Here is a 72,089-nt window from a genome sequence, read left to right as displayed (position 1 = left end):
TATTGTCTTTGCAGCTCCTGGGTCTAGTCCAGATTTTTTTTATCTGTGTGTGCTGGTGCAATACCATGCTGGATTGACTCTGGCCAGAAAGAACATTGCATTCTGCTTCTTTCCTCCTCTGGCAGACACTGTGTGTACACAGCTAATTCAGTCCACCTTTTGCTAACTTGCTGGGGTTTTTTTTATGCTGCCTTTTCCCTTCCTTGCCTTCCTTTTTAAAGCTCTTTCTCCTTTCAAGTGTTTCTGATTATGCTCATCTTTATCCCTTTTCCCCTCTGATGTCTTGCAGCTTTTCTTTTGCCAGGAGCTGCATTTCCAATGTTTATCTTGCTTTGCTTGTGAGACTCGCTGCTGCCAGTGTGCTCCTGCACAGCTCACTCTGCAAAGGCTACTTGTTATTATGTGGATATTAGTCAGCCCTGGAGAGAAGGGCTGCATTGTGCTACGAGCAAGGGTGAACCCTGACCAACTAAATAAAGCTCCATTTTCCTTCCTTTCAGAGAACAATTTATTTTGCTGCAGCCCATAGAACTAAAGGAATTGAGTCTCAAGGCCATCAGAAGACATGGAGATTTCTGGAGTTCGTATATATAAACTGACTCAGATTTTTTTTCCTAAAATGGGACAAATATTAGGAAACCTCTTATGATCAGCAGCAAAGAATTATGCAAGTACAGAGAAAGCCTAGTTGAGAATTAGCTTTTACTGATTAGACTAGATGAGGATTGACAGTTGCCCAGCATCTCGAGAAATGACTGGAACTGACAGCAGAATTGAAATCTCCCTTCTGGGACATCACAAAATAAACTGTGAAAGAAAAAGCTAGCAGCTACTCAGGGAGGTGGTAAGACAGACATAGAAGTCATTCAGGCTAGAACAAAACACTTCTGTTTTTTGGAGATCAGCTTTTGCTCTTTTAGAAGCAGCTCTCGCCCCTGGTCGTGTTCAGTTTCTACCATTCAATGATCCTGGATGCTGCGTGCTTCCTCTTTGCCCTTCTTTCATTTTATCCTTGTTACTGAATGTCATCGTAGAACTTACCTAGGAAAATTATATATCAGTGGTTCTGGAAGCCCTGGGGAAAGAAATTGGGCAGGCAAGATGAGGACTATTGAGCATCTCCTAAGCGCACCTAGGCGCATTCAAGGCCTGGACCATAGGAGTTGAAACATCCCTCCCCATTATCACACTACTTTTCTTACTTTGAGTTCCCGTTCTTACAATATTAATATGTAAAACAATAATTTATGTTATATCGTGCTTGCCTGGGTAAAATCTAGCAGCAAGAGCTGCCCTAATAAGTTGTGGGAACCAGCCCTGCAGTCTAAAGAGCGCTCTGCACTCTTCTTGCTAAGCTGAGTTTCTAATTGAAGTACATCACATCTGACAGTAAGCGCTTTCCTGACAGCTGACTAAATGAGCAGCATTGCAGCACTTTCTATTAGGCTTTATAATGACTTCCAAGGAGGTTTCAGTTCCTTCATTTGCTAAAGATGTAGTGACCACCACAGAAAAAGGTCTCACGCTGCTGCTGTCAGGAGGGGAGAGTTGCCCCTTTCCTTCCCTTCAGATTCTTCTGTGAAATGAAAAGCAAGGCACCAGCTACACACCACTAGCCCAAATTCCAGTGAGCAGGCTCCCCAGCTGCCAGTGGATCCTCCTTGGCATGAAGGAAACACAGGGAGAGTGAAGCCCCTGTGCTTGGGGAACTGAGATCAGAGCCTTGCTCAAGCTTGGAGATGGGCTGGAAACAGTATCAGTGCACTATTTATTTGTGAGAGTGAGACTCCTGTCTGTAAAATCTGTCTTTCATTTACATCCAAATAAAAATATTGGGCATTTCTGGAACCCAATGTCCTTTTTGTTGTTACTGCAGCTAGCATAAGAGACCATATGCAACTCATGCATTTTTTTTCAGCTAAGACCTGCAAGCTTTGCTCAACTGTGAAGTCCTATGGACTCTCTGTTTGGGAAGAATTCCCTCTTATACACTTTTTCTCAAGCTACACGATCCTTTTCCCACCTGACCATGTAAGCATACCCATGCCACGCAACAATATATATAGGAACAGAGTACTGAGAGGAAGCGCTGTACTCTGCTGCTGCCTCCTGCAATAGAAAGAATGTGATCACATGGAGTGCATCTACTTACTCAGATCTGGTGTCAGAGGGATAATTTGTGTCCTCTCCACAGAAGTAAAAATAAATAGGGTTCAGGCTGAGTTCAACAACCTAAGGTTGCATGTTAGCAGCTCACAGTTTTCCTGGGAGATGAGGGCCTTTTCGAGTTCCCTTTGAAAGGAAAGCAGTCAGATAAAAGCCCGGTGCATGGATGAAGGGCACAGTGCTTACACTGAAGTGACTCATTCCTTTTGGTCGTGACTTTGGTGGGCTTTTGTGAGCCACGACTACAGCATCTTTTAGCAGGATTGCCTTGAGTCACTGGCCTGTCTATTCAAGATCTAAAGATCTGTGGAACCTGAGCAAGTTTATAGAATAGGCTGTTCCTGTTCTTGCACTGCATTATGAATTGTAAAGTGCAGCTGTGGGTAGTCTGTCAATTAATTTCTATCTTAATCTCTCTTTTGAATAACAAAGCTGTATTAATAAGTAGAACCATCCCTTTGCCAGATTTTGCAAGTAAAATCTACTCTTAGTGTAGAAATATCAAATGAGAGTAGTAAACAACTGCAGATTATTACAAACTTCCAAATCCCTGACCAAATTAGGTCATCCAAACAGCTTTCCTTCTTCCTCTGCCTCTTTTCCACTCTTTGCCCTTGTTACATTGTGTAGGAACATGCACCTCAGAGCAAGAGCAAAAGCAAGTTCGCTATGGTCCTCCACTTGAACCACTTCAGTAAATCTCAGATACAGAAAAAATTTAAATTCATTTATGACAATTTAACATGAATACTGAGAGCTGGCAAACTGTAAAGTGGCCAGCCCACTGCTGCAATTCAATCTGCATGAGCTGACAAGCTGAAGGATTAATGCACTTTTGCATATGGGAATGAATTTGTGCAAAATGAAAGAAGCCAGGCAGTAGTCAGTGAAGAGGGAAGAAATGGATTCTAAAAAGAATTTGAGATCATAGGGAGTAATTGATTGAACATTGTATCATTGCTTATAATTACCTGATGGTTGCGGTGAGCAGTAAACAAGAACGAGCCAGACTCTTCTCTGCAGTGATAGGACTGTGATGAGACGAGACGCAATAGGCAAAATCTGAAACACAGGAAATTCCCCTTAAACATAAGAAAAAAAACGTTTTTCACTGTCAGGTAATCGAATGCTGGAACAGGTTGCCCAGAGAGGTTTTGCAGTCTCTACCCTTGGAGATATTCAAAGCCTGACAGGGCAGAGCCCTGGGCAACCAGCTCTAGGTGGCCCTGCTTTAAGCAGAGGGCTTGGACAAGATGACATCCAAAGGACCCTGCCAACCTCTATCTCTCTGTAATTCTGTGAGAAGTTGACTGTGGCTTTTCAGTACCTACATGGAGATCACAAATAATGAGAATAGAAGGACCAGAAACTTACCCATGTGATAAGATTCCAGAACTACAGGCTGATACTGACTGATGTAAGTAAACTCAGGTTTGCCTCAGGTTGCCCACAGAGGTGGTGGGTGCCCCATCCCAGGAAACATTCAAGGCCAGGTTGGATGGGGCTCTGAGCAACCTGATCTGGTTGAAGATGTCCCTGCTTCTTGCAGGGGGGTTGGACTAGATGGCCTTTAAAGGTCCCTTCCGGCCCAAACTATTCAATGGTTCTATGACCCTAACTGTAAAGTTCTGACTTTCTGGAACAATTTTCTAAGGACTATGGTGTATACTTCTTTTGAAATCAAATTAGATATTATTCTAAACATCATCACTTTATTCAACTAGGAACTAATTCAGTAAAATCTTTGGTCTAAACTGTAATGTGTTTATATTAGATTCTTTTTAATAATGGTCTTTTTATTAATGGTCTATTCTAAATAAGGTATATTATTAAAAGCACATTGCTGAATGGGGCCTGTGTTCCAGTGAACTTACGTATCTTAGTGCACATTTTAGCTCATGATTTTCATTACATTCTCAGAAAATAGAAAAAAAAAAAAATTATATTTTTTTTTTTGCATGGCATTATCACCATGTAGGAAAAACCTACAATGAGAAGACCAGCTGATGTATTTTTTTTAACTCCAAAATGTATATTTGAAGAAATAAAAATACCTTTGAAAAAGAAAATATAGCACAAGAGAGCCCTGAACAACGCATATTTCTCCCTGGGGTGCTCTGCAGTATTGATCTTCATAGGGGAAAAAAGTATTGGTGCATTTTTTAGGCTGTGGTTTTCAAAAGCTTTTATGAATGAAGAAATCACATAAAATATAATTGTTAACCATGATGCCAAACTTCAGTAATACCTGTAAATTTATGGACAATGTGCCCACCTCCTTTTATCTACAGAGGATGATCAGGTACCATGGGCACAGAACTGAAGCTTACAAATATCTTTCGAATTTGAAGCTAGCTTGAAACATGAGGGCATGTGAATCTGAGTGGCACGTTTTCTAGTTTACTGTGTCACTGGGACAGCAGTCAGTGTATGTAGAGTGTTCATGTGAAAAGAGTGCCTTAAGAGGCCTGCTTCTGCTCAAATATTTATTTAGTAGATTGTACATTGGTAAGGTCTATGCGGCCTCTTTGTCCACCTATAGAGTGCTGCCACCATTCAGGTTACAGTGCCCAGTTTGCTGCATGTCCTGCTCCTATAAAAAGCAGAATGCCATTCCCATTTTGACTCTGGCAATTTTCAGCAGTGAAGGTGCTGCAGCTTTTCAGCATCTTCTGTGGGATACCTGGGTAGTGACCGCCTGGGCTCCATGCTGGCGTGCAGCAGACTGAGAGTGCACTGGGGGCTGTTTTTTCGCAGCCTTCTTTCAGGCAGCCAGACTAAATCCTTTTAGACACAAAGAGGACATTTTTAGAATAACTAATGTTCAATCAGTGACAGGCCAGACAAAGTGATGTCTTTCAGAAAATTGCTGCTCAGGAAGGGAGACTGGAGATATCAGGGAAAGAGGATTCTCAGCTTTACAGAGCCATGTTAAATACATGCTAAATCTTTCAAAAAAGAAAAGAAGTAAAATTAAGTTGGCTAAATCTACCAAGTATATTTGACCTTTTTTCCCTATAAGCAAAATCTTAGACATGAGGCTGAGGTCTCCCTCACGTGAAAAGAATGTAAAAGAACTTGTTTCCTCTTATATATTATTCCTTTCTTGGGATGGGGAAGATGATGTTTGTAATGCACCCAATTCCAGCTTTCCACCCTAAATCAACACAACCAGAGACCTGCCTCCAGATGGGACTGCAGGGCAGATCCATCTCCCCACAGGAGCAAAGCTCTGCATTGACAATGCTTTGGAGCATCCTGGAATAGACCTTTGAATCTGTGAGAACCAGGGCCCAGAAATGACCAGTGCATCTCACCAGCCTCCCCCTGCACCTTTCACTTAACCTTAATTAACAGAAAAAAAAAAACCCCAAACAAATAAAAATACTACCAAAAAAGAGAAAGCAAACAAAGAACATTTCTCACTGTTACAATTGCAATGAAAGTCTCAGACTCCCTCTCCCCCAACCCCAGACTCCCCAGCCCCCAAGCAAAAGTAACGGGGCAGGCTGCAGAAAACCTGGCGTGAAGGTACAGGAAGGGTACAGCTCACTCATCCTCTCACATAAGCAAATTTATAAATACCCAGTGAGGGTAAATTAAATGCCAACATTATTTTCTGGGACTGGTGCTTTGTTTACATGATTCCCCTGCAAAGTTTATTTTGTAAAGAAGTGCAAACAAGCACCACCATTTCTTTTTTTAAATCCATGTCTGATGACCGGCAGAGGTCTGTCCCAGCTTCACAAGCTGCTGAATGGCGGGTCACCTGCAGAACACAGAGTTAGAGTAGTTCACAATTGTGAAAAATAACTTTTTTTTTTTTCTTCATTTTTCATTCCTCCCATTTATGGGCAAATAGAATAAAAGAAAATAAAAAAAATATGGCTAACTTAAAAAGTTTGCTGGTTTTCTAAAGTGCACCAGCATCATGCTTAACTAGCAATGGAGAAAAAAAATTCTTACAATCCATTAAATATGAAACAATTCAAATGTTTCACTAAAAAAGCTGTACTCAAAACCCAGAGGAGTGGAACTTTCTTGATAAGCTTCCATGTGTGTTACTAACTTACAGATGTCTAAAAGTATGTATTTACAAATCATAGGTTACCCAAGTTTAACAGATCAGAAAGAAACTTTAATGTTGGTTAAAATTTAACAGTTGTCTTCTAACGTGTGGCTGCAGACTTTGAAGCCATGCCCAGAATGAAGTAGGAGTTCTCCATGGGACTAACCTGATTTGAGCATGGTTAGCGGGTAACCTTTGAAGGACTGCCAATACAAATGATCCTTTTTGATAATGTCTGCCTTGAGCGTGGTGAAACGTCTCTTGGATCTGATTCACTAAACGTTTCTGTCCTCTTTGAGCATCTTTCAAGTTAAAAAAAAAAAAAAACCCACAGGATTTTAGCAAAAAGTTTACCCTAGTGATAAGTCTAGACTGTGGACTGGGGATTGCCCAAGCCCTTTTTTATGTTCTGCTAAATAAAGATATTTACTCTAGCATGATGTTAATTAATAACTATCTGATGGGCTAAGTTGGAGACCTCAGGATGAGACTGAACAATCAAAAGCAGAATATTTTCTCATTTAGTCTGCATTTAGCTCTCTTGTGATGAATTTAGAGTGATGAAAGTTGTTGCAAAAATTGTTAGATTTGCTGGCTGGAGCTGGAACATAAAGGCACTGGCGTTCTCATTTCCCCTTTTTCTCCTTCCTTCCACAATACAATAGTACCATTTTTCAGTGCTTGTGCTGAAAGTACCTCAGAGCCCAGATAGAGACAGCTACAACTATACAATACAGAATTTTAGTCCATATTGAGCTTTAAATGTCTGGTTTGGATAGTACTTTGTCAAATGGGAGCCTGACTGTGCACTTTACTTACCTTTACTTGCAGCTGGGAGGGTGAAGGGAAACACTAGGTACATCTTTTCGGGCCATTTTTCTCAGTTTAGTTTGTGCCAGTGCACAGATTTGAGAAAAGGTTTCATCTGGAAGCCCAGGAGAGCCATTTCGCTTCATTTGTAGCAGGATTTCCTAAACTTCTCCTGCTTCAGGAAAAGGAGCAAGGTCCTGGCACTTGGCAGTTTGCTGCGTGCTGCTGAAGCTCCGCATGCTTCCTCCCCATCCCTGGCCCACCTCGCACAACCCCGCGGCATGGCAACACTGGTTTGTGCTCTTTTTTAAAAACCATCACCTCAGATTGTCCTTTCAAAAAATGGAAATCCCTGACAGTTTCTCTTTAATGCCAATATTTTAAGAGGTTATTGTTGCCAGTGTTAATATTGGTATTCACCCCATCTATATACCTTGTGTATGACACAGATTTCTCCTGCTATCCTATTAGTGAAGTCTTACCACATTTAAATCCAATTATCATTAATTGAAAAGACAGCCAGCAGTAGACAGCTTTTCTGTGTTTTTAGAGGCTGGACTATAAGTATCACAGGTTCAATTCTATGTTTCTTTTTGTGATAATTAAGTGCTGACTTCATTCCCAGGGCTGAAAGGATGAACGCTCCTCTCTAGCTCAGGTACAGGGCCCTCAGGCATCACCAAAATGTTACTGGCATCTTTGAAGCCCTGCAGTGAGTTTCAGTCTCTGCTCCATGTTTGGAGATGCCATGAAGCAAACTTCCAGCAGACTGAAGAACCTCTGCTTTCAGTGAAATGGTCCCTCACTGCCCAAGAGCGCGAGTGTGTACACAGTGATTAAATTCCATCTGCCCCGTTCAGTAGCATGTGTACACTGGGATTTTGTGATGTGGCGCTTCAACACCTAGGGCAGGTATGCGAGGAAATAGCAATAAAGCCTTTGGTGTGACCTCTGCAGCATGAACGTTACTGTAGCAGAAAGCAGAGATCACTTTTTTTCTGGTTATGGGAGAAATAAAACTCTTGCCAAAATCACATGCCATATGTGAGCAACACAAAATGCTTATGAAATGTGAATTTCTTCTTTTTCTTAGTATGTTTTAGAACACATTCTCCCGCTAATGTCTTCGAGAAACATACAGGACAACCCTCCAGCAGCTTAGTAAGCTGTTCCTTTGCTCTGTGCCTTTTCTATTTCAACACACTTTCCCAGATGCCACTCTCCGCTGAAAGAGACAGGCTGTTTCTACATTTAGCAAACAAAAATGTAAACACTCTGCAGTTTAACAAACTAAAACAATGTCATGAACTAGAGGTCTTCCCTTCCTCTCCTGCCTCTCCAAGCAAGCATTTCAGTTGGCAAGTGACTTTCGTTCTATCTTCATATCTGCTGGCTATTAAATATGGAAATATCCTGGAACTCATTAACTGACAGGCAGTCCTGTTGTCATTTCAGTCCCACAAGAATCTGTTTAGCTTTTCGAATCTCGAAGAACAATAAAGGCAGATTTTGTTTAGTAAAAATGTGTATATGTTGTTTAAAATATTCATAGCAAATGTAGGAAAATATATAATTTTCACAGCAGATATATTAAAATTATTTCACTAAGAGCCATGAGGTCAGGTGGCCAGAGTTTCCAAAAAGCGGGTACATGAACAAATAGACACAGATTCTGGGTACAGCAAACACGGACTCCCCTGCAAACAGCCGCAGGGCTGCCTGGTGCTACGTACAACCCCATTCACGTGGTGCAACCACTCAGGTCTCATGCGCCAACACCGGAACCGGAGCCAACCCCAGGTAGTTACGCTACAGAGTAAATTTTCATTAATGTTTTACTAATTAATATTTATATTCTGAAGGTACACAGCTGTGATACAAACTCAGACACAGAGAGGATCCACGCCACCGCAAACACAAAAGACATAAGCTAAGAGGGATGTGGCTCTTCCAAATGCAACCCGTCAAGGCACCCCTGAATTTTGAAGGATGCCATTCAGAATCTCTGTGTTGACTCTGAGTTTGATCAGAGCTTTTAGTCCTCCTGTTAAGGGAACAGAGGCAGCTGAGGCAGAACATTTGCCATCCAAGAGCAAATGCCTTACCCGATTCTTCCTGAAGTGGTAGGAATAAGAAAACTGTATGAGGTGGTTTTGTTTTTGTTTGAGGCTAAATCCTCATTCTGCTTAATTTGTACGGCTAGAATCACTATGTCTTATTCCAGAAGTGGACTAATGTAGTTCTGAGTGGGATTAATTGACCATGTTGAAAAGATAACGTTGATAAAGCTTGTGTCATCTAAACGAGCCATTTTGTATACTTTAATGTGAGGTAAATGGATGTTGCTGAAAGAAAGGAAAAGCTAGAGCTAGGGCAAATACTCAGCCATTTTAGGCACAGAAAAGCCAGCTAGGAGTACCTGTGCCATACTTTTAGTGTCAAAATGTCCTCACTCTCGGCAGGTGGATAAGCCCAATTCTGGGCTGAGCCAACCTGCTCACATATCACTTCTGGTTCATGGTGGCTGTCTTTCCTTTCTCCTAGTCACCGAGGGTATGGAAAGCATAGAAATCTAGTGCAAACTCCCAATACAGAAAGCCCAGGCGTGCTCGTGCTACGCAGGGGCTGCCCCCAGGCGCTGGACTTTTCTCTTGCCACAGCTCTCCCCTGTTGAAGCAGTTTCAGGATTTTCTTCCCCAGACGTCCCCAAGCCTGCCTGCCCTTTGCTGACTTCACCAGCATTGTTTTCTGGTTCTGTTCAACCCTCTTTAGGGAATTTTGGGACTACAAAGAGGGAATTTTGATGGTGTTAGTGATGATAGCAACAGTGCCAGGGCTGTAGGAAGGGGGATGCCAGACAGCACACACTTGATTGCACCTTACCAGCTATATTTGAATAGAAATAAGGGCCACTGTGGTAAAAACGTAGTGGTAGACAAAAGGTAACTTGGTAAAAAGGAATGAGCGCAACACTTCTGGCACCCTGGCACATTCCTTTGACCCAGTAATAACAAAAGTTGAGGCAGGCTGGAAGTTTGTGGTATTATTATGCTGACTATTGCAGACTCAGGACATGATCCTATTTACCCTCTGCAAAGCTTCCCATGAAACAAAACCATCTCCTGAGATAATGCTGTCTTATAGCAGAAAACCACCATCAAATATAGAGAGACTGGCTGCGCTTTCTTACTATGTAAACTATGTACTTTCCCGCACTGACCTCTAAAATAAAAGAGGGCAAGGTAGTGCTGCCATGGAAGGAAGTGTTTCCAATCCAGATAATTTTAATTCTTTACTTTGGCCAATATATTATTTTGCTTTTACTTCCTGAATAATTTTTCTTGAATTTTAAAGGTGATTGTGAGCTGCAAGAATGCATCCAGGTTTTCAGTGGACTTCAGCTTAGGTAATATTTTGTAAAATATACCTGAAATAGGCAAACATCACAAAAAAATTTTTTTGAAAGCACTCCAGTCTTTAAAACTTATGAAAAAGAAAATCTAACACATGCCAGACAAAGACGCATGGTATGTAATGATCTGTGTCGTCCTTGTGTGATGCTGGTTTGGATTCATTCTAAGTGCACTGAAATTACTAAGAGTCGTTTCATGGACACTGGGCCAGGACCACACTGATATTATCAGGATGGAAAAAGCAACAATCTGTTATGGCAAGCAGAATATGCTGGTGACAAATACTAGTACTGCTTACGTTATACTAACATTTCACAATACTTTTTCTCACCTGTTTTTGTTGCCTTTTCTGCTTGACTGTAACTCCCCTTCCATCTCTTGCATCTGCCAAAGTGGGGGTAAACACTGACCTTCTGACAGCCCTATCCCTGGAGGGAAAAAAAAAAGCAATGTTTAGTGGTACTCGTCATTGCAGAAAGTGGAAATCAAAGGTCATGGGGAGCCATTGCATATGGCTTAATAGTCACGTACCATTTTGCACATCTACTCCTCCTGGGTAAAGAGAGAAGTCAGTAGCACAGAGATGTGTGTTCCAGCTTCCAAACTTGTTCTGCTAATGCAATGCTAACAGACCATGTCCCAGGGAAAACTCTTTCTTTGGGGAATACAAACACCCTTCTACTTAAATCTGGTGAAGATTTAGACAAAGAATTATTCCATGTGTAAACAAAGTCTGCTGTTTATTTAAGAACACTTTTTAAAAAGCTGAATATAGACCAATCTTAAGGGAGAATGATCAAGAACAACACATTTCTCGAGGTGAAAGGGCGGCTGCTCTAATACCTATTGACATAATTCTTTATTGATGCTGTCGGATTTCAACAACTGACTTGGAGTTTAACACCCCTTAAGCACAAAAGGGTCAGTGCCACACTATTTAAGAAATTGCAAAGGATGCCCAGAAACACAAAGCTTGTTTCTTAAATCTATGAAGACGTAACTGGGAGTAGGCTGAGCTAGGTGCAGAGAAATATGAAACAACCATATAAAGGCAAAGAAAGTCTATTGTAATTCACTGGCTTGGTTAAATCTGTGTTTGTAAGAAGTGTGTCGACTCAGCCCACAGAAGTTGGCAGCTATGTGTGTGCAGCTAGTTTTTTCCAAAGGAAGGCCAAAGAAAAACCAGAGTGTATTTATTTTGGCATCAAGACACTCTTGCCCCAGATGAAGGCTCAGCTGTCTTTTTTCTAACTGCAGAATTATCTTCATTCTACTCAGTGTATTATCATTACTTTCAGATACATATACATTCTTAAAATAAATAATTTGCACCCAGATGTAATGTTTTTGAGGAAGGTTCTGGTGAGGTTACCTGACTGCTCTGCCAGCCACAGGACACCTTCTGCAGCTCTCCATGGTCTGGTGTCCTTCAGTATCCAGAGCTTTTACTAAAAGCCCACATTTCTCCCATTTTTCATATGGGGAAACTGAAGCTATTGTCTGATTTACTGTAGGGTAAATAATTTCCAATCTTGTTGCAGCCTCATTTGAGAAAATTGACAACATACCATATTTCACTAGTAAAGGCTATTGGCCTTCAAAACAGAGCGATAACAAAGCATACTGATGTTTACAAAAGTAACGTCACACACAAACTATGTAGCTCAGGGAATGTGTTGGTCATACTGAACCCAAAAGCAAAATGGTCACAGTTAGCTTACTAGAGAGAGCTCTGTGGCTGCCTCCAGTTAGGCAGGCGCTATCGGGAAGAGTTACCTGGGAGCTGCAGTGAGATCGGCTTTGAGATGAGAATGCTGCTGGGGCATTGGGAAGGCTACGAGAGAGTGACTGGAATATTATGGTGGTTGGGATGAATCCCTGGGGAAGGGACAGAGCTAAAGGGGCCGCCATGCTCTACTGAGGGTGGGTGGGTGCTGCTCTGTGGGTTCTGCAGGTGCTGGGGCTGACACCTGTGTGAGGAGCTGCGGGTCTGCTCACCAGTTAAGCAGGAGCTGGGGCAGGTCAGTGGGATGCTGCTGAGGCTGCCTAAACCTGGGTTAGCATCAGCTGCGGTCCCACCTGGTGCAGCCCAGTGTCCCTGGGCTCGGGTGGGCTGCTGCTGCGTCTCCTGGCTAGCAGGGAGGGGTAGTGTGGAGCCATGCTTCATGTCCAACATGTCTTGTCTGCTCCCCAGGCCCTGCTGGGCTGTGCCTGGGTGCCAGCGGCTGCCTGCTGTAGGTCACACAGCAGCCCTGGTTCAGAGCCAGAGGCTGAGTCCAGATCTCCGGAGTGTCAGGCCAGTACCTTCATCATAAAAATCCTTCATTTCCCATCAAATCACTTGCACTTACTCTCCCAGGTATGTATGTCTGTGAACAGAAAAAAAGAACAGGTTAAAAAAACAAAATCAAAAGAAACAAAAAACCTGTAATTCTTTATGGAAAACCTCACAGAATACAAAAAAAGGAGACAGAATTTTATAGAATTAGAGTCCTGCAGAATTTTATCAATAATTATTACTTGTTCTTTTCATCCAGACCTGTATTCCTGCTAGAGAGTTCTGCAGCAAGCCTAAGAAGTCCAGTTGTAAAACATTAAATTATCATTTGGACCTTATATAAAAGTTTGCATGGGAAATGATTTCCTTCTGCAAATCAGAAATTTCATACTTGAATGTGAGCACACTCACCTTTAACAAAGTTCACTATTATCACTGTAATTGAACAGTTCTATGAAAGAATTCTGTTCTTTTGCTACCTTACAAATGCACTTCAGTGAAGTACTGCAAGATGGCAAAGATTATTAGATTGTTTGTCCATTAAACACACCTTAAAACATTTTTTTCCAGGATACTTGTGAAACTGATATATCATGTAATGTGAATGCACACTGTCATACTAAGTTCCCAAAACCACATTTTTTGCTCATGGCATGAAATGAGTTGCATTCAGAGCTAGATTTGTATCTTTATTCATATAACGCCAGCTGTAGTGGAAGTATGAGAGACATTAGTAACCAATTTCCAGTGCTAAAATATCAGTGAACTTAATAGCCTACTAGGTGGGTTTAAAAAAAAAACAACTAATAAGCTTTAAATAAATAAAAGCGTTACCAGCTCGGGTTTATATTCCCATGCATGTGGTCACTGGGAAGGACAATTTTGGCATCTCAGGATTTGCTGCAGTGGTCCCCGAGAGACTCCTCTCCTGGAGAAGACAGACACACGAAGGTATCAGGGCCTGAATCTAAAGGTACAGCACCGTTTTGCAAATTGTATTATCCAGACTTATCGTGCATGTATCAGTTTTGAATTTAATCTCTACATTAGCTGAGTTTCCCCTAGGCATGTACCCTGCCAGGAAGATGTATTTTCATTACCTTCATATTTGATTTTTATAATACTAATCCTGAGGCAAGCTTGAAAAAGCAGAACAGAGGTTAGATCCTCATCTGGGTTTTGCAGAAAGTTTGTGGAGGTTGGAAGAGAGCTTAGGAAAGGAAAATTTAGCATCAGTTATCTAGCTTTCAGATCAGATTTAATGGCAAGTCTGCTATGATGACCAGCCTTAGGGAAACAGGACAGCCTTGCTAATGAAATCCTTGTGTAGTTATTGCTACATCCAAGACCTATGATTTGCATGAAAGGCTGCCTCTTGCCCCAGGCTGCTCAAGATGCTGATGCTTTGCTCTGCAGTGGTAAATTGGCAACAGAGGGATGAGAAGGCTCTAATAATGTGCTGTGGCTGACGTGGCTGATTAGCCAGTTCCATTCGGTGGGTTGCACTTTTTTTTTTTTTCCTGGCACCTGATGGATGCCTTTTGTATTTGCTGAACACTGGTCACTCATGGTCTTACTGAACTGGTAACAATACAGGACTCGGGAACGCACAGGCAAAGAAAAAGCTATTTTACCTTGTCTGCTGTTTTCCTCCTCGTTCATCTGTGCTTCCTCAGGAAGCCCTGCCGCTGCAAGAAAAAGCGTGTGAACTCTGGTAAGAGGGCTCAGCCAAATACACTTTGATCATGTGAGGCTCAGGAGTAGTTGCTGTTAGAGCCAAGGCCTAATGCGAATCTAAATTCACAGAGTAAGAAATTTTAGGTAAAAAGAACCCAAAATCTGGTTTGTTTCACTTAATTCTCCATCTCTTTATAAACTGTTGTGCTAGCCTTTAAAAGAAGCGTCAGCAATAAGCCATGACAGTGAGAATATGGGAAAGGTTCTTCAAGAAAAGTCTGAAGCAGCATTTTCGTTTGCCTGAAGCATGCCCGGTGATTGCCAGTCATGCTAACGCTACTCACAGACCCTTGTTACCCAGAGGGCTGGCAATAGCTGTAGGATAGGAAGTTGTTCCTTCAGCTGCAAATCCAATCCAGCTCATGAACAGGCTTTGGCTCCATCCTGGAGCAGCGACGGTGGGTCGCCTCAGCCTCTTCCCCTGCAGACCGCTGTCAGAAGACTTGGAGGAGTGCAGCAGCACTGCCAAGGGATCAAGCCATGGGACGGGGACCGCAGGCACAGCCCTCTGCCAGGGGAAGGCTCCTGCTGATGGACCAGGACCTGCGGAGCCAGAGCCCACGACCCCATCTTCATATAGCGGGTGCCTGAGACACCAGGGTACCCTGTACTATAATCAGTCTGATGTCCACAATGCACAAATCCCAACCTTATTGGAATCTCTACTGTGTTTCAAGAATGCATTAAATATACTTGAAATGGGAGGTAATTAGGTGGTGAAATAGTCTGTATATAATGGAAAATAAAACAATTAACAGTGATTTAAATATTTACTAATGCAAGACTGAGTATGTTTCCGTAGATCTGTTCAGGAGTTTTTAATCACAGATCTATTTCCCCCCCCGCCCCCATCTCAACCATCAAAACTCTTCTGAGCAAACACTCCTTCACATTAGAATGAGGATTTAGTGTGGAGATCAAAGGTTGGGGCAGATTCTTGCCAAGCATGGACTCACACTTTAGGATGGAGGATGGGTCTGCTTGTTTAAATACCTGTCTTTCTGCTAACACTGTGAATCACAGCTTTTGGTGCTGATGGTACATGACCTGAGCAAGCTCCTCCCATGAACTCCATGTCAACCTACGAACAGCTTTTCTTGCCTTAGACAGAGTCAAAGTTCTTCAACAAGTTTAGAGGCCAACTGGCAAACACCTAATCTCCTATTAAAAAAGGGAGAAAAAAGAGCATCAGACTAAGTGATTAGTGGGGGAAAAAAAAAACCTATTTCTGAATAAATAAAACCAAATTATACTAGAGAATGTCTTTTTTTTTGTATTAGAAGTATTTACAGAATATGATTTTGATGTTAAAGGTGATAAGTTATACAAGCCCATGCTGAGGTACCAATACCAACATCTACTTGCAGCAACTACACAGGTTAGACATTCTGTACCTTGATTTACTTTATTAATTCAGCCTGATCATTCACAACTTTAAGCATTCAAAGGTAGTCAGCAGTTTTGGAAGACAGTGTTCATATGGAAATTATTGCCTGCAGACTGGTGACTGGGTCTGTACATTCTGCAGCAGCCACATCCTCAGGGTAATCGCGCAGAAGACAGCGATGCACGGTTCATGTTAGGAAATGGTCAAACTCACCTAAAAGAGAATTTAATCTGGAGCTATGGGAATTATATCAGAAAGTGATTAGGCACAATTGAGCCCAAACATAGAACTGGAACAGCTAATTTATGGTACTATTAAGTCTTACTGAATAGGGTGTATGTAAAAAAGCTTAAATACATGTTGCATAAATACCCAATGGCAAAGGGTGCACAATTGCTCATGCTGTTTTTCTTTTTTTTTCTGTTTTGATGGTTTTTCTCCTGAGTATATTCAGAACCGTAGTGTTCCTGAAGCTGATTATGATCCCTCCCCTCAGACTGGAGAGTTATGAGAGCATTTCAGTCTATGCCACTTGTCTTGACAAAAATCAGTTCATTAAAGAATGAGAGGTCACTTGAAAAGGATGCATAATATTCAGGCAGGGGGGGAAACCTACAGCAATACTGTTTACCTCCTGATACCCGAAAACAAACACCTCCTCAATTAAAACTGAGGGTATTTGTGTTTTAAGGGTATTCTAAGAAGTAACTTAATAATAAGGCAATTTAGGAATATTGAGAGAGGATAATTGCTTTATGTGTTTCTAGTGTGCTCTATGCTTTAGGTATAAACACTCACAAAATATCCAAGATTGATAAAGGGGAAAAAAATAGAAATTAAAGCTTAAAAATGCCTTTTAATTGTGCAGACTGCAATTCTATACACAAAATTATGATTTTCACAAATAAGGAAAGAATGAATGAATTACCAAGTTGTTAAGTTTGGGGAACATATTTTGTAAACTAGTCAGTGTATAAATAGTGGTATTAAAGTCTTTGCCAAACAGGTTGTCAAACTGAAATTTCTGCAGTCAAAACTTGAGTTCCGTATTGACAGCATTTTTACAAGTTGGCATCTATGGGATTAATCCAAAGCCAACTGAAATCAGTGAGAGTTTTTCACAGGCTTGAATAAGAACTTTAACAGGATATGTATGCTCCATAATACAAATGGCACAGCATTCTCAACACCCATCTTTGCAAAACTGCTTGAAGCTTTATGATCAAAATGGATTATTTTCGGCTTAGAAAGCATGTTAAAAACTCAAAGTTTCATGGAGACTCCAAATGCATATTTTTCAACACAGTATGCTTCAAAACTCTCTATATTTCATTAACCTACATGAAAAAAAAACAGTTAATAAGTAGAACAGAGAATGAGAAGCCAAGAAATCCAAGCTGGGTTCAATCTTGTATGTGATTTTGTGCAAAATGCTCTATTCTTCTTTGATGAAAATAATTTCAAAATGCTACAGGCATACTCTACTCCAGCACCTGAAGTGCAAAGGTTTTTTTACTAACAAAATCTGCAGAAAACATACACCAAACTGAACAATTAAACTTCTTTCTTTAATTATCTGCAATCCAGATCAGAGTTTTGCAGAAGAAGTGGCCAAAAAGCATTCATAAGCATCCACTGGTTCTTATGGCTTCCGCAAACATCCACTAAAAATTACATTTACAAATCCCTCCATATGCTATAAAAGTGGCAATTTTAGGATGCTTTAAATTGCGCTTGTTCACACTGAATTACTATACACAGTGTGGGATATGGACTGGAATATTGAAAAGTAGCAGGAAGACTTGGTGATGAGGTCTCTTACTCTCACACAAGAAAATGTTTGCAAATAAACTGGCACCAGGAAATAAACCTGATGTGAAGGGCAATTGAATCCAGGACCTTGCAAGTTCCCTGCCTGCTCCGTGTAGTGGCTATCCAGCTCCAAGCCTGACCCTACACCAGCCCTTCCCAGAGAGAAGGCAGTTTCCCTGGAGAAAATAATCCCCTCAATGGTTCACAGGCCAGGCAAGGGCTTGTTCGGAGGTTTGTGAAGTTATGTAAACAGCTAAACACAGCCCAAAGAATATAGTGTTGACATTACAATAAAACATGCCATTTTCTGAGTTTGATAATAAAAAAGAAGTTAGTGCTATGCAATAACTGAACAGTTTACTATGATGGCTTTCACAGTACTCTCTGTATTTTCAGCCATCAAGGTCTTTCTGACTTGTTATTTTTTGCACATTGCTCAAAAAAATTTCATGCTGAGACATGAGGAATGACGGTACTTTAGTTACTGGACTTACCACATTTTGCAGAACGCTTTCCCATTCCCAGCCCCTCTGTCCTCCTCCTAGGTCACGGCTGCCTGGCGAGCAGGGGGAGGCTTTCAGGCAGGACTCCTGAGCATGATTAGCATCTTGGTTTAGCCACCAAACCAAAACATTTTTAGAAAATAAAGATTAAGATCAAATCAAGATAAGAGTGCAGTGGGGATTATTTTATTTTTCTGAGGTGAGGAAGCAGAAGGCCCTGGTTCACACTGAATCAGAAATGAAGCTTCTATTCTGCTGTTTAGCAACACAGAAGTTAAAAGCTAGACCTCACGCAGTGTTCACAACAGTGGGAGAACACAGCTCTGACCAACTCGGCGTGCTCACCTCAAGTGTGAGAGTACCAGGCTCCCTCTGCCTGGTGCAAACCATGGATTTAGGAGCTCGAGGGCTACAGGCAACACAGATTCAGATCCCACCCTCAGGAGACTGGAATACCAGTTCGCTCCATCTCTGGTAAATGCTCTGACCACCTGGGTGCTGAGTGAAAAGGATGGAAACGCATGACACCTCCCTCACTTTGTAAATCAAATATATCTCCCTCTAAAGCTTATGAGCTGAAATTACTCATTAAATTTTATCAGCAACTTTGGATCAAAGAAAACCTTAGGTTCTGAAGGCACAAGGGAGGATTGCTATCATTTTTAATAGCTTTGAGTATGCACAACCTTGCAGCTGTATTTTATGCATGCTCTATTTATCAAATTTAATTTCTGATATACTTTAGTTATCTTGCTGCAAAAATTAGATCCATTTGCTGTAAAACTAAGTTATTAGTGAAATAAGCACTTACACTCCTGGCTAGATCTAATACTGAAGTTAGGGACTGGTTACAAACTAGAACATTGCCCTGGAGTTACCTCTTGTTTTTTAATTCCCTTCAGCCAAAGCCATCCTGTGTTGTGCTTGTGGGCAGACTGGGAACCCCACCAATAAAACCACCAAAACAAAAAACAAACAAAAAATTAAAAACTCCCACCCTTTAATACACAAAAATAAATAAAACTTTTTTCATTATATGCAAGTTGCCAATGTGTGGTTTAGTTTTTGTGTGGTTATTTTTCACCAGTTGCTTATGCTAAAAAGTAGTTGAGGGAGGCTGGAAAGGCTGTTAGTTTTACAAGATGTAATGGACGTATAATGCCCAGCAGGTACCTTATAAGACAATATGAGACATCCTTATTTAGCTGTTTTGCACTAGTAATAGTCAATAATTGTGATGAAGCTGTGATCCAAGCAGTACTTTTCCACATTCTTTTTATATCACTACTTCTGGGTTTGATAAGTGATGGGAAAAGCTCTAAGATAGTTTTGCTGAAAATGTTTTGTCTTTTAATCTGCTAATAATTGAGACAAATGAAAGTAAGATATCAACATTGCACATTTACAAAATTTCCTTGATTCAAAAAGCTTAAGGAGTCACCAAGCACCTGGCTGGCAACTTGGTAGGAGTAGCTGACAGCTTACCCATCCAAAACACAAGAATCTCCTGCTTCATGGTTTTCTCCTTTGACCCCTGAGTTGAAAAGACACTGGGGTGCAAACTGAGAGAGGTCATCACAGAGATACCTACATACACCTAAGAGTACCATTGCAGAAATCTAGCGCATCAGGATTTTGCATTTATGACATTCTCAGGACAGCTGTATATCCACATACTAAAAAGCATGAACAAACAAAACCTGAAAAAGGCAGATAGATTTTTTTCCCCCCATAATTATTTTATTCAAAAGAAATTACTGGCATTTAACCTACTAATCCCATCAATTTGGTAACAAACCTACATTTCTAATTTCTTTGTTCACCTCCACTTATCAATTTCTAGCAAAACTTGTTTGAACAAGGACGGGAAATCAACCACGGAATACAGAGGTAAGATATTCAGAGAACTTCAGCTGAGACCAAGCCTTCATTGACTGGCTGACATTAACAAGTGGTAACGACTCCAAAGTGAAAAACTGGGCAGCACTCAGAGGGCTGCAGCCTCTGCGAGCGGGCGGCCAACTTGCTACGCCCCTGGCACAGCACTGCTGGACGCAGCCGCTGCCAAGGCCGTCCCGCAGCCTGCGCGATGGCTCTGCGGCAGCAGCGGTCTGGGGCACCGGCTGAGCAAACACCCCGAACTCCCGGCAGCATTGAAGTCCGGCTTGGTTAAAAACGGGTCCATTTAGACAGACTTGAGACATATTGTTAACTCTTTAGCTTTCTAAATATTGTCAAATAGGGCAGGATATGATATGGTCCAAGACAAGTGTTGGCTTCTTTCTCATCTCCTAAGTGGAGCTCGATTGCACAATTTAAATCTGAATTCTGACAGTCTGAAAGCATGTAAAACCCATCACCAGTAGAAATTAGGTAAGCATGGGTTATAACAAGATCAATAGGAAAAAAAGCAAACATCCCCAAGGTAATTCAAACAATAAGCAAATGGCAAGAAAAAGGAAGAGGAGATCAAATTACAATGACTGATCTGAAACTCTTAGTGTTATCCCACAGGGATTTTTCTCCCAGTCTCCCAGAGAGGTTATTTTCAGTATGTAGCTTTTTTTTTTTTTTTTTTTTTGGAAGAACATTTACAAGTTGCACCCCAGACACACAACTACTCATTGTCCTTTTGTGGCAGCTTTATCTATGTGTTCTTTATTAATAATTAGAATCACTTTGATTTATGAAAATGTGCTGCAAATAGAGGATTGACATTGCATGTAGCTAGAATAAGGACTGACAAGAGAGCTAGTCAAATAATTTATCTATTTAAGTGACAACTCAGTTCTAAAATGTCTGTTAAATTCCCCTAAGTTACCCTGTGTCTTGAGAAAACACAAAATAAAACTTGAGGTCTAATAAAAAAACAAAACCAAAAAAAACCAAGGAGAAAAAAAGAATTGTCACAAATAGCTTAAGGGATTATTTCTTAATCTAAGGAAGTTCAAAGTGAAAGCTTCCATTTCTTTATCATTCTACAATTACCTGTTTTATTATGAATGACAGTAGATATTGAATATAAGCGAAAGGCAGCATCACTACCCAAGTAATGCAGATTGTCGCTCTAAGTAATGACAGGATGTCCTGGTTTTGGCTAGGATAGAGTTAATATTCACCTGAGCTGGGTGGAGAACTGGAGCTGGTAGCCCCTATGGCTGGGGCACCCAGCTGGGATAGTTAACTAATTAGCTAACAGCTGGGGTTAATTTATCCAAATTGGCCAAAGGGCTGTTCCATCCCATCTGACATCATGCTCAGTATATAAGTGAGGAGGGTGCTGAGGGGAGCCTCCTGCTACTTGGAAGAGACTGGGTGTGGAGATTTGTTGTAAGCCATTATACTGTATTTGTATTCCATTGCTGTTTTGTTTTCTTCTGTTATTGCTGTTAAATTTACTTTTTGTTCAATCTCAACCCACCTGTTTCTGCTGGTTTTTTTTTTTGTTGTTTGTTTGTTTACCAGTTCTCCCTTCTGTCCCACTGGAGGGTGGGGGGAGTGAGAGAGAGACTGCATAGTCTGGTCCCAATTGGGGCTGAACTACAACACAGGAGAAAATTAGCTAGGGCTTGGTTGTGCTGCATGGAAGTAGTAATTTCTTCCTTCGTGGTACAGCTACAAGTATGAAAATGCTAACTGAATGCATGATTAAGCATAGCATCTGTGATTATGTCATATATAATTAGTAAGCTCTCCTAATAAAGTCAGCAACAAATAAATTGAGTAGAAATTCAAGGGCAAAAAATAAACTGAGAATACCTTTGCACCATAAAACATAAAATACCTGATGCATCAGTTGGTGCGTCAGAGACAAGAAAAGGAAAACCAGGAAGTTCATTTTTTTCTTTTGAACAATTGATGATATGAAAAATAATGCACACGATCACACCTTCAGATTCCCAATTGCAGTGTACCCATTGCAACTACTTACAATGAAAAAGACACACAACTACAGCTAGGACATGGGGATGGGAAATCAAGCAAAGAGCTCAAAAAATTCCACCACTATCACTTCTATTGCATCTCAGATTTTGGTTACATGCCAAGAGCAGTTTACAGAAAAAAGCAGGGAATGAGGAACAGAATAGCTGAGGTGATGCTGCCCAATCAGCTTTGATTATAGGATGAGATTTAACTCTTAAAATCAGGTATAGGAAAATAAATAGAGGTCTTCTAAATTAATTTCACTGAGATTTTAGTTCTTTACCTGTGGGTTCTTGGCCAACATCACACATTATTGAAGAAACTGAGTTCACTTTTTGAAAGGAAGAATTCATCAGTATTGAATATTTCAGTGTAAGAAATACATTTTAAAAAATCTGTAAGCAAGTGAAACCCAACACGAGTAGAAACTAGGCAAGTATGGGCTAGAAGATTATCCATAGGATGAAAGCAAACACTCCCCAGGTAATTCTAACAGAGCTTGGTTGTAATACCCCAGGAGATTTCAGCCTCTATCTGGCAACTAATAGAGAAAAGTAAGAAATTATTAGCTTGGAATTCTTTTCACAGATCTACGGTAACCTCCAGAAGCACAGGCTACTGGAAAGAGAGTTTTTACCTTCCAGAATATGCCATTTGAGATAAAAGCTTAATGCATTTCAATCAATATGCAGAAATATGATCTTGAATAGATTCTGATTCCTAAAACAAAACCACCCAAAACAAAATGCAATGAGGTTGTTAGGCCCCCCCTCACCAAACAAAACCACAACAGTTGTTTATATGCAACAGGAACAAATGTATGTTATTGCTTTAAAACCTTCAGTTTGAATGAATACCAAGTGCTTTCAATGCTTGGGAAAGATTTTCTTTCACTGTAAAAATTGACACAAATGTTAGAAGTCTGAATGTAAAGTAATGCAGAATATTTTATTGATTTCAGCACAATTAGACAATGCAGTAAGCACTATAGAGAGGTGCACATGGGAAAACATTACAGTTTTAGCTTTATTTAGCATGCTGATTGAATTAAAGAAAAAATTCAGATCTTAAACTAAGATATTAATCACTAGAAAAATTAAACCTCATCAATTAAGGGAATAAAATTAGATTTCTGCAAATAAAAAGCAATTCTACTGAACTACTGTATAAGAAAGTAGCTTTTCTCTGCCACTAATAACCACTTATTTTTCCTATGCTTATCAGTATTTTACATAGGTCACATTTATTTCTATGATTTATTAATTTTTCTGTTAGTGAAATGAAATGCTTAACAATTAATATGACGCATATAGTATCACAGAATATGTCTTAGAATTGTGGAATCACAGAATAGTTAGGGTTGGAACGGACCTTTAAAGGTCATCTAGTGTCAGATAATTTTTAAATCTAAGCAGGAAACTCCTCCATCTTGGAATCCAGAAAGACTTGGGAAAAGATCTCTATGTAAAGTAGATGTGTGAGATGACAAAATTGCCTTCTCTGCTCACTGTGGCATATGTCACTGGCCCATCTACCCATCCGCCCTACTCAGCAAGGCCAGCTATTAAAACCCCCAAACAGTATAAATGCTGCCAACACAGTCCTTGAAAACAAGTGTGTGAGGTTACATAAAATTACTAGAAGACACCCAAAACCAAGACCCAGGTGTCTGAGTTTAAGCCACACTCTACAAAACAACTGTGCTTTGGCTATTTACGTCCAGCTGAACTGATTTTTCAGGGGACAAAACAGTTCCTGTCCTTCATAGGATCACTACTGACGCAAAATGAATAGCAAAATAAAAGAATATTCTAGCTCTCCACTAGAGCAAAGAGATTAAACGTACATTGAATAAACTCACTCACTGACAAGATGATTTCAATAACTCACCCACAGTTACAAATAGTTCTGTTCTGACAATGCCTACAGAAACCAGTGGAGGCTGAACTGTTACTATCTGTAGTGCGGCAGCAGCCAGAGATGCTAGCAGGTAGAAGAGCTGCACTTCTCCTGGTTAATATGAAAGTATGCTATAGAGTTAAAACACCATGCAAACAAGAAGCCCATAAATTAAACCTGACCCTCATACATATATACATAATCTAGAACAGCTCCCATGGGAGTAAAATACTGCACCAGAAAGTAAAAGTCTGTTCATCACGTACTACAAATATCAAATCATAAATACTAATGCCAAAAAGAAAAATAGTAAATGAAGCCTTGCTGTGGTAGAACATAAACTCCTGAAACATGGAACAAAACCATTAATGTATATATCCTATGCTTACACATACATAGGAACTATTTAACATTAGTACTGCAGAAGAGTCCAGAACTGAACTTATGATAGGTGCTGCCCAACTTACATGAACTTCTCCCAAGCTTCCAGAGTTTAATGAGCAACCACTCTACCAGATCCTCAGAAACAAAATCTTTCCATCTTCCTTGACCTCCGAGTTGTTTCCTAAATGTAATCTGAAGAACAAGTTATTTTTTGAATCAAATATCCATTCTACAATTATGAATGAACTAACTATATCAAACTATAATAATCCTTGCCATACCGTTCCATTGTTATATTTCACATAAAGGCATTGGGGTTTAAAGACTTTAATAAGAATTTAATTAACAATTTTAAAGGTATAGATCTCTGGGGATGTATTTTTGCTCATTAATTTAACAACAAAATCCACTTGACTATGAATTAGAACATTTCTAACACAAGTGAAACAGCTGTGGCAATCCAAGCTGTCCCATTAGTATTTTCCTAGACACTATGAATCTTCAACAGTGCAAAGAATTTCAATAACACATACAACTCCACAGATCCTGAAGAAAAAAATCCAAACAGAATGGAAAATTACTTGACCCAAACAAACAAACAAAAAAAGCCATTTTCTTGGAAAAGAACTAGGTGCTCTAGAAGAAAAGACACATGCTTTTACAGTCTGCCACTCAGGACAAGAAAACAGAGGCTTTGAGGGACCTTTAAGATATTTCAGTTTTTTCAGGGAAGAATTCTGAAAGAATATTAAATACCACAGCTATGAAAAATAACAACAGATACAACATTTGCTTTTGGAGCAAGTCAACCAAATACCACCACCAACTACAACTACAGAGAAACTTCACCACTTTCAGTCAAAAAAGCAAAAGGAAATATTTTAAAATTTCGATTTTAAGCCCCAGCACCAGCCATGTGATCCCACATCGGAACAGGACAAGGCAAGCTAGGTTTTCTAACCTCTTTCTAAATGTCAGTCTTGAGGCTGTTGACTGTTCAGAGATCAGTAACCATCAATCTCCTTTCTTTGAGGCTTTGGCAGAGTCTCTCACTGATACCAGTACATATTAGGGAACTCTTCATGGAAACAGAAGACAGTTTCAAAACCCAATGCTAGGCAGAAGCAACTGGTTCTCCCTCCTCCATACCTGTTTGCTAGAAGCCAATTTTATTTGCAGATTTTACAAATTATTTGTTATATAGATGTATAAAACAGAACTTTTTAGTTCATTATTTGTACATATAAAATCTACTCTAGTTAGAGGAAAGTCTGACATCTAATTAAGTGGTTTCAATCCTCATCTTTGCTGCCATCTGTAGGTAACTTGAGTGGTACAGAAGAGACAAGAAGCAAGTCTGAATCTGGTCAGATACTAGTCCTGTAATCAGGACCTGTATCCATGAGAAAGTATGATCTTGTCACCTGCCTCTTCTGATATTAATGTTAAAATTAGTCGGAAAAAGATAAATCATACAACAGCTTGGCTTTGTCTTTCCTTGTACCTCAAAGTAATCTTGCAACAGAGGAAATAATAAAAAAATAAAAAAATTTTAAAAAAAGGGAAATTAAGTTGAGGATTCATGCTATTTTACAGCATTGTTACACTATTGTATGCACTGGGACACCTGTAATTTTGACTATAAATATGGAATATACTTCTGGTGTATGTCTGGTAGTTGAAACTCAGTTTCCTTTTCAGTGAGCCATGCAATGTTTTAGCGAAACTGCTACTGTAAAGAAAACTTTTCAAAAGAAAACTTTTCAAAAGAAAAATATGACAAAAGCAGATATCTTGATCATATTTTTAAACCCATTCTGATAAGTTTTTGGAAATTTTGTAAATCTGAAATTAAGCAGGTGAGGCCAGAAATGGAAATATTTTATTTAATGACTGCACAATTTTAATACTTAAAAATAGATACTTAGTAATGAACAGGTTTATACAAACCAGGTTTCTTTTGTACAGTACAAAACAATGATGGAGATAAAAAAAAGATTTGCTGGATTACAGGGCAAGACAAAAGAACAACAAAACATCATTGAGGAAAGGTTTTAAAATGATCAGAGGCTTACTTCATATAATACAGTGCAATGCTTTCATTTAACAAATACAAAACTTAATATTTAATTTATCAACATCAGGAAATATATAAAATGTCATTGAACAACAATCTTATTTAAAAACTGATGCAAATACAATAGCCTTTTTAGAATTCTGAGGTAATATTACACAGTAAATCAAAAAAGCTTCAATAAATAAAACTAAACCCAAGGCAAAGTGCAATTCAGTGAAAATAAGTAGATAAAGCTTTTCTTTTAACAATAATAGATAAATAGTTATTAAAAGTGAGCTTAAGCCATAAAAAAATATTTTGGCTAATTTTCTGTGTTCTCAGATAAACTGTATAGCTATTTGTTCATAAGTCAACGGTCCAAGAATCCAATTCTTCAGAGAGGGGAAAGGGAGGAAGTGTTTGTTTCCAGATTTCTTACCTACATCCACATTCAGCTGTTTGAAAGTTAACATTGCTTGAAGCTAACTAGTTCATTCAGTGCAATGTTGAAAGTTATTTATTTTTTAACACCTGAAATCCTGTAAATTAAGATTTATTTTAAGATCTTCATTTGTGAGAAACAATGTAAAACATACAAGTTTGAAGTGCTGCTTTTAACACTCTCTGTGCTAACCTAGTTTTGTTCCAGGCTGAAGTAAATGGAAATTTTATTACTGGTTTCAGGGAGAGCACAATGAATACAGTGCCACATATTTTAAAATATCCTACTATTTATCTCTGCTTTAATAAAACAACAAAATCACCAGTACCTTCTCTAGGAAACATAATAAAATGCAACACTTAGCTATTGAAGAAAATCCACAACAGCTTTGAAATTACAGATTAGGCAGATCAATTTGTTCATTATGTGTAAATCTGTTGGTTGTATGTAAGTTATACAGACAGGGAAAACAAGAATAATAGAATATTTTACTCTAATTGCAAATAAGTAATTGAGTACAGACACTACAAGATATTTAAGCATCCATGCCCCAGCAGAAGTCAATGGGGAAAGCTGACAAATTAGATGCCAAAGTGTCTTCAACGATCTGAGCCTCATTCAGCTGAAAGAAAAATCTACAGAACGCACAGCAGCTATTCATATTAAAAAAATAACATACTGCATGCTAATAAATTATTTCAATTTAATGAATTAACCCCAGACTTATAATTGCATCTGCATTTTAGAACCAGTTTTCTTCCCAGTTCCTAATTCACTAACTCAGATCTGGCATACCAAGAATTTTTTTAATCGAGTTTGCGCAGTGAAAACCACAAAACATTGTCTTTAAATGCTGGCCTTCAAGTTAATGAAAGCTTCAACATTTGACTGAAATGTTATTGTATTCACTTTTGTCACAGCTTACTTAAGACTTCCAACAAAGTTGCTGAAAAAAATGATAGCATGGTATACTGTATCGGTTTTCCATGTGTTGTGGATTTCATGCTTTTCCTGAACTACTTCACAATATGTGGAATTTATTTTAAATATCTGGTTTTGTTTACTATAATGCTACAGTAGATCTGGTAAGTTTGCTATCAAAGAATGATCATACAAGTTGCTTCATACCTGTATTTTGAACTTGAATCCCCTCAAGCTGAAAAAAAGTACCTTTTAACACTCGTACAGTCAAGCCTGTTGATCTGTAAAAGCTGAATATAGAACATCTAAAACTTCTTATTCATAAAAAATAATTTTTTTTAGCAGTAAATGGCACTATCAAAACCCTATTTGTTCACAGGCAGTTATTTACATGCTTCTTAGACAGCCTGTTTCATTGAGAAGGAAAACCAGAATATTAAAACTGCATACATTTTTATAAAGACTAAAATTCCTACTTGCCTTTGTGAAAATATGGCTACATGCTGTATGTTATATTTTTTCCATTATTCATGTTAATTGAAAACATTCTACCACTGGGATTAGCTAGTAAAGAAATATTCGGTATATTATCTCCCAGTGGGATACTTGCGATGTAAAGGAATTATGATTAATGATAAAGTGCTATTAAGAAAAAACAGAAACAAACTATAACTCAGAAATTGTCTTAGTCAGGTTTTGTTTATCAAATAGACTAGCTTTTTGTATGAAGAAAGCTACCATCTGTGACAAAGCAAGCAGTAAATATATTGCCATTCAGGAAAAAACATACACTTAATATTTAATTAAAAAAAAAAAAAAATCTAAGTTAGGTAAGACTGGCACAGTATCAAGAGACATAACAACAAAAGCTTAAAGGCACAATTAGAAGAGAGTGAATGCTACATAAAAATGCTGTTCTTGAAGTACTTCATTTTATTCTAGGCCAAAACCCTCTGCATTTGAAATTCCAATGATCAACTTTTGCTTCAGTTCCTTCTTGTTCTTGTAAGGAGGGAGACAAAGCTGGTTGAAGCAGGTATGGGCCACAGGTAACCTAAAATAATTTGAAAAAAAAACCACCAACAAAACATATTTAATAATAATACAGTAGAAGCAAAACACTGCCAACTACCTACACATTTTCAGTTAAACATTACTTAATTAAGAAACCCCATAAAAGGAACATTTATCCTAGTGGTGTTGGATCAAATTCTGTTGAACACAAATAACACCACTGTTATTTCACCTTAGGTGAAACAGTTTGCCTGCAACTCCCTCCATCCCTTTCTTTTTTTTGTTAACATGGAAACATCTCCTTCTAGGTTTTGCAAACTCCAGGTAGCACATGACTTCAAAATCCATTTTTCTCTAAATACAAAATTTGAGTATAATCAGAATCCACACCATAAAGAAGGAAGGTGGGTCCTGGAGTAGGTATAGACACACCTTGGTGAACCACAGGTAACTGTAAGGATACAGAACTCAAAATTTAGCCTGGTAAAAATACATCCTTACAGACATATGTCTTAGTGCAGAGCACCGAGGAGCTGATTGAAGCCCTGGAAAAACAGTTCACAAATTTTGGTCTGGTCTTAGCCATACCAACACTTTCAGTTGCAAGTTTCTTCTGAGAGCTGAGTTTCAATATATATTACAAATATCTCTTAAGATTGTCTGACTGAAACCCTAGAAATTCTGCTCCTCACTGGAACAGATTAGTTTGATGAGAACTGTTCTTCAGTAGCAGAAGCATTTGTTTTGCTATCAGTATGAGATAACACTAACATCCTGCCTCATAGCCACAGACAATAAGAAGCTACGGGATCTTCTTGCCCTTTAGATCCTCAAGTGATGCACAGGATACCACTCAGGGTATAAGACTTGTTGTACAACTGATTACTTGAGGGGAGAAAGACAATGAGCTGAAGCTCAACCTGACATTTGGAATTAACCCAACACACCAGAACATTTCTAAAACTTGGACCCTTAAAAGTTAAATTTTAGTATGTGACTCAAAAGCTCTCTAGTTCTGTTTTCACTGAAGCCCTTCGTCTTTTGAACGGCAGCAGCTTGGCCTTTGGTCATTAGCAAAGGTTCTGGAAAAGGGGTGGAATCCCCCCAGGTCTGGAAACCAAAGCTACTTCCCCCTCTCTGTCCTTTAAACAAGCAAGCAAACATCTGTTAATCTGACTGGAATAACGTGCTTCAGAATTTGGAAAGCTAGGAAACTGGATATTAATTTGGCAATTCTTATAGCTATTATATTCTTTGATCCTATTGTGTGAGCAACGCAATGCCAACATGTCACGTTTATCCCTGCGCAAGCAGTCTGACTGCAACAATTACCTTGCAAAACATGGACCTACATAATTTTAAAATGCACACTACTTCAAAACATATTTGCCCATTTTTAAGAAAAAGAAAAATTTACAGGAGAATGAACTTAGAAATTCAACTGATTTGACTGATTTTTCTTCTTTTTTTACCAGATCTTCACATCCCTTTAACATGTTACTGGAACCAGTTATTACTTCATTGAATAAAGCATGAGAAGTACCACAGTAATGAGACAACTTCAAATCAAACAAAAAAATTATTTTGTTTATGCATTTAATTCAGCTCTCCACAGAAAACCCAACAAAATTTTGACTATAAAAATATAGTTCCATTTAAGTATTTTGATTATCTTAAATGTTTGAGAAATCTAGGTAAAGCCAGTAATTACTGCTTAGCAGCAACTGCTGCTTAGCAGTGAGCTTCAGAGCAGTAAGCTTTTCTATACAGCTTTCCAAATTATTTAAACTGACTTTCTCCAATCTTGAGAAGGAAAATACTAGCTGGAAAGTACGTGGAGTGTCTCAAGTAAATTCAATGCAAAATAAAATACTACCAGAAACATAAGAACTTGGCATGAACAATGTAACCGTCACAGTGAAATTACAAGGCTGCTTTGTTCCCGTTTCTTTTGAGCAACCTCTGTATCAGTCATATACTTACTCACCAAATATCCTAAAGGAATGCTACACCTCCTCCAGCCATACATCTTAAATTTTTTTATTTAGAGCATCAAGAAAGAATGCAAGAATTTTCTGCAATTGCAGGGGCTGGTATACATAATGGTAAATAGACTCAAAGAATTGAGAAAAATTCATAGTGATTCACAGTATATTTTCATTAGCTCAGCTGTCATGTTAGGAACAATTGAAAAAAATAATTTATTTGAATTGAAAACATGTAAGGAATCTCTATAAAGAAAGAATTCCCGGTCTTAAATGTAAACTTTGACTGGAGAATCAATTTTGTATCAGATGGTCACCTGCAAAATTTATGCAATCAATAAATGGGTATAACAACATTTTTCAGACAAACTAAAGGAGTCCATGCAGTTTCTTCCTTATACATTGTTTGCTCTTCTTTAAAAAGACATTCAAGCATGATAAGGATTCTCAGGAAATAATTTAACAAAAATTTTTAAAAATCCTGAGAACTACTTACCAATTAGTGGATGTTTCACTCTTTGAAATCTTGAAATTCAAATCAGCCATTCCTCCCACAGGTACTCTGTCACTTCCTGTAGCAAAATGTAGCAGCTTCTTTTGAAGATCAAGAGAAAAACCAAGTACTACATCCCAGAAGTATCTGTGTTCAGGGCAGAGGGAGAAGAAAATTGTGTAAGATGCAATATCATGACAAAATAGTATGAGGATAATAATACAACTGCAAGTTCTACATTATGAATGTTACTTACTGAAAATTTAATTTGCGTAATATATAGGACATCACTAGTATCGTAATATGCAAGGTTAGATAAATTTCTAAGGACAAGTACAATATTTTACAAATTTTGAAATTATGCCTTCTCAAATGATGCCCAAACAAACTTCTCTATAAAAATATAAATGCCTTCTACTCATTTATATTAATGTCCTTAGTATCAAATAGAATTTGAAGGGAAAAAGCATTTTTAGAAGACTGGATAATAAAAATAAAGACTCGGATTTCACTATGCAGGAGATTAAATTACATTTTCAAAACTATCTCAATTTCAATCTGATCATAATCTTTTAAAGGTATTCAGCAACACATTATTCCATTAATGATCTAACTCTTCCTACTTATGGACAATTTAATAGTGTCTTTGTCTTATTTGGAAATAAATTTTTAAAACCTCAATCATTCTCATATTATCCTTGAAGAGATTATTGCCAACAGTCTACCATTCTCTGATGCTTTTAAACTCAGCATGAAAAAATTAAGCCTACCGTATAGTAAGATCAGTTTTTTGGTAGCCTTCGTATTGGGTACTTCGCTGTAAAGCGGACATATCCAGTTCAGGACTGCCGCAGACAAGAATTTCAACCTCTTCTGGACGAAGTAGCTGCCAGAAATTAAGAATAAAATATTTTTTTTTTAAAGGTGAGAAATGCTGCTACTAGAGTCAGATTAAATTTTTCTTTTGGCATTATAGAAAAAATATCAGAATTGCATTCAATATAAATCTGTAACATAGATACATACTGTTTTATAGAAAAATTAATTCCTCAATACTTTAAAAAAAAATCTCTTACTGCTGTACACAGTAAAAAACAAATTACTGGATAACACCATATTTTACTGTATTTCTTTTGTTCTTTACTTCTTTTTCATTCTTACTTTTACTACACTGACTTGCTTGTCATCTGATTAGATTACAAATGGGTCAGGAAGAAAATTAAGTTTGTACATATGGAATTCCAGGGAAGGGGAGAGGGGTGTGTGTGGTGTCTTGATCTCAGTTTTGGTTACAATTTCCATTTCATTTACACTGAAAAGTCCCCATGTAGGCTGATGAGTAGCAGTGGCTGACAGAATTTGACTCTTGTTGTACACACTGCTGTGCAAAGCAAATACATGTAACAATAAATCATAGCTTAATGACCACTAAGCTTAAACTGCAGTACCTACTTACTCATTTACTACATCATTAAATTGCATTAAAGTATGTCATGGCATTTCCATGGATTTTCATTCTCCTTCCAGAATCTTCCCTGCATTTAGCCACATCTCACTTTGCTGGAAGTGTGTCATACTTGGTTAATTTCACAGGAATTAAGAAAATCTCATGCAAATTCTAATTGCCTCTTCTTTCTCATCTTACTGCACAAGGGATGGTGTAAATTACAAAAGGCATTCCAACAGCCAAAGAGGACTGAATGTGGAAGAATGTTTAATCTCAACCTCACTGAGCGTTCTTCCTGCAAGAAGTAATATGTATTTTCAGAGGAGTCACTCGAGCACTCAGACATAGTTGCTCTGCTGCTCATAACTGTAGGATACACAGAATCCCTGTAAACATTCACATGAGAGCCTGTGAAGTGTCTGTGAATGCATACTGATAAACTTAGGTTGTGGAGTTTTATTTATCTGTTTTCAATGGAACACTGCAGAGAACATTTGATTACCTGCTTCATTTCTGCTTATGTTCAATTAATCAACTACATTGATTAATCATTATTCTTCACAAATCCTTAAATCATCCAGCATAATTTGTTTAATTTAGATAAGTCACTGTCACATATTTGAAAGTGAAACGTTATGTTTCATTTTATTCTTACCAGCAATGCATATGAAGCACAGACACTATGAAATCCGTAATAGAAAGCTGCAAATTGTTTGTAGATTGACTTGTTGAGAAGAAAATCAACATAGAGTTGCACATATTCTAAAAAAGGAAAACATTTTGTTACATCACAATAATTTTAAACAATCATTTGTTGTGCTCTCTCAAATTGTACTAAATTAAGAAAAATGAATGCATTTCATTTTAGATACGATTAAACTGGTAGGCGTACCGGAACGGACTACATGAAATGAAATTTCATTTTCACACTTTGTTAAAGAAACCTAGGCTTGTAAGAAGTAAAAAAAGAACAAACTTAAACCTGCCAAATATGTATAGTTAATATGTACTGAAGTACCTTTCCTATTCTGATTTGTGACTGGGATTTTATCTCCATTTGGCTTTAAGTTATAAGATTTTATAACACCAAATTCTTCCTGAAAAACCTGGAGAAAAATAGGAGTCAAGGTCAGTACTGGAAAATACATTCATACACTCACGAAGTACAAAGCTTTTATTTATTATTTCATGTATTTCCCCTGTCTCTCTTTAGCACATGCTGTAATTCTCAGCGTTGTGGCATTTTTAAAAGTTAAATATTACAATTTTCAACAAATTGCTCAAGAAATTGGTATTCAAAGTAGAAAAACGGACCCTGCTACACAGTGGCATATCAAACTGACATGCAGGCTCTACAGCCATAGAGTTTTTCATAGAAAAGAACAATTTAGGAGCATCAAATACAATTAAGAAGGTATTTGTTCCACTGTAGCTTACCTAAGAGCTCAGGAGTACCCACTTTACAAAAATTCTCATATAGTCTGACAATAATGTAATTCAAAGATGAGAAAAAAAGGTCAGTACTAGTCCAATACACATCTATAAATCAGAATGAAATTTTACTAACTAGTATGGGTTCTAAAACAATGAATAAATGAAAAAGACTTTATTGATTGAAGTAGCAATTAGACATACAGGTCAGACAAAACTATTGTTAACTTGAACAAGCTATTGTTCAAGTGAAGTTTTTCCTTGACAAAGCATATGAAATAACCCAGATGTGAGCCAAAGCTAGTCAAAGCATCTGGGTTAGACAGAAAAAGGATTGTTTTGCAGCCAGATGAATTCCACCAATCAGGCCATTGATTGCAAGGTGATGGTGTCAGAGCAAGCCGAGAGCTCAAAAAGCACCAGCAGCTGGCCACAAGACCCTCACAGTTAGTACTCAGATCCACCTTCACTGCCAAAGGACAACAGCTTAATGCCTGGTAACAGAGCCAGCCTCTGTATGGGCCGAGGCCCCAGCATTAGGTTGGTTCTTGAAGCAAGCTTTAATGCCCCTGAAGCTACATTCCAAACAATCAGTAATCACATAGTAGTAGGCCACTTGATTGCAGAAATGTTGGTCAAAATTACCAAATGAGTTTGAGAATCACTTATAATTGTGCATTTAATGACCTGAAAGGTTGAGTAGAAATCCTCTTCGACGTTGCCTTCATAGGATAGAAGTTCACTTAGTCCATGAGCCAGTTCCTATAATATGAGTAAAAACTCTTTAGTAAATTTACAAAGCTGAGTGATGTACTTCGCAAGGATGTGCCAGAATCATTACTTCATTACACAGGATCATTACATAGGAAGTGTCATGGAAAAAGCTGTATATTCAAAATGTGTACACAAAGAATAACTCACTTCTTAATTAATGTGTGTTTATATATTTATTTTAATTTCGGTTTAAACTGTTACATTTTTCTTTTTACTATGGAAGAAGTGTCTAGAATGCTCATAGCAGATTTTGGTATTCTAACTTCATGTAGATCAACAAAAATTCTGCTGTGCTAGAAAACATGGACAATTCCTGTTTTCAGCAGAAGAAAAGGAGACTTCATCAGCCTGTGTTGAAAAAAGGCCATTCTGAAATAGTTTATAATTCAAGTACTAAATAGAAATAAAACAGGTTTTAAATCAGTAATTTAGCCTCTTTGAAAAAGGTAATACTTACAGGCATAATCTGAAACAGGTCATCTAATGTGACATCACAGATGCCTACAAGTGTGTTATGATCGCAGGGAACAATGGGAGGACTCAATAATTTCTTGTAACAGCAAGGTGGGAAACGAATATCCAAGGTGATGCTATTATAGACAGCAAGTCCCATAAGCTACACATGTCAAATGTTAAGGGCAAACCCCACACATCCATATTATAAATAATATTTTAAGTAACTTGGAAAAAATACTATAAAATTTTACTGAGCATACTCTATTACACCGTCTAGCAGACATAAAAGGATACAGCTCCAACCAATCGGAATTCAGAATAGTTATCGCACTTAAAGCTGCTGAACCAATGGCAGTGTGAGTCCTTGTGGTAGGTAAACATGCCTGCAAAACAGGAATGGTGGCCTTTACAAAGCCTGAGTGTCAATAAAAAGTTGTACAAAACCTCATCTTTGTCACATATGCACCCTTAAAAGTGCTCCTAGGAGGGCCTCTATCTCCATGCTTGTTCTCAGCCCCATCTTCCCAGCCACAGTAGGAGCCTGCAGGTGCTTGGGCAAGGACTACCAAGAGCAGTGCCAAGCCCAAAGCAGGCCCAAGCCCACCAGCCCTGCTGGGTGCTGGTGCAATGCGTTCTTCAGTACCTCTAATTACAGATATTCTGCACTGTCTCTGCATAATCTGTTTCTTCACTGTAATTCATCATCTGTACAGCCAAAAACGTTATCTGTCTAACCAAAAATTTTCTTGCTGCAACGTAAAGCCATTTCTTCCTCCCTTCCCGGCTTAACAGCAGATGACAACCTTTAAAAATGCCTGCATGAGTCCCATGATGCAAATACCATAAGCTTTACCTTCTTAGAACAGAAAGCTGTAAATGGTTTATCTTATACGCACACTAGCAGCAAAGGGGTATGTTTCATATTTTCTGTCAAAAAATTAGTTCAGAGAAGTTAAAAAATAAATCAAACCACAAATACCCCAAAAGAGCTACCCACTGGTCTAGATGACAAGCTAGATCCTACTGAAATCATGACTATAGACTAGTTTGACTGCTATTTGCATCAGGAACAGATCACTCTGTTTTAAAGAGTAATAGGAAGTAAAAATCTATGTAAAGAAACCATAACATCTTTAAGATGCCTAGGAAGTACTGCTCAGAGAAGGAAGACACTTACACTCTAGTTAAGTGTGCACTAACAGTGAAATTAACCTCAGCAATGCAGAATTAAACTGGATAAAACATGATGACTGGTTTGGGCATTTCTTGGGATTGAATGAGCTGACAGCTTATTATTGTTTCCACAGCTGGTGTACAAACCAAAGCGCTGAAGAGTTCTAAGGACCTCTTGTATGCAGGAGCTCACTGCATTTGTGTTTGAAGACAAAGTTGGGGAAAAATAAGATTTACATGAAAAAATCAAACTCCTTTGGATGAAAAAAAAAAAGAATAAAAATCCAATCTGTGTCTCAGGGACATCTAGTTCTTATGAAAAATTACACATAAAACTCTGCCTTCATATTTTTCCCTCCTACTGTTCTGAACAATCTAACTTTATCTTTTGAACTTTAGCTCAAAAAGGTGCTCATCACAACAGGTTTACATACTGCCTTTACCAGAAGCAACAGAATAGCTGCATATAAGGCAGAGCAAGGTTCACATATTGAAAGATGGCAGTGATGCTGGAACAAAATACGTCTCAAGTCCCATTTATTAATTGTCTGCACCAAGATGAAGAAAGCATTGTAACACACATAGAAGGGCAGACAACTGAATTAATTCAGAGTTCTTTAATTTCAGAGGTTAAATGTGCAGGATCAGCTAATCCGGAAAGGGCAACAACAGTGATGTTTTCTTATGTTTTTCCTTCCAAGCTTCTGACATTCATTATTTGCCATTTAAACATTAAAGACAGTAGAGTATACGGACCCTTTCCAAGAGGTGAGAACATTTCTGAACTCCTCCCACACTTGGCTGACAGTCATATCAATGAAAGAATTTACACTTTAAAGAGAGGAATCCTGCCAGAGCTGGTGAAAAAAAAAAAAACTACTCTCAAATGTTTCCAAATTCATCAGTTGCCAAGCTCTGCTGACAACACATTTTTACTAACAGAACTGTCAAACTTACAGAACACTTTCTCCAGGATAAATTGTTTCCTATTAAGGTTGTTATCACCAAATGTCATCACTCCACACAGACCCCTTTTTAGTAGAAAAAGGGCTAGAGGCAACTAATGATCTTGTCAGATCTGAGGACATATTTCTGACTTAAAACTCTAGACCTTTAGAAGAAGTCCTATAAACAGCAGAGGACCATGCATTTAAGGGACATGAACACTTCCAGGCAAAGATAGACGAGCTCTTGCATTCATTCATTCAATGACTAGCAGGTGTTACACTAAGTCCCTGGAAATCATTATTTCTAATTTAAGAGCCAGCCTGGGAACACTTTAACCCATTATAACATCAATAATTTATCCATGCACAGCTGAGGAAATCTGACTCATATTAAAGTGGGGAAAGAAACCCACCCAGATCCATCTACAGCAATATAAAACAAGTAGATTGAACTACTTGATTATAAATTCTCATTCATGTCTTCCAATCTCCTGTTTACTAAAAAAATCAGTGCAAATGGAAACAATTGATACACAGGAGGCCAGAGTCAGCAACTTGCCAGAACTGAGCACAGTAACAGCATTGAACTGTAGCTACTTATGAAAACCAGGAAAACTCCCTAAACTAGCAAAGAAGACAGCCCAGTGCAATGTAAAAATAGGAAATGCAGCATGAGAAGAAAGAGGCAAGGATGGCAGGTGACAAAAATACATTTGGCCTTAAAATGAACACTTGAATATTTGCTAGACCATCTACTTCAGAGGCTGCTTTAAGACTCTTACTATTTTGGAACAGGAATATCATATTCCAGTTGCAACCAAGCTAAGCAGAAGAAACTTATTCTTAAATCCAAATATACAAATTCACAGATATAGTTGTGTGAATTCTAGAAAATTTCCAGGGGCAGACAAGTGTCAGTATTTCAATAGCTTGCATAGCTTTTGCTTATTCTTCTTAGTCTGTTAGTAGGTCTATCAATTCACTAACACTCATAGAAAATTCATAAGAGTTTTCTACTCAGAAGATAAATGGAAACCCTTTCAAAGGCCTCATTCCATTTGAGTTGCAAGAGATTTAAATTATTCTTGTCCTACTCCATAAAATAGGTGGTAGCCTTCTCTCATCTGCCCAGAGGTAAATCAAGATCCTGTCTCTGGATAGACATAGAAACACTATCAACACAGATATATCAGAGGAAGAACTTGAAGGAAGGAAAAAAAAAAAAATTCCACTGGTAGTCTTGAATCCTCCCTGCTTCATATCCAGTACGCTCAGTAGCCTAGGGATACTAACAAATCATAAACATTGAGCCTCCAGCTTCTGAAACAATATTTAGCATGACTAAAGTCTTAAAAAGTTGAATCGTAATTTTAATTCTCACCCTTTCAATCGATCAGAGATTTGTTCACACTAATTTTGCCATACTAGTGAAGCAAAATCTCAGTTTTTCAGCAATGCTTGAACCTCCTTGTCAAAAGCCAAGATCTTCAAAGCTCTTAAAGTACTTCCCACTCTATTCTACCTTCCTCTATGCCAAAACTTCTAATCTATATACAGTTCTAACTTGCCTACTCTTGTTTTTACATCAGTTAGTAACTGGTCTGCCTAATACTGGATTAATGAAAATTCTTATCCATCACTGTTTCGATAATTTAAAATGAACACATTTCCAAGTTGTATTTAAGAGCATTTATGAGGACTCACCATAATCTGGATGAAAAATCTGGCGAATTAGAAGAAGAAACCATTCTTTTGTCAGGCCACCCATATCAAGACCAGCTTCTCCTACAAATGTGACTTTCAACTTCTTTTTCAGATCTGCTCTCTTCCTTGCTAGCTGTTGCAAAATAAGTAGTGAAGAAGAAAAAGGAGATTTAATATATTATCAGTACCTCCAGCCATAGAGAACACATCTCTGTTTCTACCGGTCTTGCTTTGTTTAAACTAGTAATTTGCATAATCTCCCACTAATAGGTCAAAACTATATTAAAACAATGATTGAATTGCAGAAGCAAGATGATCATACTGCTTGACATTGTCAACTACCTTGCACATCGTGCCACTTTCTAGCGTTGAAAAGCAGTTAGGTGGTATGCAAACAGACTTTTAATAAGCTACTAGATACAATGAATTGAGTCTATCTGTAATACTTCGGACCTATAAAATTTTTTTACCTACAAAGATGACATTCTGCCAAGAACTGACAGATTATTTTTTTTTTTTTAAATTAGACATACTTTGGGGATATTTAGAAATAAGGAGGTAACTAAAATTGTCAACATTTGGACATCGTTCTGTTCAGCATCAGGTATCTGCCAGCTATTTTGTAAAATCTGTCAGCTATTTTGTAATACTATTTTTTGGACAATAGTAAGAGGCTTTTTTCATTCCTTTGTCATAAGAGACAGCATTTCATCCAGGAATGCAAAAGATCTGCAAAGAATTAGATTACAGCCTTTCACAATTATCAGGGGTATTTCACATTAAGCCCCTATCCAGTTTTATTTTAAATCATTAATTTCTGGCCAGCTCCAGAGAAAGTGTTTAAACTAGTCAGAAAGATGCATGTGCTAAAATAATTCCTATGTCGCTAGCTGCTCAAGTAAATTCCCGTTGCACAAATTTTATAACTATAGGTATTTGTATTATATGACACAAATTATTAGCTGAAGTAATTTTCCTTAGCAAATTGTTTTTTTTTTTTTAGATTTGAAACACAAATAAGACATCTTTCTCTCACCTTCCATTCCCCACACTTTTGAGAATATGGACAATATAATACCTTCTTACTCATCCCTGAGATGGGCAGAAGAAAACATCATAAATAAATACAAGATTATTTTGGCTATCAGAGCTCTTGAGGTTGCTCTCTATTATTTCAGTGCCTACAATGCCTGAGAGAAAGCAGTATTTCTTCTACCTTAGGAGAGAAGGTCAAAATAGACAGGCTCTAACCTAGGAAAAAAAAGTTTAAACTTATGTTTTCTGAACATGAGCAATCAGAAATTGTTTGGTCTTCTGTTTTTAGTGTTGAGAAAGAGTATTTTCATATTCCATGAAATAATGTTAATTAGGAAGGTTCAGTGGATACTGAAGAATTGTCTACTTTAATGGAGACATCAGTTTAATTTCTAAAAAAAGGAAAAATTACATTCAAGAATATGAGGAATCAGTTAAAATCAACATAAGAAGTTAAGAAAATAAAGCCTAAAATAATTGTTATAAGATAGAGAAGTTAGTGAAGGAAAAGAATAAAAACATTCCAAGAATTAGAACAGAATAAACTCATTAGTGATTAGTCACTTAGTATTCATGCTCCTATCGTGGAACCAAGTTCTACATAACATAATAATTATGCACTATCTTCTTAAGATAAAAATTGCAAACACATACATACTGCATGGCATGGAAGTTTATATGTTCATTACGGGCTTAGCTATGGAGGAGCATGAGGACAAAAAATAAAGTCCAGAATATCTAATCTATTTTGCAGCATTGCTATTGTGACATCGTAATTCAGTTCTTTTATTATACAGTTATATTCTCTATCTCTTAGCACAGAAAGATTTAAACATGACTTATTAAACTGAAATCTAAGTGCAATAGCTGTTCTGCAGCAACACACCATTTAATTACATCTTTGTTACCTCATCAAGTGAATCACTAACAAGGTGCGTCCTCCTCACTTTCACATTTAGGAACAACATATTCATGTCAGGTTTCTGTCTGCGAGAGACTTTATCCACAAGGCTTTGCTGTTTACACGAAAAAGAAACATTATACGTGCAAAATCTTCATTTAAAAGATAAAATGCCACACTTGTTAAATGTAAAAAGTCATTATCTTGCATTAAAGACATTATCCTAATACGATAGCTGCTTAAATATCTTCGATGAGATGGAGAGCAATTTATTTTCTACTCCAAATAGCATTTACACCATATTCAAACTAACTTATCAACAGAAAGTTTAACAAGAAGGCAGCAACTGCACAGCAATCTTTTAAACTCCCCAGATAGTTAAACACATACCCAAAAGATTCCAGAGGCTGGCTTGTGCTTTACTTAGCTATTCACAAGACACATCCAGCAAGACAGCAATGTCATATTGAGCTCAGAGGAAACCAGTATCGCCTAGCACCTGAAGAAAATTACCACTGAAGGAGGCACACAATGCCTCTTTAAAAACAAAAGAGGCTGCAGTACCTCTTCTGTGACTTGTGAACATACAGTTGCATCTTGGTCTTACACAACAACGTATCTTCACAGAACAAAATAGGAAATAGTCCAAAATTGTCATTTTTCTTTCTTAATTATTTTATTAATTTAACATGCTAGCACATTATGCTGGTTTCTCAAAAAAGTAAGAAAAAAAAAATTGTTTCTCCATAACACTGGTACTTATAAGCATCCTGAAACTAAGCATTTAAAAATACTGATAATGCAGCATGAACATTTCTAGACTAGTAATAGTAAAATGGCTCAAGTTCTTTTTCAGAGTAGTCCAAAATACTAGAAGTTGTGATGAAAGGCTATATGTAATATCAACCTAACAAAAACTTACAAATTACCAACAGACGAGACAAACATTTATCACTAAATGACTTACCCGTGCAATACTTATCATCTGTTGTTCTGAGTCCCTTTGAATAATAACTTTTTTTGCTGCTATAGAAATAATAAATGGGTATTGACAGAAAGAAAACCTAAAAACAAGAGAAAAGAGAAAACATTTCCTTTTTAGCATCTAGCATATTATTTTCTTTTTAAGAATATAAGATTGAATCTTTGCATTATCATTCAGTAACTACCTTCCCTCCACTGACAGTAATTTGCAAATAGCTGCTGAGTTTTTGTGTTGCATACATAGATACTCAATTCAGTAGAACAAACTGTTATTTGCAAATACTACTAGAAATTGTAATTAGTAATAATACTTTTCCTCAATAAAGCTCTTTTTAATTGCCTATCATTATCAATAGACCTAATAAAAACCAATCATCTTCTGCTTTAAATACTAAATTTTAATTGCTACACTGAATTAAAGAAAATGATAATAGCTGCTCTTCTTGTATTTAATAAGATATCTCAGTACAGCACTCTTAGGTACACAGTAGAAATATTTTTAGTTTGGCTTATTTGCTGCAGAATTGATTTTCAAAGGAACTGATTTTCCATAGGTCCTTCAGACTTAACCCAAGGTTACAAGTGTTTAGCCCTTCTAAAATATCAGATCACAGCCACATTCCACTGCAGTCAAATAATTCAAAGAGTTTCGGAAAACTTCAGAAATCATCAATGTAAAAGACTTTTTTGTTACTCTCTCTCTTTTTTTTTTTTTTTTTTTTTTTTTTTTAATTTAGCTCATGTATCACCTAGCAGAAGTTCATATTGAACTCTGAGCTTCAGACTTTATGTGTGCATCTTCAATCGAGACTGCATGTGCACCCTGAATCCTGCCTGTCAGAAGCTCTGGATTCTAATGTCTTTAGGAAAGAAAGGAAAATGAGGAAAAATATTCTCACTTGGTCTCCTGGAAATCCTAATCCAAAATGTTTTACCAAGGAGTGTTGACTTAGTTGGAAGTATTATGTATTTCAAAGTATTTCATATGGAAGGTAAACCAGGACTTGCTCCTGCTTAGCCTTCTTAGTTCTAAGCATATAGTCTTGGTTTGATTGTTGTGTTGATTTGGTTTTGATTTTGGTTTTTTTTTGTTTGTAAGTGGAGCAACACAGAGCTAAAAGATGTAAAATTGGAAAAAATTGTGGTTGTAACAAAGTAAAATAATTAAATTTACTTTAAAAATAACTGTACTGGTTTCAGCTGGGATTAAGCTAATTTTCCTCTCACTTGCCACCCTGTTTTGGATTTAGTATGGGATTTGATATGTGGAGAATGTCAATAAACACACTGATGTTATGAGTTATTGCTAATGAGACCAAGGACCCTGTCCAGCTTTCCAGGTCTCACTAATGTGCAGGTGCAGGAAGCTGGGAGGGATACAGACAGAAGAGTTGACCCAAACTGGCCAAAGAGAGTATTCCATGCCATAAATGCCATGCTTGGTATATACATGGGAGTTGGCTGGAGAGGGGGATCTCTCTCTCTTGCTCCTTTACTTGCTGCTCAGTTTCTTTTTCAATGATCGCTGCTTGGTCTCGGTCATTGGGATGTCAGGTGGTGAGAAACTGTACATTGTTCATTTTGTATATCTTAGTATCCCTGTGTTTTGTTATTATTGTAGTTTTCCTTTGCTATTCTAGTTAACTGTCTTCATCTCAACCCATGAGTTTTCCTTTCTTCCCAATTCTCTTCCCCATCCCACTGGGGAGGGAGAGCAAGCAACTGCCTGGTGACTAGGGCTAAACCACAACAATAATACAGCTATTCTCCAGCTACTCCAGAAATTATGTATCAAGTAAACTTTGTTTTGTTCGATATATATTGAATTCCCAGTGGCCCAGCTAACTGAAAAGAACTGGAGCGGGTGGAAATCTCACAGCCCTTTCATAAGTGGGTCCCAAAACAGCCAGATGGTGCCAGTGGGGGGGAGAGGGAAAAAAAAAAAAAAAAAAATTAATCTCAGCAGTATTCAGATCACAACGCTTTGATTGAGGCAAAGACTACTGTACCTTTATTGCTATCATGTGTCATGGGTTCTGGTTGTTTTTTGGTTTCTGCTTTTTTTTTTTTTTCTTTTCTTCCTTTCTAAGCAGAATATCAAGTATTAAACAGAAGCCTAGCCTAAAATACCTGCTTTGGTGGAGCAAATTATGCTCTCCAACTTTTCCTCAACTGCTGCTAAAGGCATTAAAAATTACACATGCAATAAACAAAAAGCTACACTTGGATGGCTGGTGTCTTAAATTAGCTTACTGAAAAAGTCTTGAAATAGGGGGAAATTTTAATTGATCTTGTGATTCAAGCTATAAAGACTGAGTGATACATACTGATATGCTGAAAAATAGAGCTATACAAAATAACATTTTAATTAAGAAAACTTTAGTAAGATTTTTAAACTTCAGCAGAAAGATGAAATGTCTGTTTCTTAGAAGTTTCTAAATCATACTGCTGGCTGCCTGCCATAAGAAGAGAAATACCTTTGCAAGCTTTGAGTCTGTGCAGATTTAACTTGTGTGTTTATTTTCATCTAACAGAAAGAGTGCAACTGATTCCACAAACAAATATGATTGGAGCCACATATATAAAGATAATTAGATACATTTTCATCACTAAGCAGTAAGTATGCACACATCACTTTCTATGAATGTATTGGAGGTTAAAATATGTTTGTAGTAAGACACAATTAGACATCTATACCAATAAATAATAAACTCATTATTAAAATCTGTATTTTACATATTTTTTTCTCCAGTTTGCAAAGCTAGAATGAGATTTATTACAGTCAATCTCACATCTATACAGCAGCAAGTATAGCAAGTAGTGGCCATACTTTGTTTTCCCAATAAAATGTAGTATTTAATGTGGCTCTACGTACACATAAAGAGCATGTATACCACACATACACACGGTATAGATACACTATATATGATAGATATACATAGCATATAGTGCTTTGAAATACTGCTTAACAAGAAACAAACAGTATTCCTCTTACCTGTGAGAATTTCCATAACATTGCCAGCTATGATATTCTTCCATAAGATCAATATGATCAAGCGTAGAATTATAGAAATCCGTATATGAAATAATAGAAGGACTGATCAGACTATTTGCAGCATCTACAAAGAAAATATAAAAGTCTTTAAAAATACTGCCTGAATTCGGCACAGCTGTTTTCTAGGCATCCTGACCACCAGTCACCTCAGAAACTTTAAGCCAGATCATCTATTAACAACTTTGTCTCAGTCTTAGCTATAGAATTACAACTATAACATATCACTACATGTCATCATATTAATTGCTGTGGAAAATAGCAAATCCCTAGTTCAGCCCATTTATGGTAAGAGAACCTCCATTTGGCTCTAGCCCACTTAACGACATACACTAAGTTAAGGTTTCACGCATGAAGAATGCTATGTTGTGCTGAAAAAGCAGTTTGATAGATGGATTTCTTAAACACCTACATTTAATTTCAAACATAGCTATGGATATAACATCTACATACTTTCCAGTTAACAATTGTCTGTTTGACTTTGATATCGGCTTGCAAAAACAATGGAAAGGAATGGGCACAAAACACAGTATGCAAAGTATCCTCAGGTAACTATTATACCATCTAGGGTCATCAGTATAAAAATTCAGTACTTGACCAAATGAAGAAAAACAATTCACATTTAAGCTGCCTATCTCATCACTTAACATTCGTATAATGTCAAATAGGTAATAAAAGTTCTCTCTATTTGCACTTAAACATAATTTAATTCTTTATCAGACAGACAGAAGTGTATTTTGAATTACTAAATATCTCTTTTCCTAGAATTAAGGAATTAGCAACTCTTTCATAGATGACTAGACAACACGTCTTGGTTTTAAATAGAGTTGAGCTTATGTGTCTCAACTGTCACTCTAGACAGGCAGGACTGTGTAGAATGCTTTTAAGTAAAAGTTAATTTAACAGCAAAATGAAAATATTCTCATTCCAATCTTAATTTTCACTTGGTGGTTTCATTTTCTCCTAGAAAGGAGAAAGGAGTTTTCCCTCTTAAGAAAAGGGGACTGACCTTAAGCCTCTCATTTCCATAGTAAATGCTCTAATCACTAAGCTATTGGAGATGAGTGGAAGAGAAGGTTTGCATTTGCAGTGGTCAAATTTGCTGTATTCTGTGTTGAATTGGATAGGGATTTACTTTTTTTAAGCTGTAGTTTTGGACTTAAGAGCCATATACGTTACCTAACTTCTCTTAGATGCTAAATATTTCTGTGAGGGTAAGCCAGTTACAGAAGAAGTTCTGGCAATTAAACATTTAAAACACTTCATAAATCTAAGAGAAACCTTAACCATTTGTTACTTCTGTGGGATTTTTGTTTGAATGATCTTCAGTTGCTCTTATAGGAAAATAATGCATAGCAATTATCCTCTACTAGAAAGCAAGTAGTGAGACCCGCCAATAGAAAATATTTTTTGTTGCTTACTACTTTTTGGCACTTTATTGTAGTTTGTACTGTGCCACCGTCATTGTCAGTCTCCCTCAGAAGAGCAGAGGTATAAAACTATCCCCCATCCCAGTATGTGTGTGCATATGTATACACACACACACACACACACAAAAACATATGTATGCATACACAGTTCAAGAAAACACCTACTAAATAAAGCCAAGACTTTGGTTGCTGATGGAATCCACCAGGTACATTTCACCATAGGTGGAAACTCTTCAGGTTTTGCAGGAAACAGGCGTAAAGAAATAAATTGCAGTAACCTGTCCACCAGCTGCTTGAACCTCCTCTGTGAAATCCTAAAACAAACATGCTGCAGTTACTCTCATGTGATTACTGTTCACACTAGAGTTCATATTATCAGATTTCAATGTTTGTTTGTTTTTTTAAAACATGCTTTTGTCCTATACATAAAAACAAAATTCCAAATATAAACTTTGGCACATAGCAATGCTCTTCAGTGCACCCCTAACTAAGCTTTTTAACGCCTGCAATCTAAAAAAGAAAAAAGAAAAAAAAAGCAATAGAATCATTACTTGTTCTTGACGTTCAGTAAAGAAAACAAAATCCTTAGCTGTTTCACTCCGCAATCTCAATACTGAGAAATTCTCAATTTTTTTTTTTATTTTGACATATTTGGTCCTATTGAACAAAGAGTGGAAAATACTTCATACGCTTGTGACAAGTGCACATTTTAAATTATGTGCTGTACCACTTCCATAATTTCCCAACAATACACATATGTAGTAGATATATTAAAACAGCCTTTCTAAATAACAGCTCTCCTATTTTAATGCTTTAGATTTTTAATATGTTTTAAGAATAAAGCCATCAATATGCCTATTGCATCCTTAACCAAGAGGGTAAACTTTATTTGCAAACACCAATTCAAATAAATTAATCATATATTGCCACAATTTTAAGCAAATCTAGACATATTACAGGGTGAGGAGAGGGAAATAAAATTTCCATATTTGCAGAGAAGAAAATCCTTCATTAACAGATTCCCTAGGAGATAAGTGAATTGTGAACAGAACCATAGAATGGTTTGGGTTGGAAGGGACCTTTAAAGGCCATCTAGTCCAGCCCCCTCCAAGGAGCAGAGACATTTTCAGCTCATTAGGTTGCTCAGAACCCTGTACAACCTGAATATGGCCATTCACACTTTTTTTTTTTCACGCTAGACTGAACTTTTTGCACAGTCACTATAAGGAAGATGACTTGCATACCAACTCAAAAGCTGCTCTTTGGGCATTCACCTTAATATAACTTTTATAGAGTTATTTCAATTAATTAAAAATCTAATGCCCTAACTACACTCTCTCACCACTTCTATTAGACTACAAAGCAGAGACTATTTCATTTGTAGTTTTCATACAGGACAGTAAAAGTTACAGTATATTTTGCAAATTATGCAAGATAAATCTTTATTTAAACAAAGATCATAAAGATGTTTTTTATTAATAATACCATGTAAACATATACCTAAAAAATCTACATACATAAGTTATTTTGCATGTGTTACGGAAAAATTACTTACATAAGTAAGGCTTTTATGCATAAAGATATTCATTTTTATATATTTTATACAGTTTGCATCTATAAATCAGTATCACTTAGTGGACTATGTCCAAATGTACTTTGAAAACAACAAAACCCACTCTCTTTAGTCAATTAAATTAACTTCCATGTTATTTATATAACAGTCAACATCAATGGAAATACAGTAACAATTGTAATCCTAAAAATGGAATTTTTAATTTTTAATTTTTTTTTTTTTTTTTTTTACTTTTTAGACCAGTGCACTAGGAAATGATGGTCAGCTTCTGTTAAGGCTGCTATCTGTCTTAGCAAGTGAGCATAGATGACATAAGTAGAAGTGTTACTAAATTGAGGATTCTGAAAAAGATTAAAAAAATGTGTTAGATTAATAAACTGCATAAAGGGAAAAAAGGCATTAGGATTTTTTCTTATATTTGTTGTTGCCAATATAATTACGCAGGAAAAGAATTCACAAAATTGGTGTGACAGTGGTAAAACTATGAAAAAAAAAAAAAAAGAAAGATTTGCAACTTCTAGTCAAATAAAAAGAACATAACATATATTGTAAAAGTATAATTATTTTCTTTCAAAAGAAAGCCCACATGTAATAAAGGCAGTACTCAATATGTTTTTCCGGATTATCATTTACTGTGTAGCACATAAATTACACTCCTCTGAGTGATGTGCTCTCCATCTCAGTAATAAGGATTCTCATAGCTCCTGTCTTTCCGCACATCAATCCAAACTTATTTTCCCTCTTACGTAAGAATTCACACATTCCCACTTTTCAGTAGGATATATTCCTTATAATTCCCAGCTAGTATACTGCCCTAGAGAAGAAAACTATTATCTCAAAAAATTAAATTACCATCTGATCTTTTCAAATAACAGCAGAAACCTCTTCATGTGTGGAGAGGTGTTATCTACACTGGCAAAACTTAAAGGGGAAATTTGCTACAAATGCAAATCAACTATATTAGCAAAGATAATTGGTTAACACAGACAGAAATCAGACAATGTAGCCTGTCAGATAGACTGCAGAGAGTCTGCTGGGTAAAATGCAACACTGGATAAAGTTACAGCAATATCAAAAACTGCATATACTGAAACTTTCTGGAAAGATCAGAGTTATAGCATGCCAATAAAGCTAATCTGGGAATAAGGAAGAAATAAGAATAAATAACCTGCTAAAACATTTGTTCTTTCAACCCACATTATAGGAAACAATTACATGTCTAAGTGTTAGCTCATAGTTTTAACCTATGCAACCTTTCCCCGTCAACTATCTTCCATTAACTCCCATTCCCATCATGCACAGCCTACACTTCTTCCATATTTTAATACATTCTTATAACAGGAAATTAAATATGAAGTATCTCAGCTATACAAAGTAACTTGTTTGCATAGTATACTGGTTTATAGATTAGAAGTTAAACAGATACTTAAATAACAATACTGTCTTTTTCTTACCTGTAAAAGTATACAGTATGCTCTAAGATCATCTTTTGTTCGTGGCCTATGAAGGAACGAAATAATATGCAGAACCATTTGTATACATCATATACACACACTTCAAGTCATGAAGTCAAGCGCTCTACGATTTAACTTCACTTTGCCCATATGTGTTGAATACCGTATTTAAAGATCTTCACTGCTCTCAGGAATTGAAAAGGACACTTAGATTCTGACTACTCTCTATAGGCAGTAGGCTATTTTAGCATCTGTCTTTTGTGGCATAACGCAACAGAGAAGGCAAAAAAAGAAAAGTCAGAATTTAAGAGCAAGAGGTCATCTAAAGAGGGAAGTCCACGCTGCTGTCTATTTCAGGTGAATCCATAGAAGAATTGATTTGCCCCATCTTAGATATGCTTCTACCACTGCAGCCTCTGTACTTTTTGCTATTTACCTGCTTCAAGGCGGATAACCACAAACATGCAGCAACAGCACAGAAAAGGCAGTATAAGTTGGAAAAAGGAATAGTCATGGCCTGGCTCACAGATGAGTCACAAGTCTCTTGCTGTATCTTTTTGCAAATCAAACTATGCATTCTGACTTCTATTACTTCTTGCTAAAATGTTGTCATCTCCAAATCTCCTGCCTTTGGGCTCTCCCTTTGTGCACGCTGCACTGCTTTGCTATGCCATTGCCACACATGAACAGCACCGTGAAGTAAACTTTGGATCAAGGAATTGTCTAGATTAATACATGTTAGTTGCTGTTGTGGAGTGTGTGGGGAGAATATGTTTTATTCCAGAAAAATGCTTTAATTCATGTCACAGTTCAGATGTCCAAAAGATTGCCCTGGCAACAAGGAGCTGAGATTTTGTGAGGGAATGTATGGCTGGGTCTGTGTCTGCCTCCCAGCGGTTCAATGTCAGCTTTCAGAGCTGAAGATGTATTTCAGCAGATTTGCCTGCCAAATGGAGACAAGTTCTTATGAGTCAAATAAGTTGTATCAGAATATTTTAGTTCTTTGGCTAAAACAATAAAGACAAAAAGTCTATCAGTTGTAAGTACTGGCACGGCACTAATGCAAACATTTGTTGTAATTACCCTTTCCATTCTTGTAGCAGACCATTAATTATTCCTTTTAGGACTGACTTCTGAACATCTTGAGGCTATGGAAAAAGGAGAAGAAAAATCATAGCTGATGTAATTATACATATTCTTAACAAGATAGTGTACAAACAAGCAAGTTTGTTTCACTTGTGATTCAAGTCAATAAGAAATCTTTGTGTTACGACACGGAGATGTTAAGTATCTTTCCTCACAGACTATTAGCTGCAGCCTGGAGTTGTGCCAATGGTGACTTTCAACAGTTCAAACAACTTTAAAAACTGTAAGTATAATTTCCAAATTACTCCTGTCCTTTGTTTACTAGGCGCAGTACCTACTTTTTGCTATACTCATCCTCACATTTTCCTTACTGCCAACCACACAGTGTCCCATCACAGTCATGTCGTATCTTGCAAGTGGTCTTTGAGTATAAACTGTGCATTACTAATAGCAAAAATTTCCTCCTCTTTTACTCAGCAGTTTTCATGATTCTATGACAATTCTCATGGGACCATTTTAAGTATGTTTTGAGAGATTCTTTAGAAATCATGCCTATCTGAGAAAACCTTTTGGTGTAAATTGCTTCTTAGTGTATTTCTTTGCTGAAATAATTGTTACAATGTTTTAAAACATGAATTATTTTTTTCTACTTACAGTATTTAATAAGGCATCATAGACAACATTCACAAATTTTGCATCAATTCCAGAGTCCTCAATGGTACTAAATGGAGAATTGGTATCTTTCTGTAAGGCAGATAATACATAAAGCATTTTGGTTTTGAAATGTTTTGAATATTTTAGCTGTCTTCAAAAATAAATGTTTAACAGCAAGTTTAAACAACACACAGAGATGTAACTATTTATTTTCCTTATCAAAACATAAGAATCCAAGTTGCTTTTATAGTATACGAAAAATGAAGCTAAACAATGTTAGTCTTACACAATGGCAATATTCATGTAACTCCATTACCTTAACATTCTATTTAAAAAATGTAAGAGAGTTTCAAATCATGAGTTACATTGAATTTCCATCTTTCGTCTTTGTTCTTGATCCATCATCAGACAGGAGCAACAAAGTTATAAGTGCTCAATATTCGTTAAGTAACTAAAAGTCACAGGTTATTTTGTCTAGGTTCAGGCCCTACTGTCCATATTTAATATCATATGCACATTTTGCTCTGTAATAGGCAGGAAATATTAATTTAGCATGAATTCAGAAAGTTTTCCTTGGGAAAGATCATATTCGTATGTGAAAACTGAGTATACCATCACAATACAAGAACAGCTATACTACTTGAGACCATATCACACGTTTTTTTAGGGACAGGGAATTTCTGTTTCCAGATTTGCCTGGGCCTCCATATTAGCTGCGTTAGCTTGCATGTTTTTAAACTGCAGCTTGTGCGGAAAGTATCCATACAGTCATAGTGTCACAAAATGAACTACATACTGGAATTTTAAAGCTCCACATACACTTGAAATACAGTTGCTTAAACTGGAATCAATAAATCAATGCAATAACAGATTGTCTACCAAAGGCAGGTGAGAACGTGCCAAAATTATTGTAGTGGCCTTAAGTAACTATCTGCAAGCCTTTAACTGATGTTTTTCTAAACACTTTGAAGATACAAAGCACTGCAAGTACTAAACAGTATTATGAATTATTTTCTACCTTAAATGCAGCATTTATCTCCAGGAAAGAATCAAATGTTGTAGAATAAAAATCATGTACAGCTTTCCAATCTCCTGATGACTTAGCCTTTTCCACGTCATCCCTAGAAAGAATATATTAATATATTGATAATATAAGGGTGCAGTCTTCCCAGCCAGTTAGACTTTAGACTGCGCTGTAACTCTAAGCTTATTTAGAACACAGACAAGTATCCTCAATATCCTTCTAACATCTCCCTTCTCATTTTAAGATCATGGTATTACAAGAGAACAAAAGCATAGTTTGTGTTTGATACACCTGAGCAATGTCTCTTATTCAAAATCTTAATTCATTTTGTCACAGTTCAGTATGTTAAGACAAATAAATAGCAGAACAGAATTATACTGAAGATACACTGACATGAAAAAATTTCTGAGACTAATTTACTTAAGTATGCAGGCTCCTAAACTAGTCAAATTCATTATCATTTGCACAAAATTTTATTTCTCTTCAAGTGAAACTTAATTTTTGTATGTGACTGTACACATTCTTTAAGGGGACAACAAAATCAATGGATTTACTCTTAAAATCCTTTTAAGTATTGGACATTAAAGCAAGTATCTGTATATGAAATTTGTATAATATCATACATTTAAAAAAATCAAAACAAAAAATCCCCAACTAATCTTTGAAGTAGCTAAAATAAAATTCTATCTACAATGCTGGTAATACAAATCCCAGTTTGTTCCCTGCCCAGATAACTTCTTTGTACTAGATACTAAAATAAGTTATCAGTGGGACACACCGAAAGTGCTAATGACTTTTAATACTTTACTTGAAAGAATAAAATTATTGGTAATTACATAATTAGGCAGCAGTCAATAGATACAAAATCTGAATATGGAAAAAATTTCAGCTCTTCAGATCACCTGAATACCAAAGGATCACGTCTTGTCAAATTCTTTTATATTTGTTTTCCACCAAATACGCACACTGACTAATGAAAAAGCATTCCGCTTCCTCACTGAATGCACAAAATTTCAAACATGGAAAAAAGCAATGAAAAGTATATGCTCATATGCCTTTTGGAGCAACTGTGATTTTTTTTTCCCCCCATCTGTTTGAAAAATAGAATAATCAGGTTTCTTTCTAGGAATACTTCTCCATATTTCCTGACCAAGATTATCCTACTGTAAAACAGTCAAGGGTATTACAGCAGCATAATGCTACTCTGTGGGCGCTAAGGCTGAAGAAACACTCTGCCAATATATGGTCATATATTACAGGCAGAATCCCCTAGTGTAGACACACCTTATGCCATTACTTTTTCAACCAAGTTATGTTATTTCCTCAAATGACAGTGTCAACATCACATTTTTTGGAACATAGCTATCTTAAGCAGAGAAAGACCATTCTCTATTGCCTTGTGCCCACAGTGAACCAAGCAAAGCCAGCAAAACTTTGTGGTGTAGACCTGACAACAGCTAAAAACAATTCAGATGATTTCCCTGGGGACTTCTGCTAGCCTAGCTAACTGATCAAGCATCATGTACCAAGTATCATAACAGTGCTGGAAGAAATCTAAGGCAGATACAGTTTTGATTAAGGGTTTGTACTGGTCCGGAAAAACAGAAGTAGAACATAAGACATTATTTCACATCGATTGCACTTTCTTCCTAGCTACATCACTGTTACGGGACAGGAGCATAAATCTTGTCTGCACAGACTCTTTAATCTTAGAACTCTTTTTACTTAGACAAACTTAAAGTATAGTGCCTCTCATATAGAACTCCTAGAATAGCTTACACTTACACTGCTTAAAATTGTGGTCACATAAGCAGGAAGTATACAAAAAAAAAAGAAAAAAATAAGTTTTTGCCATAAAACTAATATTGAAAATTAATCCTTTTTCATAACAAATGAAGAAGTGTCATCTGTATTTTTGTCCAAAATTAGAAATAGTGCAGTCCATGTAAACACCACTCCAGGTCCTCAAATATGACATTATACATTTAAGTGTCTGATGTGCAGTGTTTCACACATGATCAAAAATGTCCAGTACCTCAATGGACAGGACACACCAAAATTGGCAGTAAAAACAAAATACCTAAGACTGAAAGGGATTTTCCAGCCTACATAAGCCATACATATTTTTTTTTCTGAAACTAAACATCCACTGAATGTTAGGAACTGAATTTCTATATCTGAAGTAAAAGCTTTGCCTTTTCTTGAACAGATCAACACTTCAAGCTAGAGACAGTATTTTGATAATTTTCACAGTAACTGAATTATCAATCCCACCATCACAACCAGACAGACTAACAACTACTACTACTGGTTAGTCGTACTGAAGAGCTCCCTCATTTGAGATCAGCATAATCAAATGTATGAATCAGGACAAAACGAACAAAGTACATTTCTACAAACACCAGTGTAACTTACTGAAAATCTTTCACAGTTTTGGTTCTGATGGGAAGGGAAGGGTCAGGAGGAATTGGCGCTTTCAGTTCTTGGGGTAGTGTATCTATAGAGATGCGCTGCTTTTGTCGTACATCGAGGCAAATAGGTGGTAGGTCTCTCACTTATTAAAAAAAAAACCAAAAAACAAAACAAAAACAAATACAAACAAACCAAATAAATCCAGTGCAATCATATAAATTCCAAACAGTTAGCTAGTAAAATATAGATATATAGGAACAGGGCGGGGGGGGGGGGGGGCGGGGAGAAAACTCACTATCCAATTCTATTTCTTTAAACTTCTACTCATCCAAGTAATTTTCTTACCACGTGCTCAACCCAGAGAGGATGGAAACTTCCACTAACTGAAGGGAAATAATATTCTATAAACAAAAACTGTGTCTTGAGTTCGTAAGCAAGTCTTTGTGAACAAAGTGCTTCCTTCTGCCAATGGAGGGAGAAAGTTGGCCAGTCTGTCTCCTGTCTAAGGCTTTCTGACAGATGGGAGTCTCTACTATTTTCTAAATGAAGTGCAGGATAAAGCTGCAAACAAATTATTTGTCTATTACAAAAACAAAGAAAATCAAGACAGATTTTCACAACTGAATTGTTGGCATATTGTTGACAACAGAACAAAACAAAAAAACAATGGTGATCTGTATTCCAACTCATTGTTAGAGAAAATAGTAAAATATTGTACTTATGTAAGATGCACTGGTATTACATCAGTAATAACAAACTAGTATACATACAGCAGCATTCACATCACACAAGAAAACCTCAAGTTCGTATACCATTTCATTTTCAGAAATGAGAGCTGCAGAGTTTTCATTAAATCTGTTTGTACCTGTACATGCTCAACCTTCTGAACATTAAGCCATGTGCTTTCTGAAGTCAGATGCATAAAGAACATGCCTGTTCTGAACATCACACCTACATGAACTATGAGGAACTCAAGCTAAGCAAGATAAAATCAGGCTTCTTCCATCATTAAAAAAAAAAAAAAAAAGTCAAAGGATGTCATGGAATTACAGAGTTACCCAAGATGATCCTGTGATACCCTGTTTGAAAGAAACTGAGCAGTCCATGACTGGTAGGCAGCTATTAAGCACAAATAGTAAGGTTGTTCATTATTGTATATATAATATAGTTTCTATATTACAATATTTACAATATGCAACACTGGTGTTCTCTATATCTAAGAAAAATCTGAAGCACAACCACACCAAAGTCGAACTATTTTCTGCTGTACAAGGACAAATCTTCAGTCAGTTTTTCTACACTACAATATACAATTTTAGCTAGAATTGACTATGGATTGTCTACAGCTTCCTAAAAGATTGTCTCCAATAAAGTAAATGGGAAATGTCAGTTTTCTGTCTTGTAGATAATTATTGTGGCAATGGTAGCATCTTTAAACATTTCTTCTTAATAAATTTGGCCTATTCTAAGTACAAATAGCAGTGCTAAAAAAAGGTCTTCCTATTCTACTCCTTACTTTATATTTGATCTGAGAACATTGTACAGGGTTAATGCGGCAAGGTTTTGGTAGCAGTGAAGGGAAAGGGGGCTGCAAGGGTGGCCTCTGTGAGAGGAGAGATTGAGCTGTCTCTCTATCAGACACAGCCAGCTCCAAAACAGACCCACCACTGGCCAAAGCTGAGCCCATCGACAATGCCGTTAGTGCCTCTGTGATAAGATATTTAAGAAAGGGTAGAAAAACACTACACAGCAGCTGAGAGAGGAAGGAAAGTTTAAAAAGAAAAGAGAGAAACTGCCTTACAGACAACCAGATTGGGGAGGACATGCTCCAGGCACTGGAGCAGGGATTCTCCTACAGCCTATGGTGCAGACCAAGGAGAAGCAGGCTGTCCCTCTGCAGCTCGTGGAGGACCACAGCGGAAGAGATCCACCTGTAGCCCACAGAGAGTCCATGCTTGAGCAAGCTGCTGGCAGGAACTGTGTCTCATAGGGGACCCACACTGAAGCAGTTCACTCCTAAAGGACTGTGCTCTGTGGAAAGAACCCCCATTGGAGGAGTTTTTGAAGCACTGCAAACCACAGGAAGGGTCCATGTTGGAGAAATTTGTGAAAGACTGTATCCCATGGGGGAGACCCAATGATGGAGCAGGTGAACAGTGTGAAGAGGAAGGAGTAGCAGAGATGAAGTTTAATGAGCCCACTGCAACCCCCATTCCTCACCCCGTGTGCTGCTTGGGGGAAAGGAGGTAGAAGAGTCGGGAATGAAAGAGTGAAGTTGAGCCTGTGAAGAAGGTGGGGCAGGGGGAAAGTGTTTTGAGTTTTGCTTTTGTTTTGTTTAACTAGCAATAAATCAACATCCTCAAGTCAAGCCTTTTTTGCCTGTAACAGTAATTGGACAGTGGGCTCCCTGTCTTTATCTCTTCATCTTATTTTCTGCCCATAACCTGTTCAGGAGGTAGAGCAATAGAGCAGCTTGGTGGGCATCTGGCGGCCAGTCAAGGTAAGCCCACCAAAACCATGAAAAAATATTCCAATGCAGTATACACAAACATCCATTTTACCGACAGTGTCTCCTCAAATATCCTTAAAATGTTTTTTTAGTCTGATTTATACTGCATGTTTTAAAAAGCATTTATATGAATTACGACATATGTTTGAGATAAAAGTCACTGTATAAAATAAGTGTCCTCTGAAGTCAAACATATTAAACCAAAATCCTCTACAAATTGTCTAAGAACCCACTAAGCCTTTTCACTACAATTCCAAGAGTTGTTATGTTTTAAAATTAACTAAACATCAAAGTAGTATCACTACTCTGCTGCCTACTCCATTCACCACAGCAGGCAAACAGTTGCTAACAAAATCCCCAAAACCCAAAGGCCGATTCTTTCACTCATGCTAATGACAGAGACACTGTCATTGTGACTTAACTCAGCCACCATTCATCAGATAATAGATCAGAGCTGCCCTCAATCCAGAGTATGAGTATCCCCCCATCGATTATAGATATGGAACCTTGCCCATTTTCACAGATGGAATTTAAAGCTATTTAAAGAGAAGAGTAGTAATGTAAATGATAAAGTGGACATATAGATACTAAATTAATTCAAGCTAAGGCGCCAAACAACCCTGCCATGCAAGTGCTCTGCTATTGCACATCATCCTCTGAAAGCAGGATGGACTAACTTAAAAGAAACTAAGATTATGTCTTATTTTTATACTCTGAGAAAGATGAGTCATTTTAATTTAGCTCTCATTCTGTCTTCTCAATTTTAAATGGATTAAACATTGAATTATAACCAGCTGAATACACCGAAATGAGCAAAATATTCTCTCTGCATCTGCAGAAAGACAGCTGCTGACAGAAGCTGTTTCTCATTTCAGTAAATTGAGGCTGCAGGTGCTAGGCTGGTAACTTGCACCCTGTCAGTGATGCAATTTTCTTTGAAATATATGCAGCTTAAATTAGATATACTAAATCTCAGTTTTAATAATATGTTTAATGAATGCTATTAACTTCAGTATGTTTTGCCATAAGTCAAGTGTATTTGTAAATAGATTTATTTGCTCATCTGGCATTAAAAATATTAATTAAGATCTGTCACTTGAGTTTCATTGAGGAGAAACTTGAAACTTTATGTATTGAGTTGATAACCAGCAATAACATGCTATTACAAGACAAGAAAAAGCAATCATTTTTGGCTGTTTCCCCAGTTACATCAAGTAAAAAGATTCAGAAATGCATGACTGCTTAGGGAATGATCAAAAATTTGAGGAAGAAAATCTCATTGATGCAAAGCAGAACTGACTGCTATAAGGAAATTTAGGGTGAATGAATTAAGAACAGCAGTTATTTTCATAGTGACCAACACAGCTACTGACAGATGAAAATTTTCAAAGTAGGCAAAGCAAACAAATCTTACTTGTATTTGTAACATTATACAAGAACTGGAACACTCTAGTTCCTATATAGATTTCGTAGAAGATCATTGTTTCATTAAAAGGCTTGTTATATAAATTCAATCTCTGTGGCAGCTATATAACAAACAAACATCACCCTAGCTGTCACACTGTATTTACCAGCATTACCTTTTCCACACTTTTGTTTTTCAACAAAATTAACATTCTTTTAACTCAAGCCTAAAGTATTACCAGAATATGCACATATTCAGAGAGACAGATAAACTGAAACAAAAACACCAATGAAGCATCATTCTTGAATTCCAGAATAACGAAAGAAACATTTTTAATTGAGAAGTTTGTTTCAATTATTTTTTTTTCCATAGAATACACACATCTCCTCAAAAAATTTTGAGTGCACCTTGAACTGTTAGTAAAAATAATCTATTTTTACACAGGCAGGTTACCCTGATCCTAAAATTACCAGGATATCGACTCAGTTTTACCCATCGAGCTCAATTTCAAGACTATATCCTTGACTATAATAAATATTGCCATGCATTAGTGTGGTGAAGATTAATATCTAAGTACTTATAAGGCAGTAATTACAAGCAGGACAGTACCATGTGCAGCAAGAACTGAGTGCACTTCAAGAGAGAGGTGTTTAGAGTTTATCATTCCTGTCAAGTGAAAAAAAAAAAAAAAAAGGGGGGGGGTAGACTTTTTTCTCTTTAGTGAAATGAAATCTGCAAGAGGATACTGTATTTTTCACATTGCTTTGCCCAGTTAAGATTTAATTTGACCTAAATTTTATTAAGCAGCAAGCTTTCATATCATAAGATTGCATTAAGCAGCTATTCAGACAGAAGCTCGACAGGAAACAATTAAAGCTTAAATAACGAAAGACAGATGCTTTGCAGCATTTTCTTTTTGCTTTACCACAAGTATTGCCCTCAAGAACACCACTTTTACTTTAAGTCCGGTAAGTTATGCAGCAGTGGGAGAATTCTTCTTTGGCCATCTATAGCCACCTTGGATTCCTTTGTGTAGTACAAAGTGACTTCAGCAAAGTACAAAATCCTGTTCAAGCTGTCATTTACACATAACTGCCTTTTGTGTTTCAGTGATTGCCTACCCGCTTTAAAAAAAAAAAAAAAAAAGTAGAAAACACCTCCTTACTCCGTAACAAAAATTACTTAAAAAAAAAAAAAAATTCTTGCATTGACTTTTACTTTTGCAGTTTAGCAAGCAAAGATACAAAGATTATTTTAGTAAGGATCAAATCCTGCAAGGTATAAGCCACCTTTTTCTGCACAACTTTGAAACAAGACTACGCACAGGCATTGTTAGTTTCAAACTGGTGCTACTGAGATCTCTTAATTAGTGCAGTCTCTTCCTTTCCAGCCTCAAATTCACTGAAAGACTTAGAGAACCACAGAATAATAAGGCTGAGAGGGATCTCCTCAGGGGCAAGACCAGTACAAATCTGACAAATGTCTGTACAGCTCAAATTGCTGAAATTCCATATCCTAGCCCAAAAATCTAATAAAGATTTAAGGTCTAACCACAATGTCATCTCATCAGGCTTCACAATTCTAGCCTGCCATACTGAATATACAGCTCCACTTTCTATCTTTTCATCAAATATCATTACCTCATCATACTACAACAACCTTCCTTCTCACTTTTCAAGTTCTTCAGAATTTAACAATCTTTGCCTGTGAATTTTATTTTCTGTCATCACTGGCCTTCATCTTCACTGAAAGACAGCAACTCTCAGCAACTGTTGCCCTTAAAAGCCCTACGCTTGCCTCATCCCTGCCATCCTTCAGATAGCAATAGAAAAATCTTGTCCATAAAGTTCTGACACAGTTTCTAGAGAAACTGCCATCTGACTGCAGTTATACAAAGAGTATCTGCAGATGGACTACTCGATTTGTAAGTTTCTTTAAAACTTCAGAGGTTTATTTCATCCTCCAGGTCTATTTGTTTTTCTTATCCAACTTGTCTCTATGACATAACCTCTACAGAGGACGGACTGTGACATATATCACTGTCTGTACAATGTACAGCACAGCACAATTTAATGAAATCGAGATTTCTAGATTTTCTGGTACTACCACAATACAAGTACTGGCAGAACACTGAGCACCTTCTTAAATTGGTAACTAAGTAACACAGGGCTTTTATTCTCTTACCATTTTTGATGTTGGGTATAACAAGTTGTGTAGGCGAATTTCTGTTTCCGATGCCTTCTTTCTTTTGGTTGATAGTTGTGATGAAATTACTGAAAGTGGAAAACTGATTTTTGGCTCCTCTCTCCAACTCCTGTAATTAAGATGACAGCATGCTATAAAGGGCTAATACGCTATTGCAAGAGCAATCTTACTCGTGAGGTATTACACAGAATACTTAAACTTTTGTCTTCAAATCAGATTGGTAATACCTAAATAAGACATAAATAATGATTCTGCAAGTTTGTTTCAAATTGAATCAGGAGAGATACCATAAAATTCCTTTCCATTACATTCAAAAACTCAAGTATTAATTTGCAGGATATGAATATATCCTTGGATTACTGTGAGGAAAACACAGTATGATTAGAATGTGTTCAACAATATTCTAACTTTCTGTATCCTAATGTCTAACTACTTGTATATTCTTCACTATAACCAGCTCAGTTTAAATAGATCCGAGTGTCACATATTCCTTTTTCCAAATAATCCTAATATACTGAAGTAGTTTAGACAAATTTCCCAAGACTTGAAATGTGCAGCCAAAAATTCTATGTGAGCTAACCTACTAATAAAATTTAAATACTGGCTACCAATCATTCAAAATCAACAGCATCGGCCGCCAGTGAAGAAAGGCTAGCCAATAAACATATAACACCATGTAAAAAAACCTGCTTAAGTACCTGTATGTGCTGTCACCAAGGAGTTTACACAAGCCTTTGCTAAGACGTGGTGAGCGCTAATGTGTTTTAACAGTCAGCATAAGTGAAATCACACAACAAATTTCCGGAGGATTGCGCCAAGCAGTCTGACACCCTAATATCTATCTAATAGCTGTTAGATATAGCTATTCACTCTGGTGAATTTGCAAAGCATGGGTGGGTTAAGGGGCTTGTATAAGATGACAGAAGTTGCATGATGGAGATTTTAATTTCCATCTCAGCTTCAAGTCATCAATTGATATAAGGCAAAGGTAGATCAACTTAAAAAAAAAACCCCAAAAACGTACACACTCTCCCTGCACATCATGATTTCCAGTCTCACATTAACCTGAAGATTCATTTGCTTAATATCTGTTCTCTCAGTGAGAAAAAAACGTTTTCATGCAAATCAAAACTGTAATACCCCAAAAGAGAATAAAAATTATAGAATAATTTATATAATATCTTATCAATGTTTTAAACCCATACATTTCCCTTTCCCCTTAAGAGTAGTAAATTTGGACTAAGATGTGCAGTCAAAGTTCTGATGAAAGCACTTCACTTCCACCACAACATCCTGAAATACCACCAGGAGGGTAATAACACAGCCCATAAACTTGCCATGCCACAATGTATGCAAGCTGGTACACTGCCAGGAATTTTAAATAACTGTGGCACAAACAGTCATTTTTCCATGGCTTATATCTCAGCAAATTATAAATTTGAACAATCAGCAGGACTTCTGGCTTTAAAAATACCAAGTTTCAATTTCTAGCTCCAAATTTATTGTATGCAACAAACATCAAAAAATAAAATGTAATTACCACTATAATTTTCATATTAACTTTTATTATATAACCTTTGAAATATTAAGATGCTTCTTAAAAATCACCTGGCACATGATTGGGGGAAAAAAAAAAAAAAAAAAAAAAAAAAAAGACCCTGAACAAACATGGCAAGAGATAATTAACGAAAAAGGACTTTTAAACAAATACAGATCTGAGGTTATTCTACTGTGTCACAAAATGTATGCTCTAGGTAGAGCACCTCTGGAGTTTGGACTAGTCTAATCACAGAACCATAGAATAGTTAGGGCTGGAAGGGACTTTCAAAGGTCATCTAGTCAAACCCCCCTGCAAGGAGCAGGGACATCTCCAAACAGATCAGGTTGTTCAGAGCCCCATCCAACCTGGCCTTGAATGTTTCCAGGGATGGGGCATCCACCTCCTCTCTGGGCAACCTGGGCCACTGTTCCACCACCCTCATAGTAAAAAATGTTTTCCTTATATCAAGTCTGAATCTGCCTCCTTCTATTTTAAAACCACTAGCCCTTGTCCTATCACAACAGGCCCTGCTGAAGAGTTTCTCCCCAGCTTTCTTAAAAGTCCCCTTTAGGCACTGGAAGACCACTATAAGGAACCTTCTCTTCTCCAGGCTGAACAGCCCCAACTCTCTCAGCCTATCCTCATAGGAGAGGTGCTTCAGTTCTCTGATCATCTTCCTGGCCCTCCTCTGGACTTGCTCCAACTGGTCAGTATTATAATATTAAGTCTGGACTGCAGACTATGAGGCCAAATGTACAATATTACCTGGAAATGAACTATTAATATCAGGGAATACACACCAAGCATTTCCCCCTGCAGATCCCATATTACTTCTTCAAATACAAATAATTCCAATTAATAAGTGAAGGAACTAAATTAAAACTACTGTCTAATGTAACCTTATGATTAATAGGGAATAGATATCATAGATAATTGAGAAGAGGAGCTTTTATGAAACAGACTATTGTGACAGCCTTTTTGACTGACTCAGCTTTCTAGGTTTTACCCCAGCCACACCGCTGAAATAGTACGGCTGAACAGTTCTTCTTAATGCCACCTCCCTTCATCAGTGATCAGAAAGAACAAAAATTGCATGTGGTATTTAATTCCATCATCCCGCTCCAAGTGCGGTTCCAACAATATTAAACAAAGATATAGACAAAGGTTTTACTGGAAAGCCCTGGAGGAATTTTGGGAAACCATGTGCTCATTAATGAGGATCGCTGACATCTTCTCTGAAGGTAATCTAGGACAAGTGTACAGCACCATGTCACACTTACAAGATTTTGTAGGAGGTCAGTGAGCCTCTAGAGCCTAAGACTCCACACACATACTGCCATCAGAAAACTGAAGCCCCACATAAAGAATGAGCATGCTTGGAAGGAGTAAGTGGATCAAAGTAATCTCTGATCCTCTTTTTAAGAGGTTTTTTTTTAATAACTCACAACTCTGCTGGCTTCTTAGTGGATGTTTTCCAAAGCCCTCCATAAGACTGGAGAGGTACTAGCATTATAAAGCTATGTTTTTCATTACTGAAGTTAAATTAGACGGTGAAAATAAGTCAAACTGTTTGCAAAGAGCACATACAGAGTGCTTTCTGGGAAGAGGTAAAAGACCATCTAGAACAGTTTCTTGAAAATCCTACTTTTTAGCCCTAACACAACTCACTGAAGACCCATATGTACGTGGCAAGCAAAAACCTGTGAGGAGTAAAAGGTTTTTTTCCCTGTGCAAGAAGACATGGAGGACACTCACATTACCTAAAGGCAGCTGTGAACGCAACAGCCTATTCAGGAAACAGGATTTTCCCCTTCCATTCATATCTTGAAAGGTGTAACATAGAACTGGTTTAGCTTTACAGAAGCCTCTACTTGTTCCTGCTTACTAGAGGGCAAGTTATTTAGCTTCTTACAAGTTTATTTTCAGAATCTGAATACTGACCTCCAAACCATCACCCCTTATTAATTATTTCTAATCACCATTTGGCCCATAAGAAAAGCCTCAACTCCTTGCAGGATCATGTTAATTTATTGATGGACTAATTTAATCTCCACAACTTTTCTCAGAAATAAAATAAAAAAAAATAATTAAAATGTAACAATTCTTCCACAAGTCCAACATGGCCCATGGCTAGGAAAAGCCGTCCTAGGAATGACAATAGCAGTAGTCACATAATCCCTTTATTCCAACTTGCAGTCACCTTAAACTCCAGGTGAGACATCTTTCACACACATGCTCTTAAGAGAAAAAGAATACCACAGTTACCTACTGACTTACTGAAATTCTGACCTTTTCTACAGGTATTGTGGAGAATGGGAACTGTTTAAAGGACATGTCACACCTTCACATTGCCTTTGAGGGTCTTTAGTGCATCAAAGAAAATGTCAATTAAAAAAATCTGGGGGGATGGTCTGAGGCAAGGCAGTGAGGCTCACTGTATATAGAGACAAGGCACAGAATCTATATCACCATAGTCATCACATCATGGCTAAACATTTAGAAGTAACAGGCAGAGAGAATCGAAAAATTAAGATCATCTGAAGTATCACTGTATTGGTACCAGGCATATATTTTCAAAGGAAGGGAATTTTAATGGGAAAAAAACCATGAATAAGCAAAGATGTGTTTTTTTTTTTTTTTAAAGACAATAATTTCCCCCTTTTGTCACCACATCATATTACAAACTTTTCTCCAGTTTAACGAGGAGGAAGCTGAGAACATATTTCTCTCTTTAGAAGTGTTAGACAGGATTTGATTAAGTAACACTATTTTTTTTTAATGTTCAATCAGAACTTGCAATACAAGAACTTGTATTGAAATCATGCTATATGCATGCTGAATCTTACAACATACTTCACAAAGCCCTGGAATTAGATGTGTAGATTGGTCACAACTAGGGCTTAGCAGAGCAACAGTCTAATATCTTCTTTATAGCAATTCATAAAGGTCTTCCAGAAGCATACCTGCATTCCCTATTTGGTATATTTGGATCAAAACCTGCATTCTGTTACAGAAAAATCCAGGGCTATGGAAATATCTATTACATCTGTCCACAAAACTCTCTCTGTAACATACCATTAAAATCCCTGTGCAGCGCTCTGTAAATCCAAAATCCCACATGCATTTGACAAGGAATCACACCTAGCCAGATCTGAGCTCCTCTGTAGCAGGTCGGCTTAGATAACTTACGCCTGCGGGCAACAGTTCAGAGGTACATGAAGGATGTTCAGCTACAAGCAAGTTCTGATTCTTTAAGGCAGTGGGAATTCTACGTGGCTGCCGAGTTGCACATGCTTTTTCATGAGCTGAGCTAAGCCTGACACGTTTTAAACCAGTACTTGTATCTTTATTCTAAGGGACCGGCATTCAAAGTCTTAAGTGGAGATTTTCAGACGTACAAATAACTCCAGGGCACTTGTCCATTACAGACTTCTCCCACCATATCTGTATTTGAATCACAAGAACAAAAACATTCTTCCACATTCACACAGATTTGCAAAGCTGAAAGTCTTTCAGGATATGAGAACGTTGTAGGCAAAACACAAAACTGGCAGAACTGCTCCAAGGAGTTTTCAGTTTGCCTACGATTACTTCATTTAACATCACAATCATTTCACGACAGTCCTAAACATTAGATGCTCCACCTTTTAAACTCAAATTATGCAAAATGATAATTTCTAGTAAGTCATATACTTATCAGAACTGTTGAATTAAAATCTCATAACTGTATTACTTACTACAGGATTGGTAAAATTTTTGCTCTGTTGTTAGACTGAACAAACAGCAAGTTACAGTTACAGCAAGCTTTAATGTTGAGCTATGTAAGATATTCAACTCACGCCAGGAAAATTTTATGTTTTGCAATATTGTATGGTTAGCAGAAAGAAAATCATAACTCCAGAAAATTAAAAATCTCAAACGAGGTTTATGAAATGAAATTATTCTGGCAAATATCCTTCTCAGTTTTTTACCCGTGTTAACTCATTCATCAATTAACGAGATGTTTTGACATCTTTGCTTCAACACAATGTAAAAACCGGAAAAGACCTTTTAAGAAAAGGTTAAAAACGCAAAAGTATTTTCCAGCTAGCTCTCTTGCTATTAAGTGCCTTAAGAGCTGAAACCCTTAAGGAACATTCACAATGCTGCAAACCCTCAGTCATGACTAACCCAAGAGAGCAGACCGTTGTAAAATGTTAAAGAACTATAAGTAGATGGAGAATTTATAGCTTCATTATGTCACTGCTCACAGACGCACTTGTTATTTTTAAGAAACTTGAATGAAAGCCTCTCAACGGAACATGAAAGAAAGCGAGCACGACGCTCACCCCCCACCATGAATAACGCGGCAAACAGCGCAAGCGACAGCAGGGACCGCAAAGACGGCCCCGCTCCCGGGTCGCCCGGCCCCGCAGGAGACCTACCCCGGCCGCCGCGCTGGACGCCGACGGGATGGGCGGCAGTTTCTCTCGCTCCTTTTCTTTCTCCCCTTCTTCCTCCTCTTCTTCCTCATCCTCGCCACCTTCCTCGGCTGACGGGGGCGCCGCGCTGCCCTGGTTCAGCTCCGCGCCCGGCAGGAGCCCCGCGCCGGGGCCGGGGGGGAGGTCGGCGGCAGCTGTGGCCGCCGGCGAGCTCTGCAGCGACATGGCCCCGCTGCCGGCCGTCCTGCACCCTTCTTCTGACGGTAGCCCCCGCCGCACCCGAGCCCTTTTCTCCTTCTTCTCCTCCCTCCCGCCGCACCCGAGCCCCTCCGAGGAGCCGCTGTCGGCAGCCCCAGCGCCGCCGCTCCGCACGGGGCCGCCGCGTCAATGCAGCAGCCGGGCTGCTCCCGGGCGCTCAGACACCCCCGCACGGCGGGGCGGAGCGCGGCCCTGCCGCCCCCGCCGAGGAAGGGGAGTGCGGTACAGAGCGGGACGGAACGGAGCGCAGGCGACCCGGCCGGACCCCGCTGCTGTCGCGCCCCCTCAGCCACCGCGCCACCTACAGACCGCGGGCAGGAAGGGGGGCTGCGGCCGCCATGTTGTTTATAGGCGGCTCATGGAAACGCGCTTGGCGACCGGGGGCGCCGGGCGGGGGCAGCGGAGGACACGGCTACGGAAACTGCGTAGCGCAGGGAAAGCCGCGGTGCCGGGCGGGCGGGCGGCGGCGGGCGGACGGGAGTCGGGGCTGTTCCCCCGCGCTGTGCGCAGCCGCAGCGGTGCCATGCCAGGGTCTGTGCCGTGGCGGGGATTTGGACGTTTCTTTGGACTCGTCTCAGGCAGCCTGAGGTGATGTCCGCTGTCAGAGCCTCTCTGCGGTAGCTTGCTGAAGCTTTACTGCAATAATATATTTTAAAAGTCATCTGTGGAAGATGTGCTGTGTTGAACTGGTTGCAGTACAGCATCCAGCCTAGGTGTAATACAGCACTTGTCCGGGGGTACTGACCTGCCTCTTGGCTTGCCATGCAAAGCTGTGGGAGTCGTTCCACGTGTCAGCAGTGCCATGTTTGTATGCGCTAAGCTAAGTAAAATTTAAGTCCTTCAAACCATTAGCTGCCAGATGAAACAAGTTTATTTTGGAAATACTCTAATTTCTTGCCTGGAGAAGAGTTCCCCTCACAGATTCAGGATCAAAGGAGTGTGAAGAGCGTTACAAACCACTTGAAACAAATCTTCAGAATTGTTTTCCAGATGGAGGTAAACCATGTGGTAGTTTTTCTCAGCACTGGCATTACACAAGTAGCTCCTGCAGGGTGGAGCTGTGGCAAAGATCTCTCTAAGCTGCATAAAAGCAAGGGCATAATTCATACTGCAGTGTTAATCCAACACATTGAAAAATGCTTTCCCTTTTTGAAGGAACTGGCAGACCTGGAGTTTATTAGGTTTCATTAGGAAATCGCTTTGTCTCCTTACGAAGTTAAATACGAGAGCTGGTTTTCTGAAAAGTTCACACTGTGCTTACTTCCCAGTTGCTCTCAGTGGTTTGCGAGAATAAGTGGCCTGCTGCACTTAAACAAAGCTCCCCAACCACTCACTCATCTTTTTCCTTTCCATGCCAGGAAGTAACATAATGATAGTAATTGCAACAACTTCAGTACAAGCAGCTATACACTCAGTGGCAGTCCCCAACTGGAAGTAATTGGCACAGCTGTTTTGTGGAGCTGTGCCAACTTGAAACATGGAAGGATCTGCTCCCTTGAGCCTGCAGAGAGAGATGAAGCAAAAGGAAATAGAAATGTAGGAAGGCAAGTCTACAAACAAATTATAATTCTTTTTTTTTTTCCAATTCCATTGAGCTATAAAGGCCTGATTTTTGATAGCTTCAAAAACATTGAAATAGCCTTCTGCCAAGATTATTCCACGAAAAGCTAATGCAACATCAAAGACATAAATTTTTACTCTCCATACTGTCCTGTACTACTATTTGAAGCTGAAGTGTTCTGTTTAACTAAACTAATTCAAGTGAATATTTTGGCCCATTATTGTGAAAATAAGCACAAAAGTACTGTTAAAACATTATTCCTATTTTTCTAAGAGAATGGAAGGACCACATACTGAAGGAGAAGCAAATGTGTTTTCCTATTTCTAACAAAGGTAGCACACATCTGGTGCCGGGGGTTTGTAACTAAAAGTATTTTGATATAATTCATAGACCCACAAAGATGTAACCACAGCTGGGAAAGGCGTGTCTAAACTGGCTTTCAATTTGCTAGCACAGGTGAATGCTAGCTGGGTGCAGGAGTGCTGTGTGTAATGAGACAATGCATGTGAACCCTGCAATCATTTGTTGCCAAAGTGATAAAACAGGATAGCAGGCACTGGAGCAGTCAGAAAACAGGATAAAGACAGTCTGTCTTCTAACACACAGAATTTGTGGGACATACAACACACAAAATGTTGCAAAACTAAACAGAGGTGTGCAACTGCCATTTTACAACAGCAAATTTGTTGGCCAGATGGTCTGAGAGCCTTAACAAAGGGCTATGCACGCTGAATGCCTTTATTCTGAAAGTTTTTGCAGGCTTTTTGTTTGCATCACCTTTCATAATATTTCCAGTTCTTTCTTTGAGGCTGATAATGCTTTTGTGATCGTTGCTTTTCCATTCTCTCCATTATGTTCTGTCCTTTAGCCTTCCTAGGACCCTGTCCATTTTTTTTTTTTAATCTCTTCTGAGCTGCTTAAAAATATTAAATCACATGGTGCCAGCTACTTCACAGTATTTTTTGGTGAGTGGAGGAAAGGTAAAGTTCAATTAAAAACTGTTGCTTGTGCCAAGTACATGCTGCCTGGTTCCTGAATGAGTTTGCAGCCTGCGCTGGATCCCACGCTGGCATGGCGTGCTGTTGGCTCAGATAAGCATACGTACACCGCAGTAACACCTCTGAATGACTACAGGGGGGATGCGGGCAGTACGTGACCCTGAACATATCTTCTTGTACTTATGGGAGAACAATCATGCCTTAGCAGGGTGCTGGACCTTCCAACCAGAAGATGACCTTCTTGATAACTTATTTTAAAATTGTTCACAAATATCTTTCTTCTATCCAAAGAGTTTGAGTTGTCAGGAAGGGGAAAAAGTCAGCGGCACATCTCTGCAATGACGTGGCCAGGCACAGACCGCCACTAGGACTGACAGATGGAAACACACCAAATGCTAACATTTGTTCACAAATGATTAGTAAATGCTTACAAGTAATAGATACACTCACAGAGACTGGCATTTGGGAGTGATGATGCACAAATGAAAAAAAAAAAACCAAAAGCTAAATTCCTTGGCTAGTATTTTAATGACAAATAATTGAGTGTACCTCACATGTTCCTCTGCAGTCAGAAGTCAAAATGCATCCATAGCTAAAATCAGCCCTGGTTTAATTCAGTAACATTAGGGGTGGTTTTGGCCCATTATGGGTTTTTCCCTGGCGCTCAAATGCGTTACTAGTGTTTGCAATCAAAGAATATCAAAGATCCCTCATGCAAACTGGCATTTCAGGAATTGAAGTCACCTGTATCCTTTAGAAAAGGTAGATTGAATTTCCTGTTCAGTTGATGATGCACTCTCATCACACAGCTATACCGTGTCTCTCTCTTATTAAGTAGTACATTTTCTTCCTCTTCATACTCTTTGAAGGTCTTATACACTTCCTAGTACAAAATATTTGGACCATTTAACAGATGTGTGCTGTGTGGGATGGACCCTGAGTGGACACAAGGGGAAGCACAGGAGGGCTGAAACACTGAAAGGGGAAGCAAAGGCTGGAGACAACCCATTTCCTCTCTAAAGGAGTAGGAGAGAGACAAATGGTTGGGAGTTTTCCAACACAACAGGTTTTCAGCAAAACATTTCAGTTTCAACAGGAAGACCTGATTCATTGAAATGGAAATGTTTTACAAAGAAGCATCTTTTTTTAGTGACCTTTTAGCAGAACACAGGCAAGATGCCACGGAAATCCACCTGTTACTCTGCTGACTCAGTTGGAGAGCTTGCCACACTTGCCATGTGAATCACCAAAATCAAAGACTGCATGACTTCTGGACTCCCTGGCCAGCTAACTCCTGAGCTGCTCTACCTTCCTGTGCCACCTGTGCACATCACCCATTAGGGCAGTTGGAAGTTCATGTCTGCCCACAACTCATGACTTCTGAAACTGCACAGCCTCAGAACTTGTAAGGGATGACCCCAGTCTCATCTGACCTTCCCTGTTTGCAGCCATCTATTTCCCTTGAAGCTGGACTAAGATATAAATTTGGAGAATTTTGTCCTAAAACATCCAAATGATTGTGAATCCATCTGCCATTGCTGACAAGCTAGTCCAAGTATGTTTATTATTCTTGCTGGGAATAGGAAATTATGTCAGACTTGAGCTTGTCTTACTCTGTCGTTCAGTCCCTGAATTGTACGCCTTTGTCTGTGAGAGAGAAAAGCTCCCTCTTTTCCAGGAGCACATGTGCAAGGTGCGCTCAAACTCTCCTGAGCTAAGTCCACCATATTTCTCCTATGACTAACACAGGATGAACTAATCTATAGTTCTCTCTTACCCTTTGGCTGTCCTTCAGTACTTGGAAAGCCCCATTTTTTTTAAAGAGTTTATAAACATTTAGAAAAGTGGTGCAAGGAGCTCCTAGGTTAATTCATCTGAGGCACTTGCATGCAAGTTACTCAGCTGTTGTTTTGTCTTGGCAGATACTCAATCTTTCTCTTTGGCAAATGGTAAACATTTGATTGAAAGTACATAATCAGATGGGATGCCTCCTGCTTGGGGATTCCTAACACAGAGAAGGACGAGGTAATAAGCAGTTCTGTCTTATCTGCATCATTACATTTGCATTTTGGGTTCCTTGTCATCACTAACTGGTGCAATACAACATCTGTACCAGCTAAGTGTAAAAGGCTCATGGACACTGGTGCCTAGGCAACAGCTGATTTTTTAGGTTAGTGATTAACTCTTTTTTTTTGTCTGCCTGAATAAGCTGAATATTATATTACCCCTTGCCATAGAACAGGACCTTTGTGTGGAAAGAAATCATTAGCCTCTATTTTTAGAAATACTTTGGCATCAACACTAGTGATGTCCAGAGTGAGGTTACCTGTGATAACGCAGTGGATGCAAATGCTAGAAGAGA

The 72,089-nt window shown here is 38.0% G+C and overlaps 1 protein-coding gene across 2 annotated transcripts; it reads right to left on the bottom strand.

The window, feature by feature from the left end:
- Window positions 1–26,242: 26,242 nt before the first annotated feature.
- Window positions 26,243–67,412, bottom strand: HECTD2 (HECT domain E3 ubiquitin protein ligase 2). 2 transcript variants are annotated; one of them, XM_086752567.1, is made up of 21 exons: window positions 66,914–67,412; window positions 60,929–61,058; window positions 54,834–54,972; window positions 52,413–52,515; window positions 51,395–51,484; window positions 50,738–50,802; window positions 49,655–49,700; window positions 48,432–48,541; window positions 46,793–46,941; window positions 45,141–45,264; window positions 42,129–42,225; window positions 41,169–41,276; window positions 39,226–39,358; window positions 35,696–35,805; window positions 35,403–35,561; window positions 34,859–34,933; window positions 33,759–33,846; window positions 33,396–33,502; window positions 32,064–32,179; window positions 31,297–31,440; window positions 26,243–28,855 (listed from the first exon to the last, which is right to left on the bottom strand). In XM_086752567.1, the coding sequence occupies exons 1-21, from the start codon at window positions 67,133–67,135 to the stop codon at window positions 28,735–28,737; spliced, it is 2,436 nt and encodes an 811-aa protein (XP_086608693.1). In that variant the 5' UTR covers window positions 67,136–67,412; the 3' UTR covers window positions 26,243–28,734. The 2 variants fall into 2 exon arrangements, with proteins under 2 accessions (XP_086608693.1, XP_086608694.1); XM_086752568.1 differs by having other exon boundaries at window positions 35,696–35,784.
- Window positions 67,413–72,089: the final 4,677 nt, after the last annotated feature.

The sequence above is a fragment of the Chlamydotis macqueenii genome, chromosome 7 (assembly GCF_036417535.1).
Source record: "Chlamydotis macqueenii isolate bChlMac1 chromosome 7, bChlMac1.mat, whole genome shotgun sequence".
Classification (NCBI taxonomy): Eukaryota; Metazoa; Chordata; class Aves; order Otidiformes; family Otididae; genus Chlamydotis; species Chlamydotis macqueenii.
The sequence above is the reverse complement of the archived record's forward strand: the minus strand, read 5'-3'. Positions and strand labels throughout refer to the sequence as shown.

Coding starts and splice junctions, on each gene's coding strand:
- HECTD2 (XM_086752567.1), bottom strand. CDS start 67,135: ATGTCGCTGCAGAGCTCGCCGGCGGCCACAGCTGCCGCCGACCTCCCC. Junction 45,265..46,792: donor CAAAGTCTTGGCTTTATTTA/GTAGGTGTTTTC, acceptor TTTTCTTTGTAG/ATGCTGCAAATAGTCTGATC. Junction 34,934..35,402: donor ACCTGTTTCAGATTATGCCT/GTAAGTATTACC, acceptor CTCATATTATAG/GAACTGGCTCATGGACTAAG.